This window comes from Platichthys flesus, chromosome 16, assembly GCF_949316205.1.
Source record: "Platichthys flesus chromosome 16, fPlaFle2.1, whole genome shotgun sequence".
In the NCBI taxonomy this organism is placed as follows: Eukaryota; Metazoa; Chordata; class Actinopteri; order Pleuronectiformes; family Pleuronectidae; genus Platichthys; species Platichthys flesus.
Window position 1 is genome coordinate 8,820,592 of NC_084960.1, and position 60,948 is coordinate 8,881,539.

The 60,948-nt window shown below is 43.3% G+C and overlaps 4 protein-coding genes across 5 annotated transcripts; 2 read left to right on the forward strand and 2 right to left on the reverse strand.

Moving 5' to 3' along the window:
• The first annotated feature begins 11,447 nt into the window (after window positions 1-11,447).
• LOC133971612 (dexamethasone-induced Ras-related protein 1-like) lies at window positions 11,448-12,793 on the forward strand. Its single transcript, XM_062409038.1, has 2 exons — window positions 11,448-11,814; window positions 11,927-12,793. Exons 1-2 carry the CDS (start codon window positions 11,544-11,546, stop codon window positions 12,448-12,450), a joined length of 795 nt encoding a protein of 264 aa, XP_062265022.1. The 5' UTR covers window positions 11,448-11,543; the 3' UTR covers window positions 12,451-12,793.
• Window positions 12,794-13,108: 315 nt separating this feature from the next.
• On the reverse strand, window positions 13,109-13,963 carry med9 (mediator complex subunit 9). Its single transcript, XM_062409040.1, has 2 exons — window positions 13,829-13,963; window positions 13,109-13,606 (listed from the first exon to the last, which is right to left on the reverse strand). The coding sequence occupies exons 1-2, from the start codon at window positions 13,906-13,908 to the stop codon at window positions 13,387-13,389; spliced, it is 300 nt and encodes a 99-aa protein (XP_062265024.1). The 5' UTR covers window positions 13,909-13,963; the 3' UTR covers window positions 13,109-13,386.
• A 7,265-nt stretch (window positions 13,964-21,228) lies between these two features.
• On the forward strand, window positions 21,229-44,266 carry LOC133971274 (ubiquitin carboxyl-terminal hydrolase 22-like). 2 transcript variants are annotated; one of them, XM_062408562.1, is made up of 14 exons: window positions 21,229-21,689; window positions 22,602-22,634; window positions 32,253-32,385; window positions 34,091-34,204; window positions 34,310-34,411; window positions 35,504-35,670; window positions 37,222-37,381; window positions 37,902-38,007; window positions 39,010-39,168; window positions 40,174-40,300; window positions 41,138-41,229; window positions 41,781-41,843; window positions 42,283-42,432; window positions 42,515-44,266. In XM_062408562.1, exons 1-14 carry the CDS (start codon window positions 21,570-21,572, stop codon window positions 42,555-42,557), a joined length of 1,569 nt encoding a protein of 522 aa, XP_062264546.1. In that variant the 5' UTR covers window positions 21,229-21,569; the 3' UTR covers window positions 42,558-44,266. The 2 variants fall into 2 exon arrangements, with proteins under 2 accessions (XP_062264546.1, XP_062264547.1); XM_062408563.1 differs by lacking the exon at window positions 22,602-22,634.
• Window positions 44,267-46,317: 2,051 nt separating this feature from the next.
• On the reverse strand, window positions 46,318-49,212 carry LOC133970379 (somatostatin receptor type 2-like). The gene has a single exon (XM_062407175.1). The coding sequence runs from the start codon at window positions 49,173-49,175 to the stop codon at window positions 48,063-48,065; it is 1,113 nt and encodes a 370-aa protein (XP_062263159.1). The 5' UTR covers window positions 49,176-49,212; the 3' UTR covers window positions 46,318-48,062.
• Window positions 49,213-60,948: the final 11,736 nt, after the last annotated feature.

Sequence of the window (60,948 nt, forward strand, 5' to 3'; positions counted from 1 at the left end):
CGGCTGAAAATTAGTCACATCAAGGAACCATGCTTTTAAACTCTTTGTAGTTCTGCATTTAGGACACTGTGACTTTTGACCTTGTCGCCCAAAGAGGTATATCATGAAGACAACAACAGAGGCGTGTGTAAAAGAGTGTAAAAAACGGCATTACTACCTCAGAGCCATTAAACTCTCACTCCTTTAAAGGCCACAACACATGTGAAATATTCCACAAGATCAAAAGAATCTTGACTAGACTTCATTGTGTCCTTGCCTGATCTCCATAAAAACATCCACTTACCACTTATACCTATAATGTGTTTTAATAAGCTTGGTTTTTCTACTCGAAGGTGTTGGACACTACACCTAGTTAAGTTGACCCCTGCAGCTCCTCACAGCCAAAGAATAAAAAAAAAATCAGGTTTTAAAGCAAAGCAATACAATCCTCCGTCTGGCAGCAACAACAAGGTATTCCCGGGTAATACTCAGTGAAGTCAGATACTAACCAGCACACTTTGTTCTTGGTAGGGCTTAAGTAGCCAGGTTCCCCGAGGTCAGAGAAACGCTCGAAGCACAATGCTGCTCATCTGGGATGTTGATCACTATCATGCTTCATAACCATGGTTGGTCAAATTAAGGCATAAGGGATAATCTGAACACATAAGCTACGATGGGGCAGAGTGAACTGAAATGCCCCATGGCTTCAGGGGAGAGAGCACCACAGTTCAGTATCTGCATGTGTATGAGTTCATACAGATCCGATGCTGCCCGGGTTCGTGTGTGATGTACATCTGCCGTATATGTTCCCTACCTGTTCCCCCCCGCCTCCAGTCTCACATTACCAATCATCGGTTCCTCCATAAAGTTCATGCCCGGGGTCCCAGCTGCACTCAGGGCCAATTATAAATAATTAGCTTAGTGCAGTGGCTAGGCTAACAAGGAGCCAGTATCGACCCGGTCCGTCATTCAGTCAGCCCATTGTGTGCTCCTGCTGTGGGTAATGGATGTTTGGGCCCCCAAGAGCTCCAGTAACGCGGTGACACACAGATTGTACGGCCTTGTTTTCCCCCCTTTTTGTCACATGATCCAAGAATTCGCCCTCCGAAGTGAGAGGAAATTCTATTTTGGGCATTTCCACATGGAGAATTGGATCATTTTGATTTCCCACACCTCCTAACCTTTGAAAGCACCTGCACCCTCACTGCTGCTCCTCCGTCTCCTGCCCCAAATACATCTATACTGTGTGAATTTGTGCTCACATTGGTAGGGCGGGCTGGAGCCAATCACAGCTGACATTGGGTATGACGTGGCATACAGACGGGTCGCCTGTCCGTCCAGAAACAAACAACCAACCATGTCCAGGTTTTAGATCAAAAACTGGTTTCAAATGTGAACTTGGAGAAAAACAACTTAGGCAAGAGAAGAAGAAGCAAACTCCACATGAAGGGCCTCCCCGCTCTCCAGCTGGCAGGTTCGAAAACAAGGTCCTTCCTGCTGTGAGGCGAAATGTATCTTCAGCTGCAATTCGTCTTAACTATACAAATCATATGTGTTTGTGTTAATAGTTTTCAAAGTTACTCAAAATATTCCACAGCTGTAAACCTTTATTGTACATTCACATACTTGAATTTGTGAGAATTTGTTGGTTTTACAGACTCACTTTTACATGTAAAAAGAAAGTGATATACAACTGCATGCTGTCAAATCATTTGTGAACATCTTATTAATATTTGACTCAGAGAGGCAGACAGGCCGAGACCACCAGGTGTTTTTATCAGTTGGCTCTATGCTCTCCTATCCTTTGCCCGCACTCACCATTATTTTCACTGACTGGTATCACTTATCTGATCAGTGGTTAGAAGTGGACCAGTGTCTCTAGGAAAATAGTTATAAAGTTCTCATTTATAATTGCAGTGTATTCATGGGCCATCACAGTCATTAAGATTCTTTTTATCTGAATTGACCCAGGCAGACTGTTTCATGGAAATACTAACCGATGTTTATACCCCGTGAACTCTGTGAAAACGTCCTATGAACACAGACAACCCTGGCCAGGCAATTTAGCACATGTGATCCTCAATGCTACTTTCATAACAGAAACTACACTCATCTGTCCTCCTCACAGCTGCCCGGCCATGAATGTTTTTTCTCTCTGAGTGAAACTAGGGGCAAGAACATTTCATTCTGCTCCCCTCTTGCATGAACTTTAATTCAATCACCAGAAATTGTGGAATACATTACATCTCCACTGCTGGAGAGTAGTGTTTGGTTGAAAAATGAATCAGTGGGGTAATTGGTCTGTTCAATTTCATTTTGAGGTAAAAAATAAGGAATCAATAATAAAAGAAAAAATGATCTGGTTGTTTTTCCCTATGTAAAGACAAATAATGTTTTTGGAAGAATTTGGGAAAGATCCTTGGGTTTACAATAATTAATTATTTAAGGTCAGAGAACCTCTGTCGTACTTTTTATTATTATACACCTGTGATTAAGGTTACGGTTCAGTTTCTAAGAGGAATCCAAAAAGCAGCTTTATGAGTCTAAGACTTCTGTCCTGCGTGGATTTGTCACTGCACAAAGTCTCCCAGCTTTCTCCTTGCTCCTCTCATAATTACTCTAAATCAATTGTAATATGATCCAGTAGAAGCCATGATTCTGTGTTAGATATCAACTGCGTTCCAAGAAACACATGTTTTCTTCACAATATCAAGGAGACATACTACACTACCCACAATCCTCATTTCCAAGTAGGTCTTGGTCTGAATGAAATGTTTTACGGTCACGATTCAGTCTCCACCTCCCTCAGGTATCTTCCATTACTCACCTGAACATCCCTCTGCCCAGCTGTTCAGAGTCTAGTCAGTGGCCCAGCACTATAAATAGAAGAATGTTCCCTGTCCCTGTTGTCCAGGCTGTTCATGTTGCAGGTTTTCCTTTCTGTTCCAGGACAATGTGTCATCGCACCTCCCCTTCTTTGTGACGTCAGAAGCTTTCTTATTCCTCTGTGTCTGTATTTAGATTTTAGTAATATGGAGCAGTAGCGTTACCGCAGTATTGTGACATCACAAAACTGTTGCAAGGTAGAAATGGAGACTTTAAGAGGTGGTTGGCGTTTGGGGCTTCAGGCAATGTGCAGTCCACCATGTGTCCTCTGCTCGAAAGCTAAATGGTACGGACACTTGTAAACAAACAAACAAGATATAATAGTATTGGGTGTTCTCGGGACGCTGTGCATGAGGTTAAGGTGGAGCACAAGATCTGCAGGCAGATTGATGCAGCAGTTGATGACACACAGGCAGCAGATTTCATTAAATTTTTATTTCTTTAACCCTGTTCGGCCCAAAGATGTTACATTGCACAATCTGTTTGGGACGGTTGATTAAAACAGATCCTTTTCTTTCAGGGAGTGGAAATGTATTATAGCATGGATTACAATTTCAGTCTAATGAACTTGCTTTTAATTGTCCTCAGTCATATTTTTAAGATGCATAAATTGGTATTATTGAATCATCAGTGGGCGCTTTATAAATCATCAAAGCCTATCTTTGAGGCTAACCTCTATATTTGATGCCTGTGGCACAGAGGCAGGTACAAGCCTGAGGAGTCTGGCTGTGAACAGCAGGAGAAGAGCTTTTCTCCCTGAGACCTAATTGGCTGCTCGCAACCAAGACCTGAGGACGAGTTTCCTGGGGTCTGCAGCCAGTGAACTCACTTGTTTGTATCGATCCGTTCATGCGTTTCCAAATAAGGGTTTATGCCTATGCTTGATTTTTTTAGGAGATCCCGATGCAGAAAAATGTCTCTTCAATGGAAAATTACCAATCTTTTTATTGCTGCTATTGAGGTACATAAAATATAAATGTACGATTAAACACGTTTTTCTTTGCACATTGCAAATGTATAACAATATGTAGCATATGTATACAATTGTATTATACACTGTACTTGTCTATTGATGTTCTACATATTATTTCTATTTAGAAATAAGGTATTCATAAGATATTTTGGGGCCTGATTCATAGGACAGTGCAAGATTGAAATGGGAAGGACTTGAGATACTCAACTCTTCTCTTTTGATTTCATCTTATCTCTTCTCCTCTCCTCTCCTCTCCTCTCCTCTCCTCTCCTCTCCTCTCCTCTCATTTCATTTTCTTTATTGTAAAAGTCTACCGTTGGTTTTTGTAACATCCACTTCTGATACGTCATTATGAAATTTGAGAAATGTTTCACATTGACATATGCCTTTTCCTACACTTTAATCAGACATGCAACTTTTCTATGATGGCAACATGTGCCGTTGTTCTTGTGAAAAACTGCAACATTCAATAATCACTGCCCATTTAATGAGTCTCATGAATGTTTGCCATTCAATGCTTTTTCATTTTTAGAATGCTATTTCATTTTTAGAATGTGTGAGGTGTATGTGTGAGTGCATGTTTGTAACTGTGAGCTGCATGAGTGATTTGAAAGCCATGTGATAGTTTCCTGTTTACACTCAAAAAACTGTGACAAGGGCTGAACACAGAGAGGCACCCTGATACATCGGGGTTCATTAACAGGGGCTGAATCACTTTTTTCAACCCTTGACAAACACCGAAAAAAAGGAACAATGATTTTTTAATTTTCAATTTTATGAATATTGAAGAAATAATATGTTTTTTCACAGACCCAGCTACAACTTAATCTTAAAGTCAGGTATCAGTGCGATTATTATAGGAATTGTGATATTTTTCAAAATTCAACAATACATTGATCGGCAAGTGACATCAAGTGTAATACAATTTTAATCACATATTTCCAAAATGTGATATCTGATATCTCTTCATGTATTCTTCAGTTTATCGATGCAAATGCAATGTTGGATACAGTGAGCAACCAATTGGATTGTAGTGCGATTGATCACGACAATGTGTGCAATATACCGGTGAATTGTGTGATGCGGTCCTGACGCACAACCTCCGTAGACCTGCAGTTAATTTATTCAACGTTAGAGGGAGCGCAATTTGGGTGTGAACTCGCTGTCGACTTGGTGTCATCGCAGTCTGCACCTGTGAACGGGGCCCAGACCTTCCTCACACAGAAATTGAACATTTCTTTCTACCTGGAACGTATATGAGCCACGACCTGCTAGAAACATTTGAGTGTTGCGTGGAGTATTTCACACACACCACCTGGTGCTGATGTCACATCCACCAGCGTCGTGTAGCTGCTCATGTAATATGTGCTGGCGAGGGGACTTCAAACGCTGATATAACAGCCTGGAGGGGAGTTCAGCTGACATCATTAATATTTGGTATTAAAGGGGCGTGTGTGAGGTGGAGTTTAAAACATAAATTCACTCGCTACCTTCTCTCCTTCCTTTCCTCCCCCTCATTTTTGTCTCTGCGTGAAGCTGTAAGCATTGCGTAAACGCTGCAGCTCACTGACGTCTAAGGTTAAGCATTTATAAGATCACTCACTGGTAGTGAGCTGCTCAGTGAGGTAACACAATAGGCCATGGAAAGAATTAGCACCTAATTTTCCCAAAGGTTCTTTTCATTGTACAGGCCCACAAGAATCCAGTGATATTTTGTAACACCTAACACGCTGGTCCTGAATGAAAGGTGCTTAAAACCGACATTTGAACTGTTATTTTTGTCTTATATTTATTACCAACCTGTCTCAGGGACAGATGCTTGAACAAATTGAGGCCTTGTCTGTGGGGGAAATGGTGTAATAGGGCATTTCACATAATAATTCACCTGGCTAATTATTTTCTTTATACAACATAACTATGTGTTATAAAACCTGGGTTGCCATCACACTTTTCTTGTCATTTTGGTCATCTTCACCAAGGGTTTATATTTGGGGATTATCACCTCCACAAAGGAGCTCATGTTTACACCCCTGTCTGTTTGTTTGTTGGTACACAAAAAGTACTGCCAGGGCGGATGACCACACAATTTACCATTACCAAACCTTGTCGAACGATGCAGTACGAGTCAGGGAAAGAACCTCTATACATTTTTGATGTAGATCCAGATAAGGGGGCAGAATCCTTGTGCAAAACTGTACATTTAACCTTCAAACCACTTTCTCTCTCAGAGATTTGGGTTCTACACAACGACTGGAAAGAAATTATACTTCCTTACACTGCATCTACTCATTATATATTAACATGATGTATTAACCATGTAATTATATATATTTAAAATATGGTAAAATATCACTTGAACTCAACTTTATACATTTCAGCATCTAACAGAATAAACTGGTCTTTAACTTACAATCTTATGAATGTAAGTTGTTTGACATTAAATACAAATATCATATAAGATGTACAACCTTGTAAATTATTTTCTAAACAGATGACAAAAAAAGAAGAAGGATCCACGAGACTGATGCAAACCAGCAAACCTGCCACAAACTGATCTTAAAAACATGCAGATACTTTCCATAGAGCTGAGGGGAACTGCAGAGAAGATGGTAGAAAGACTCTGTTGAACATCTACATGAATAGTACAAATATCAGTTTTCTCTCTGCGTCCATGCTGGACACACATCCCTCCAGCATTGTGAGGTGAACTCAGGTCCACACGAGCAGATGCAGTTGTCTGTTTATTCATTGCACTTCCTCCCATTTAGAAAATAACCGTGTGTCCTGAAGATGTCAGGTCCGTCCGGTCAGTCGGGGAGAACCCTCTGAACCACGGTCTGGTGAGTGTATGCAAGGTAATCATCAAATGTCAAATCATTTCTGATAATGCAGAGAGGCTGAAATTCTGAAAAAACACAGTTCGAACAACCTGTTCAGTTCTTCATCGTCTCTCAAAAGGCTGTAATTGCGCTGATGGATCAAACATAATAATCTGCTGTGTCCGTTTCCTAATAGCGAGATAACATTTTTACCCAACATGCTCAGTAGAACAGGTCAGGGACAGAACATAGCAAAAAAGGAAGGTTTCAAATGGTGCGTGTTTGCCATTTAATCAGTCAACTTGTTATCTGTGGCTTGTGTTGCATGTCACGCCGGGAATCCGACATCAGGTTGCATGTCACAGATAATCACGGAGTTGACAGATTGGTCCGTTTATCAAAACATTCAGGTGGTCAGCAAGATAAACCTGGACTGAGGCCAGCACTCTGATTGGCTCTGAGCACCTGACGCCTTTGTATTGGAAACCGCCGGCTCATGCTTCATTCATCAGTTTCCCTGCAAGATGTCCCGGCCTGACACGCAACAGCCCCGGGTCTCACGCCATGTAAACCCAGCGTGGCTCCTCTTTCCCTTGGCCTACGAGATCAGGTAGCCTCTCTTACGCCACGAGGATCGGGTTCATCAAGACTGCTCTTTCCATACTGACCGATCTTATCGTTTTTAACTGAACATCGGATTTGCCAAGAAAGGCACCTGGAGAACCAAATTTCTCAGTTTGGTTTTCCTGTTTGTTCCTGTAAACCCAGCCAACTACACTTTCTTGCAGTTCACTGCAAACAGAGTGAGCCATGTAAACAAATCACATGAGCACAGACCTCTGAAGGCTGTCCCTCTGTAAGAGCGTGAAATCATGAACGGAAAAAGGAACAAAATCGACTTTGACGCTTTTCCACAGTTTACCACATCTGGTGTTTATACCAAGCAAGAACACAAAATATTCAGCGAATGTAAAAAAGCCCTTGGGGAACTCAGTTCTTACGAATTGTATTTTAAGAAAAGTATCATGAAAGGGTACGTGCACATTGTCCCATAGCCGGCCATCAGTTGCACAAGTTTGTTGACATTGGGCATGATTCTGAATTTACTCTGGACCATCAAAACTTTTAATATGTGACAATTTTTTCTTCATTAAAATTATTAAACCTATGTTATGCCTTTTGCTGACTTGTACTTACATCATCAAAAATGGTTCCTACAATATTAAATTCCTTATTTTGTTCAAGGTACCGAGACGTTGCATCTTCGATTTGTACGTCTCTGCTGTCCCTTCTCGGGCAAATGAAGTATGAAGAAGAAAACGCACACTGCTAGCGAGTCGGCTTGGAACTGATTGTGCATGTGTCACAAAGTTTGGTTGCAACTGCACAGCGATGGAAGTTAAAGCGAATCAAGCCACACAAGGACAGTATTCATATCTGCTCTGTATTAAGTTTTTCCTAATATATTGAGCAAGAGTTTATGAAAATACAAACATAACAATGGCTTTAGAGGTATTTAATACTACCTGAGGCAAACTATAGTAGAATAACTGGGAAAGGACATGGGGGCAGTGAGAAATTCACCATCTCACACACGGCTTGATCAACCGAATCTCTTGGCCTTGCTGTGAGGAAACGCTACTGCACTGACGTTACCTCACGTCCACATCGCCTCCGTGACGTGGAGCACACACGACCCCAGACCCGTGTAGAGCCGTGCAAGTCAATGTGGAATAGCTCTACACGTCCCCACGCACACACTGAATGCTAATTCGACTTCTCTCTGACTGATAACGTGTCGAGCATGTTTCTCACACATGGCTGTTCATGTGGGAGCCACCATCTCAAGGGACGGGGGATGGTTGAGAGGGGGCTGATGACACGATGCCCAAAATGTAACAGTTCTACCTGTTATCAGATTCCTATTGTACGCAGGTACTTCCATACCAACTAGGCCACTGCTGTTTGTGGAATCAGACAGTCGGCGTTGGAAAACTATTTCCTTACGGACTTTTCTCTACAGGTTGATGTACCTTTATAATTTAGGTAAAAAATAAGGATCAAAAACCATCCTTGGACCTATTTCATCTTTTTTTGCAGGACTGGTTCCGTCACAACAAAACGTGGCTTTGGTGCTCCCCCCCGAAGATGAGGGTTAATTGCCACTGGATCCATCACATCAACAGAACATATTTTCATATCCGCATTTACTGATTGATAAAGCTAAACACGACTGAGAAGGAAATTAGTCTGTGTGATTGCCCCTTGCCTGAGCCGGCTGCAGCTGATCTGTTCACTCTGCTCCAGGGTCCCGTTGCCAGGACAGTGAATCTGCAGAGGTGCAGTGAAAGCAAGCAAGGCTACAGACATGGTCCCAGACAAGGTTCAGACAAAGATGCCTGAAGGACAAATTGTACTGTGCCTTATGTGTCTGCTCCGTCTGAGACTGACCCTTAGCCAGTTCTCAGGTGAGCAGCCACGGTTTGTGGACTTGTCCTCGAGGTTCGAGTCCTGTAAATGTTGATGTTGTTTCTCTCCCCTGGCCAAACAAATATAGCAACTCTGTCAGCTGGGCTGTTGCCCTGACCTGTTCTTGGCTAATCGGTCAAATAACCATTTTAACCAGAAAGTCGCATATGTTTTTTAAATTTGTAAATGCACTGTACAACCTCTTTGGGCATAAGTTGCTTGAATCTGCTCTGCACTTGACCAATGCATCTAAGAATAACAGTTTGATTCTGTGATCAGAATATAAATAGCAATCGTGAGTAATTACTAAAAACATCCAGACTGATCCAGAATCTGTAATGCACATCACAGATTGATAAAGATGCTTTCCCCTATGGACGAGAATATTTATGGTCCTCCCTCCATCATGTTATGATGTGAAGTGTTATGACAGAACTGGACAAGCCATTCTGCACGTGTCCTGTTGCTGCCTGTTCCCTCCTACATGGTTACACAAACCCATCGCCCAAGACTTGAACAACCAGGCTTAAGTACACCTATCTGATTTCAGCCTCGATGGCCCATAGGGGGATTAGAACGGTCATCCATGCTGCAAGGTTTTAGGTTTCACATGAAATCAAGGTAAATACGAAAAGCTGGCACTTTTTACAGCTGTGGTGGACATTGTGTGAAATATGATTTGTATGGTTATTTAAAGCAGAGTTCAAGCAAAGCATTAGAGATAAAAGAAGAAAGAGAGGGAGCAAAATAAGGTACGTCTTAACCCCCTCATCCAGTGATGATACAAGGTTGTCAACTCAACCTCTTGACATTTAAACAGAAATCAAGTAGCTACTCCAGTGAAGTTATAACTTAATATGACGGGAAAAATGAAGTGTTGTCTGTCATAATGTGGTTATGTGGCCAACATATATATATTTAAAACAGGGCTCAGTGGAGGCCAGGTGAAGTGGCCATCACAAATAAAAACGAGTGAACAATGAATGGTTACAGTGGAGGCTGAAAAATTCACAAGAAGCATTCATTGTTCATAAAATGATCATCTCTTTCTTTACACACAGGTGAGCAGTTAAAGTGGAAGGTGACAAACGGTTAAGGTGGCAAAGTGGATGAGCAGATTGTGAGTCACAACCATGAAGACTATCTTTAGACCATCCGTTGGGGTCCTGCAATTAACACCTGTGAGAAAGTCAATACGAATGGGATTGTATGGCCCCCAGTCAGTTGTTACAACCTTTTCACTTGCAGTTGTATTTTTTCATTATGACATTTGTACATTGTTGCTCACTCCTCAGTGACCTGATATTGTAACGATCTGTTTATTTTTAGGACTTACAAGTAAACAAGGGAAGAAAATAGCCTCCTTATCTGTTAAAAGACCATGAAAACAGGGTGCCCAATTGAACTGTTTCTTATTTATCTGACAACTCACGCCTGATTATCTGAGCTGGGGTTTTAGGAAACTACTTATTGTTTATTCATCTTCTCTGGATTTCTTTATTTTTTCTGGGGAACTAATGTTTATTTGTCTGCCCTGGATGAAAGTAGACTATTATTAAGTAAATACATGTTTACAGTTATTATACACTGATGGGTTATTTATAATAGTGTAGTTGTAACAGGTTGACACTGGTGCATGTTAAACAACATGCAGATTCTTTGTCCCCAGTACAATGCCTGGCGTGCTGGTGTGCGTGCGGGCGTGCACCACTGCGCCCCCCTCTGTTCTCCTCACACACACACCAACTCCTCAGAGAAACTCTATTTTCTAAATACTGGTCCCTGAGGAGTCAAAAAAGGCTCCTTTTTCGACTGCTGCTTCAGCTGCCTGCACCTCTACAACGATACAACCCCAAATAGGTCAAACTGGGTACATGCACGTAAGACGTTTACTCATATATTGTCCAACAAACTATATTGCAACTAATGCATAATGACTAATGCATACAATGCAAGCAACTATGTGTGCATGCTGATATAATCTACCTGCAGCACATTTAAGGGTTTTAACGTTCAGATCATGTTTGTTGGCAGTTCATATGTAATTAAGCATGACAATATGATGTTGAAATGTATCAAACAATGAAGTTATCATGTGTAAAATCAGACCCGCATCTTCCCCGTATTGTGCTGACGGGGGGGCTGGGCACATCTGACGCACAAAAAAAAAAACCCACCATAGTAACACTGATTTCGGGTCCTTCTGCCGCTTCGCCATGGATGGAGCATGACGCGTGACGCATGAGGGGGGGGGGGGGGCGGTTCACTCGCCCCATAAAAGGCCAGCATGAGCTCCTCCAGCTCCAGAGCGAACTCGCAGATCGGTGGGACTGAACCTTCACATCACTCCAAAGGATTTAAAACACCACCCCCACAATCTAAACCAGCGTGCACGGGGTTTTGCAGCAGCTGCAAGCATGATTAAGAAAATGTCTCCATCCGAGAACGAGTTCGACATACCGGCCAAGAACTGCCACAGGATGGTGATCCTGGGCTCCACCAAAGTTGGGAAGACGGCCATCATCTCTCGATTTCTGAACGCGAGGTTCGATGATCAGTACACGCCGACCATTGAGGATTTCCACAGGAAATTCTACAGCATCCGGGGAGAAGTTTACCAGCTGGACATTTTGGATACATCTGGAAATCACCCCTTCCCTGCCATTAGGAGGCTTTCAATTCTCACTGGTGAGTTTGAAACCACTTTGCGCCTCATGTCACGCTGATCCCTGCAGAGTTTGGTTCAAATTCAATTACAATGATTTTATACTAAATTTGTTTTTCTCTTTGTGTTTCCCAGGTGATGTGTTCATCCTGGTGTTCAGCCTGGACAACAGGGAGTCCTTCGAGGAGGTGCAGCGCCTGAAGAGACAGATCTATGAGACCAAGTCTTGCCTGAGAAACAAAACCAAGGAGAACGTGGACGTCCCGCTGGTGATCTGCGGCAACAAGTGCGACAAAGACATGTACCGGGAGGTGCAGGAGGAGGAGATCGAGCGCCTGGTGAACGGGGACGAGCACTGCGCCTACTTTGAGATCTCGGCCAAGAAGAACACCAACGTGGACCAAATGTTTCAGACTCTCTTTACAATGGCGAAGCTGCCCCTCGAAATGAGCCCCGACCGCCACAGCAAGGTTTCCCTACAGTACTGCGACATCCTCCACAGAAAGTCCTCCCGGAACAAGAAGTGCAAAGATGAGAACGCATACGGGATCGTGGCGCCGTTCGCGCGGAGACCCAGCGTGCATAGTGACCTGATGTACATCAAGGAGAAGGCAGTGGGAGGAGGTCAGGCCAAAGAGAAGGGCTGCGTCATCTGCTGACAGTGGTTTCCGTCCCTGTGCAAGAGACTTTTCTTCGAGACTTGAAAGAGCCAAGAGACAGAGTACAGAGCTCTGAAGACAATAAACTGTGGCTCCTGATGCCTGCTGCGATCCAACCTGAGCTGAGGCGCGTGGGGCCGGTGGCTCAGCTCGCCGCTGTGTGTTGACGCTCAAACCGAAATGCTGTAAAAGAGTTTGCCAATGGAACACTTCAGAAAGAAAAAAACGTTTACATTTTAGCTAATTTTTTTTCAAACTCTGGATGTTTGTTGCATTATGAACAAATTTGACTCTGAATGTATATTTATTATGTCTGTCAATTTTTGCAGAAAATTAAAACCTTGTTACTTTCATAGTCTGTTACCCCCTCCTCCTTTCTTTCACACACATCACACTAAAGTTGCTCTAAAACAGGGCACAGGCTTAAATGCACACGTTACTGCAGCCTGCCTCTGCTGGAAAGTATTATTCCTCTTCCTGCCACTTCATACACAAACAACTGCTGAACCGAGAGTCCATTAGGGACCCGTAGCCCACTCACTACAGTTGAAAGCCCTTTCACTCACATCTTTTCTTAAACCATCAAACATAAAGAATCGCTGTGAGTTTCTATATCTAAAATAAGTCAGAATAGGTCAAGGCACGAGATTTAAGCCAGTTAGATCTTAATGAACTAATTTTATTACAAAATATGAGAGTTGGTAGATCAGAAATTTACACAATGAAAAACTACCTGTATACAAAGTCGAAGAACTAATGTGCATATTTAGTATAGATAAACAAATTTGAATAGAGAGAACAATGTCTGGAAAAAGACTGTTCACTGCAACTGAGAGAGAAGAAGAATCCGTCCCTCTTCCTTTTTAACGTCCATCCAGTCTCTTATCTGCAGTGGGAAAGATGTTCCTCCTGCACCGCGGGGATCGGTCTCCAGTGTCACGATGCCTTGGGCACGTCAAACATGCACAGACTCTTGTATTTCTGCAGCAGCTGGTTCTTGGTGCGGACCTGCTCCCGCAGCGTGGTGAGCTGCTGCTGCTGCTCCCCCGGGCTGCAGTCGATCCCGGGCATGTTGGAGATCTGCTCCCGAGCCTCCTGGATCTTCGTCTTCAGCTTGGCTAGCTCCTGATGGACGTCCGGGCTGTCCTTGTCCATGCTGACAAGACAATGACACGGCTGGGTTAAACATCACACGCAGACCCAGCGTGTTTTAATTTGAGGACGAATCTACATTTTCATGTTGTTTCTGACTGTTAGCAGCTAACGTTAGCTTCAGCTAGCACACCAACAAGCTCGGACACTGCAGTGAACGCAGGTAAACGAGTTAGCACAGGGCAGTGAAGCGACAGTTAATAACAACACATGTCTGCCATCTTACCATTTGATAATGTCATGAACTAAAGGCAACAAGGAGCAATCCTCGTCTTCTTTCTCCACCTTCTGCTGAGCCGCCGCCATCGCGACGCTGCTTACTCGCGGCGCAGACAATCGACGTCACGTACCAGTTGCTGACGTCAATACACAGAAAAACGCCCCTGAAGATTAAAATAAACATTAATAAGATTAATTAACTCCGTGTAATGCACAACCATTATTTGAATGACCCAATTGAAAAATACAAATGATAGTTACTGAGTCAACCAATTAAATGAACCCGCTAAAAAGGTATCAATAATATACTTTTAATTTATTTTGTGCCGTGTAGAAAATAAGACACACCACTTTACAATATCACTAAACGTTAATTTTTAGTTATATAAAAAGAACAATTTAAATTCCTGTGTTGGTAAATTTATTTCATCTAATTTTAAGACTGTGCTCAAATTGTTCAAGCTTGATTTAGATTTAAACAAGATTATTAGGACCGGCACTGACAGGCACTTACAGACAGTGAGGCCCTATTGAAATTGTGAGGATTATTTTTATTATTTTTTAGGCAAATTAATTGGCTTTTTGAGGGCTTGAACATGCTCAAATTCTTACAAAAATTTGCAGAAAAGTAGTAAGTGGTGAAAATGAACGTATTCTGGAGGAATTTTCAATGGACGTGGTAAAATGGCTCAACGGTTAATTTATTTATCATTTATTTTATATTCTTATTTTATTTATTTGAATTTAAATAGTGCAAGATATTGTGCAATGAAAAGGTGGTTAAAGTCCTGCCAATTGTAGGGGTTCAGTATCTTGCTAGGGACACTTCAGCATGCAGATGGGGAAGAGTGAGGATTGAACCGGCAACCTTCTTGTTAGAGAATGACCACTCTACCGACTAGGTCACACTGCCTACACATTCCCACTAAAAACTAAGCACATTAAGAAGACGGACACATTAAGAAGATGTAGTAAAGTATTTTCTACCTTACTGGATATTTTACATTACTTAAAAGTTACTTTATATTTTTGGATTTTAGATAATGGATGATTTAACATACTTTAAAAACCTATTGTTAGAGAATAACCCAGTAGTTTCCAACCTTCATGCACAGACCAGGTGAGGCCTCACTAATTATTTCAAAGCAGTCTGCTGCTGCTTGTTTCCATGTGATGTCCTGGGGCTGCCCCCTGCTGGCTCTTGGGTTCCTCTGCTGCTCTTGCTTGGTTTGTGCAGCTTGTGATTAACTAAATTTGTCCATAAAAGAAAAACTTTATTATCCTTCAAGGGCAATTTGATGTGTACTGGTTTAACCAGTGCACTGGTTTAACCACTGCACGACAAAAATAAACCAATATATACAATGTAAATAAAACACAACATGAAAACCCTATAGACAAAGTAGCATGGGAAAATTAGCTTTTATTTTATGTTGTCATTTACAACAGATTTTATTGACTTAATAACAATGCATCATAATTCGTATCGTATGTGTTTTCAAATTCTGAATTGGCAAAGTTAGCAGTGGCCTAACTGAAGCTATGAAATACATTTATAATAGAGTATTTATGTAAGTTTCTTATCCATTTGTCGGTTGTTTGTTCTCTGTCTCCTTGTTTGTAATGTACATTTTCCCTTTTGAATAAATAAAAGTAATATAATATAGTATAATGAATAAATCTCTGAAGCAGTAAATGGAAATACTCAAGAACAGTACACGTCAGAATTGTTGAGCACAATATTTGAGGGTTCGTACTTGGTTAATTTTCATTTCACTTTTATTTCCTCCCTTCACCCTTGTTTCAACTTTTCGTCACTTTTTGGGGGTCATCCACACAAAAATAATTTTAATGATAGTTTCTCACAAGGCCTATTATGTCATGATAGTATAACTATATATATCTTTTGAAAGGCCAAATATATATATATATATATATATATATATGTGTGTGCTAATATGTGTGTGAGTATATATAGATATACCCCAGTTTGCGAGCTGTTAGATATCCTGCCATTTATGTAGACGTCAAGGCTGTTTCCCAAACCTTTTCCGTCATATCCCTGATGGCCTATATTCCCCCAGAATGAGGCCACAGACATACACAGATCAAACAAGCCTGACCTGCAATGAGCAGAAATAAAAACTCCTCACCCCACTACTTAGCAACCTTAAGCATCTGTACGTGCTGTGTGACCCTACGTGGCATTCATGTAGAGTGAAACATGGCAACCTGTGTAAATATATGTGGGCCCAATGACACGACTCTGGTCTGATAGACTGACGATGAATCTCTCTTGATTTGTGTTTTATGGATCAGTGACGTGTTGCATTAAGGTTATTTGTGTGTATCCCTCTTACTTGTCTGCACACTTGGCTGCCTCATGTCGTAATTAGATTAATGATACAGAATAAAAGGGGAAACCTAGCAAGCTATGGACAATGCTCAGCATCACCACAGCTTCATACACTATATTTCTAGGCAACGGCCAATTGCCTCCGATTATCTCAATCGCAGTTGCATATCTCTAAGTTGGTATCACCACAATGCAAGTAAGGAAAGACAATATAAATTTGGTCTGGTCCATTTTTTCCTCCTGTTGCATTGACCCAGTATCCTGTGATATGAGGCCTCTCCAATCCACCGGCCTCCCTCCTTCTCTTATTCCTATAAGCAACATTATAAACATCTAATTTTATGTTGCTAAGTCAGTTGATATTGGTAATATAGCATTTGTTGAGTTGCATATCTTCTCACTGGAATCATTACTGGTCTCTTCCACTTGTTGAGAGGCTATGGTGTTTGTTCTAATCCTCCCTGACCTACATATTCTCAGAGCTATTTGTTCTCATCAGAGGACGGGTTCGACCATTGATCCCCTCTGCTTTCCACACAACATACTCCCCACACCTGGTAAATACTGTAGGGACACATTCTCATTAGCCACCACAGCGGAGAGTCCACTGCCGTGACGCAGCCGGTAAAGACCTCATTAGGAGACGCTTTTGTGAGAGTTAAGCACTAATTTAAACGTGAGGTTTGTTGGGTATTTTTTATCCTGTGGTTAGACCTCCGACTGAGTGACAGTGTTGATGGCCTAATTGACACAGAAACAATCATTCTGTTCTCAAGTTTACTGAGTGCTACAAGTGGCTGAAATCTACAGAACTAGTATATGTGACCCAGATCTGAGTTTGTTGGGGATTAAGTTACCAAAGATGAAAGCTCAGACACCTTAATTCGGTAAAAGTGGGTCATTTTGTGACCCATCAATCTCATCCAGAATATCATTCATAGTGTTACTGTAATTGGAATGAAAATAGAATGCTGCAGCTGTGTCATGGAGTAAAATGACAGCGGCTCCTTGCTCAGGTAAGTATCAGATTTGTATGCGCACATGGGAGTTTGTTACGTTTGACATTTTTTTTCTTTGTTACTCTTGTTTCATAAAAATGCATCCTGAGTTACTGTGACCCATTTCCAGCCCTGGAACAGGAAGAGACTTGCTGCCTCTCAATGTTTGTCAGAATCACTGATGAATGATTTGCTTTGTCCCTTTGACTCTGTGAAAGATAAATGAACTAGCGTGCGAACCTCATTGCTTAGATAGAAATGTAAATATGATGTTGAACATTCGATATGTATCTACATTGATATCAAAAAGCAGGATTACAAATAGTGGACACATTGAGCCTTGTAATATCTTAATTATACATGTTTGAATATGATTCTCACTGATATCATTCATACATTTAAACAGTCATTATGTTGTCATGGTTAGCTGTATGAAATATAATCTGTGGAGCTCTGTCACGAAAGATAACATTATGAAAAGTTTGATGAGATCTAGGTTTTGATTATATATCCTGTTTTGTCATTCTCAATTTAAACTTTAACAATGTAAGCCACCCTAGTCGAGAGTTGGTTCCATAAACTTTGTCAATTTTCTAAATACATAAAAAAGTGTTGGAATTATACTTTTAAGGGTTTTCACAGTCATAAATTATGATTATTAACAGCTTTTTTATTTTTCCAAAGTTTTGTTCGACAAAAAGAAAGACAAATCGGACTGCTTACAGATGTCACATATATTAACAGATGTTGAGTGTAATTGTAAAAGCTGTCTAAAGTGTTTCAACATGACCTCTCTACTATTTACTTTATCAAACAAACCCATTAAGCCTGTGCAGCTTCTGCACAGTCTGAAGAGTAATGTAATTAATAATGAAGCAGTTATTCTGCCATGGATCACCATCAATGAACTAGAAAGGATTTTCTTATATATTTACTTTCAGCAAAGACATTATTAATACTTCTCATATTTCTCTCTCTATTTTCAAGCAAACATCATGTTAATATCAGGCAAGAGCGAACTCAGTGAGAAAGGTCAAAGACACAATAGTTTCTGATAAACTCTGGCTCCGGACTGATTTTCCTATGTATGAACTTAAGCTGTGACGCACTTGCATCTTTCTGGAAATGATCTCATGTGCAGCTCCGAGTAAACTTGGGATTTATGGCTGACGAGGGAGTTCTGGATAACTATAAGGCTCAGGTTAATTTCAGGCAGCTCCAGTATATTCCCTACATAGCACTCCCCAAGTGGCCGGCCTCGCCCCACCCAGAGCTTCTGTGCTGACGTCTCTGTTGACAGCTTCCAGCAGATGTGCCACCTCCCAGCATCTCTGGTACAGAGCCGGCCGGATGCTGATATCTTGCCTGATGATCTGCGCTCTAATCTTAGCACCAGTCTCCATATGCAATTTAATAACTGTGAGATACTGAAGTTGCAAGTGGTTAAAAACGGTGATATTTCCAATGTGAAAAAAACCCCCATAACTTTGAATAGGTTGAATAGATTCTACTGATAGATTTAATAAATATCTGTTGTGGTCAGTATGCCAACCCATACGAACAACTTTTTTTTCATGGGACCTCTTTAAGCACACAGAGATTTTCGCTTTTCTAAAGTAGAGTCACTGATCTGTCAAACATAAGCAGTTCATTTTGAATGTTTTCACCAGACAAGTGTGTAAAAAGTTTTTCAGTTTTTCACATTTTTATGTAAAAGCGTCAAATTAGTTAAAATAATCTTTTACTACTCACTAAATGAAACATGCAATTGATTTGACTCTAGATTGTTAGATTACCACCACAGACCCGGCTCATCGTCATTGGGGTCTTTCCAGGGCAGTCAAAATTCCCTCGAAGGCCAGGGCTGAGTTCCACGGAGCCTTAAAATCTCCTGGGGTTCAAAAGGCCTCTTCGTGCCATAACTACATTACAGCTGGTGTTATTGCTGCAAAGGATTCACGTATGCTTTTTAACAAGTCGTGGAGTTACTGCCAGTTGGCCCTGCATTCGCATGAGCACTCAGTTTATGGGAATCTGTGTGCTTGTGTATAAAAAGAAAAAACATGCTTGAAATCTTTGAGTAGTTAAACAAATTATTTGTCACATTTAATATTTAACTGTTTTATTTGTACTATTAATCTTGAACATATACCTCAGGCAATTTAATTGATTCTTAAGTCATTTAGTCATTTTTATGAGATTCCTCTGGACGATGCTGCATTAAAAAATTAAGGGGATGCATTATGTTTTGTCGAGCCGATTCTTATAGAGTGGCGACTAAATGGTGGTTCATCTTATTATTATTACAACTAAAAAGCTTTCATCTTTCATATTGAGATCAAAATCTGATCTGATCAGACGGGTAGATTTATACTGCCACCAAGTGTACAATCAAGGAAATAACATTTTGAGATCCCCTCATAAACAAGCGCTTGTTTTTGCATGTGAAACCAAAACTCTAATTCAGGGCAGTGAACCATGCAATGCAGACCCACATACCTGGAAATCCGCCAGTTGTCCACAATATTTATGATGGAGAGAATTGGAGAAGAACATAAAGAAGCTTCTTGCATTGGGTAAACCTCTCTGGTGTACATTATAACTGTCAGCACCACTTCTCCCACAATCTGCCACAGATGAGGAGCCCATGAGGGGATCCCCTGGGAGCGAGGTTATATGTTTAACAATGGGTTGGCCTGTTACCACTAATTTAAGACACATCTGACCAATTCAATTACCAGTAGACATTCCTACTGTACAGCAACCGTGTACCCCATTGTCACATGTTCTGCACCAGTGATCACCCTTGTTGCTATGTGGTGACAGGAATTTGAAATCCGTAAAAAGACATTTAGAGACGATACTTTTTTACCTTCGCCAGGGCCGATTACCATGTAACTTGGTTGAAGGATATGGTATGGCTCAGAGAAGAACACATTCAATTCTGGTGCTCTCTCAAAGACACTCTTAAACAGGTGTGCATTTTCCTACTCCTGACCTTACTGTCTATTTTAACAATTTATGATGTTTTATATTATCTTAAAATGTGTTATCTCTGTATCTGTGCTCTATTGCTCTGTGATCTTCAAATTGCTTTTCAATTGTTTCTTGTTGTTTGCTTTATATTATATTATATAATAATTGGCAAATCATATGTGTCCTATGGTTTGCCAAATATTTTTACTTTTTAGCTTGTGAAGCACCTTGTAACTGTGTTTAGAAATGAGATGTATAAATAAAGTGTATTATTATTATTATTATTATCATAGTTTATTGTAATTCCTCATTGCACTATATTTCTTATTCAGCAGCTGCAGCACAGATCATGAACCTGAGCTCCCAATAAAGACATGTGAGCCCTGTATTGTAGTGACTCTAGCTTCTTATTCATCAATATATAGATTTAATACATAGATTTATTTGGTATTTGTGCCAAGATGACCCAGTTGCTACAAACACCATAAAACCACTAGGTGGTAGGCTTTCATTGATGGTGCAAAGAGGTGAGGTTGAACTCCGACTTATTATACCTTCCAACAAGTACAGGACGTTTTTGTTTTTGTTTTGAGATCATCAAATCGAAATATTAACGTAATACATTTCTACATATCTCTTATCTATCATTAAACTGTGGTAAGTCAATATTGGGGGTGTGTTTTACATGAAAATAAGACAATTTTAAAATAAAAATAGCAACAAAAACAACAATATCTGACGGAATATAACGTCTATAAGTATTTTATTCCTGTAGGTTTATCGGTTAATTCGCCTATTTGAGAAATAGCTTCAGACCATTCACAATAACAGTGATGAACATTTTGGTATTGGTGACATTCTCCGGCGTAGCATGGAAGGGCGGTGTTGATGTCGTTACAAAAATCATCGATGCGTGCCGCGGGTGAAATCCAACTATCCGCCCGCGCGGGACACGCCAAGACAACACGACCAGGCGCCCCCAACGTGCTCCAAACCCAACGCGGTGACGTCAGGCCTTTGTGCTGGCAAATCACGGCGCACGCTGGGCGGGCTTTGTGAAGCTGGAGTTGAGTGTTAGCAGGCTAACTGGAGAAAGAAAGCTAACTAACCGTGCAGAGTGGAAGTGGAAGCTAACGTGAAAGGAGAAGGCAACTGTCAAAACAGCAAAAGGGAACAAATACATTTCAGTGAGGTGGTGTTCCCGGTAGACGGCCACGCCAACATACTTTTGTCGCCAAGTTAATTCAGGGACCGTGTTTGCCAGATGCCCGGGGAGCATTTTTGGATACTACACCGATTGTCCCATTTCCAAACGGAAACCATTTCTGGAAAGACAGTTCGTGCTAGCTAGCTACGTGCTGCATCCAGGAGACGGTCCATTGTCACCTAAACATCTCAAACTGAATGTTGTGTCTGTCATGAGTCCGGCCGGGTGCTCCCATGTGAACGGTTATAAGGTGGATAATTGGAAACAAAATCTTCGGGTCATATACCAATGCTTTGTTTGGAGTGGCACTGCTGAGACCAGGAGACGCAAGGTAAAGAAAAACACACAACAACGCTAGCATCAGGAACACACGTGAAGTCATTTTTTTTAACGTGGCACATACACACGCACACGCACACACACACAGAACCGGCGTCCCACACGGAGCTCCACCACAGAGCTGGGGCTGAGCTAGACCACCGTGTAGCTGACACTGCTCTTGCAGCAGCAGCGGTGCTAGCACCAGTGGGGGTTAGCCGGCTAGGTTATCACCGGTGTGTTAGCTAGCAAGAGTCTTCCTGTGTGGGGGGGAAGCACATTTGTAGATTTGACCGCAGCTCTGAAATGTGTTTGTGTGAGTGTGTACTCGCGAAAAGTGATAATCATCCACACTTTATTTTGTCGTGAGTCCATCGGGTCTTGTTAGCAGAGCGGCGGTGTGGTCGATGCTGTGTTAGTTAGCCGGATTGCTAAAGTTGGGTTTTGAGGAGAGTTGTGGTCGTGGGCTAACACTACCACAACCGAGTGGACCCATTGTGTCTCTCTCTACACACACACAAGCACACACTCTGGGTCTACAGATTATCGGTTAACTGCTGAGCATCACCCCCCCAGGGTCAGTGTGTTTTTCTGCCCTGGTCGTTCACGCAGGAGTTCGGATGCTGGGACGTCCGCTCATTACTTTCATTGCCAATTTCTCTCCTTAGCTCGCCCCACACCTGCTCGGCCTACACAGTGTGAGGTCATCGCCGGACTGTCTGCACTTCCTCTCCCCCTGTTTGTCAACTTGTTCCCCCGATTGTCCTGTGCCATGATGTCCGTGCTTTAAAAACAACAACTCAAAGCTTTTTATTTTCAATGTGGCTTAGCAACGATTCATTTGTGCGCTGCTTGATTGTTGTCATGACAAATACATGCTTCTCTTATACATTCCATACGTTTTTATGTCGTTGTGCAAAAATAGGTGCGTCAGAGTGATGCAGGATGGACGGAGCTGGTGAGTTGATGATTATTCCCTCCTCATCTTCACTGACATACTTGTAGTCCAGATGAATACGCCGGCTTGCTTCCTCTCCTCTTGCTCACCTACCTGTGTGCCTCGGTGCCTCTTCCTTTGATGCACTGAATTCTAGATGTGAACCTGTGAAGCAGAATAATTCCGCCTCAACCTAGGATCTGCTGCACCAGCTAGTACGATTACCTGGTGGGAGGGTGGGAACAGAAGAGCAACATGGCATAATCCAGTTACAGTAAGGCATGTCAAAGGAAATAGCTAGTGCAAAAATGGTCATGACCCTTTGTTTATACAGTGTTGTAGTGACATGCTTTGGTCTGGTTCTCGCATTCTCTGTTTTGATGCTTTGCAGCCTTAAGTAGGAAAATGTATCAGGCAGCTCCAAAGTGTTATCGGGCAGTGGAGAGGGTGACTGCAGGATGAACTGTATTCATTTTTGATTGTGTAGTTTCAGCAGGAGGTGTCACTGATATAAGCCTGGTCAGGGGAGCTTTCTGGCACTCACCTCATTGTGACTCATTGGTCTGCCCAGCCTCCAGTCGTTTGTCGCAAACCTGGTTTGGCGGTTAGATTTGGGAGAACCATTCTTTAAATCAGGTTTGAAAATCACCGCCTCAGTCATCACTGCCATCCTTGGGAAAAAATGTTTTTAAACTCTCAGCCACATTAATAGAAACACAGTGGCAATATGTGAGGCGCATGGTGAAAGATCTCCTCCCTACTTTGCTACAGTGCCCTCCTGGTTTGAAGCCAGGTTGTTGTCGTACTTCGCAGTCACAGGATAATTGGCGTCCAAAGACAATTTTACATGTGAATCTTTCAGCTTGCGCTGTTTGTGTACAAATCTTTTATGCCCTGTCAGTGTCCCCACCTCACATGCCTCTGTGTCACTGCTGCCTCAGAATCATGAATCAATCTTACATAACTGACAATAGGCCTGGCTAGGTTTTTGTCCCTGAAATACTGCTGTGCGATACTGTTTTGAATATAAGAGAGGTTTTGTAAGCACACTGTTCTTGGCATTAAAATCTGTTCCGCTTATGTTTTAGCTCACATAGGACTTTGTTGAGTAACAGCTGTGTAACATCTGTTAAATTGTGTAGTAGAGGTTCTGCTCTACCCCCCCCCCCCCCTCCCAGACATTGATGGTCTAGGACCTAGACCAAACGTTATCTCCTTTGTTTCTGCATCAATCACCTAGACTCTAGGTGATTGATGCAGAAACAAAGGAGATACCGTTGGCTCCCTACAGCCTGAATGCCCTCCACAATGTCCATAAGGGAGGATGAATCTTGTGCCTCATCCCTTCTTGACAGAGCTTCTTTACCCTCCTACTGATGTGAAATACAGAGCAGGTGTAGTGCTGCTCCGGTGGTACACAGTGTCTTCTACATAGATGGAAGTTGAAGGACATCCCCATTCATTTACTGAGGGAAAGATGAGAAGAATTTTTACATTGTATCTGGACTTGGTTTAATCAGCCGTGTCTCTAATACGGAGTACCTCATTTCCCCCCCCTTGTCTTTACTTCTCTTTTGTATAGAGCTGAATCCCTGCAAGCTATCACCCTCCCTACTGCCCACTCATATAAATTCCCAGGCAATGTGCAAGAACAACAGTGTAGAATCTACTGCCTGTTTTCCGTGCACAACCTTAAAGGCACATGGGTAGAAAAAAAGGATGGCGGAATTTATGCCATAGTTACGAATTTCCCGAGATGACACTGCAGCCTAGTATGCCTCTGGATCATTTATCTTTAATTTGGACACAGTAGCGTAGTTATTCTTTTGGTAACGTTAGCCTCGATGAAATGTTGGAGATGACAAGCATAAACAAGTACAGAATAGTGTTTTTCCCTGTGTTGTATAGTGATTTTAATTCAGACTAATATCGCTTGCATGTTTCTCCCTTGCACTTTAATGCTTATGCTCGGTTCCTGTCGAGATGTGCTACATGTCAAGGGCTGGCATTTACTAGAAAGGTTCTGATTAGCCTTGCCACATAGCCAGAAGACCTTCACACATTATACATTGTCAGTTTTTGTTATGTCACAAAAATGATTTCCATTTCAGAGGAGGAACTACTGCTCTGATCTGCTTCCCATTCTAGCCTCCTATATCCTTCCTTTGACTCCTCTCTCTTGGTCTAATATTTCTGCGTTGTAGCATTTGGTGAGTTTACTGAGTGCTTGTTTGATTACTGCACGTGAAGCTTAGTTTGTTTTTGTTCAAACAGATTTCTGATGTTAAATTAGATTACTGCTTCACCTGCTTGCCAATTACCATTTCTCCAAAATTGTACCCAAGGACGTCCACACAGCTCGTTGATAGAATCCTGCCCTTGCTTGAATTCATTCCGCCTCAGGTCCCAACTCTGGTCATATTCATAATTTATGTATTCTGAATGGCTGGGATGGTGGAGGGCTGGTGTGAATATTCATGAAGGTTATGGTTATTTATTTTGTGCGCTGCTCCACTCAGCAGGATGGACTTAAATTGACTATCCGTAAGAGAAGGTTCTATGTCTAGTAAAACACTGCCACGATGAAGGAATCTGCCGTGCAGTTAAACCTGAGCTATTATGTTTGGTTGAGTGGAAACTGGATCAGATGAAAGTAGAGTGGGTGGGGCTGGCAGAATTTTTCACCCATAAATGCTTTGAAGAAGCTGCTGTCACTTTGATTAAAGGGGTAAGGGTTGCGATTAGAGCGCTGACTGAACAATACTTTTTTTTTTTATCTTTAGTTTTGATGAATCTTATATGATCATAGGACCCCTAACCCCCCTCCCCCCTCCTCTTTCCCACTAGTTCAAACACGCTCTCTGCTTGTGATGAGAATATATCTGAGTGAAAGCGTTTGCCTAGATATTTCTGGGAATTTCAGAGGTAGGGAAAAATAGATAGGATGACACATGTTCTTCTCTCTGTCACTCCTTTCTCCCACTTCACACACAATGACCCGAGGCACAGCCCATCCCAGAGAGCGGTTTATTCCTGGGCTGCGAGCAGATCTTTGTCAGATCAGCCTCCATCACATCACAGGCCTGCTCCCTGACTCATCAGCATACGTTTGTAGCATCAGGATCTATTCCTCCAGTCTCATCATAGCCCTCACTTGTTCCTCTTCTGTGCCCACGCTGCTGCTTCTTCCTCCTTTCGCTTGCTTTCGCTTTTTCTCTCTGCGAAACCTAGATAAGCTTACAATTCTTCTTGCTTTCTGGTTACCCCATTAGAAATGGTGCCAAAAAATAGCCTGTCCCTTTTTATCATCTTGGAATTCTAATTCTGTAGTAACACAGTTTTTAAAAGGACACACAGTATTCACATTGTTAAACCATTACATGTAAATAACATTCCATCTTCACAGAGGTTTGCATCTGAAACTCCTTTGAAATGAACAGCCAATCCTCTAATCTTTAATTTCCCTTCCTTGTTTTTCCTGTTACCTCGGAGACTCAGTTTGATGATGTCAGATGTTAGTTTATTCCATGTCAGCCACTGTGGCTGTGGTTCAGTCATTCAGACTAAACAAATGGTGCAAGGTCCGAAACCTCTTCCAAGAGTCGTCTTTGGCTTGCTGTGTCACCTTGTAGCATCCCTTTCACGTACTATTTCCTCCCAGTTTCTGACTTCAATGGACGAGCTGTGTGTCTGTGCCTTCCTTGCTGTTTATTTCAGAACAGATATACTAAAGGAGGCGAAAAGCGGCAGTACAGCATGTTTGGCAACTCCCTCACACTGATACACAATTGTGAACGGGTATCAATCCTATAACAAATTTATGCAAAAGGACATCAACTCAACGGTGTATGAAACTGCTCATCTAAACTGTGTCCAGCTCTGATCTCAGTCCCTCCTCTTGATTCTTTCACCATTTCTCCTCTTTGCTGTCCCTCCATCCAGATCCGCTACTTCACATTTGACTGTCTAAAGCCTATGGAAAGGAAATGCTGCTACAAAGCATGCTGGTCATGGTCTGAGCCAACCAATGAGGCTGCTGTCCAGCCCTCCCTTAGTATCGCCATCTGGCTAATGAGCTGTCAATCACTCTCCAGGGGCTAACCTAGCCCATAACCAAGAGGCAATCAATCTCTCCACCCAATTGTTCCCCATTGTGAAAACCTTGAACACAAGTGACAGCTTTTCCTGGGACATTGGACTGGAGGTGGTTCTAAGTGGAAAAAAACCCTGAAAAGGTGAAGATTGCGGTATTAGACCTTTTGAAAGATAATTTATTACTTTGTGCACCAGATTCTTTTAAGAGAGTTGTCCTATCAGTTACATTGGCTTGGTTCTGTAGGAATTGCTCATATAGTTGGTGTCCCTAAGGGTAATGTTCAAGACTCTCTGGACCCTATTGGGTGCCTTAGAAAAAAATAACGAATCAACATGTGAGTGGATGGGATTTAAGGCCACTGGGACAAGTCAGAAGTTCAGTGCTGAGGTGACGGTCAGATGCTTCAACCACAGGCCTTTTTCTGTCTGAATGTTATTTTGTTGAAGCATTGTGGTTGTGGCCTTTGTGTGGTATCTTCAAGGTTTGACGAATAATCACTCAGCCTTTGGTAAGCTGGAGTTGACTGTTTACCATCTGTGCAGGTAAACACACACGATCTATCCGCTGGCTTATTATTCTTGATGTACATTATCGTCAGTCTTTCTGCGTCACTTTTTTTGCACCCTTGGTCAATCTGCATTCTGGTGCATTCGATAGATGTTGGCTCGGTGGTCTTGTGTGAGGGGTTTCAGTATTGATTCATCATTCCTTTTTGAGGCAGTACATCTGGTTTTTAAGCTTTTCTATTGGTGTGGGATGTATTCCACTTCACTCTTTATAAACCAGTGTGGCTTAAGCCGCTTTGAAACATGCACCGAAGTCCAGACATTTTCTCAAATTATCCTGATCCCATGAGAGAATATGCAGGAAAATGTCCCAAAAGCTCCCATAGAGCAAGTGGGCGGGTTGATACAATTTTTAACCCAAAACTAGACGAATACCATATCTTAGCATGAAAATCAGGTGTTATACACGTAGAAGACACAACGTAGATGTCCACTTTGAAAGAAAACAAGATTCAAGAGCTTTTGATGATGTCTATAATGTTTTGGATGTGCTCTGTTTCGTTAGCCAGTCTTCTACCAGATCATTATATCACACCCAAAATAGCAAACTGTAGCACAGTTTTTACTGTAAGTACAGGAATGCTTACTGCTGCCTCTCAATTTCCCCCCATACCCTCTGATCTCAAGAAACAAGCCCAGCCTCCCTCCCTCCCCCTAATCGAGTGATCTCAAATCCTATTCACGCATGCACGCCAATGCAGATCCATCACATGTGCCACAAACCCCCTGACAAGAAGCTAGACCCCATAGGCTGGGGCTCAGGGTTGATAATGTCCTTACAACATTGTGTGACAGTATGAGGCCCAACTATAACTCAATTGGACGAGGTGGGAATATATTCTCCCAAAAAGACCACACGTCATATCGTTGTCAACAGAGGTTACAATAAGCTAGTGAGTAACAAAGTGAAAAGAGAACAGAAAATATTTACATTGTGCTTGCGTGTCTCTGGGGCTGTTTGAAACTGCATATTGCAGGCCAGCCATTGTCATGTGGAGATATCGGGCGGGGTGGTGACAACATCATTTGACCAAGGCACTGGCAGGCTGCAGCCCCATGGGGTCAGTCGGCAGCACCGTTCTTCCGCATCATCATCAGTCTCCTCTCTCTGCCTCTCTTGGTTGTTCCCATTAAATATAGAATCAGAGAGGACCCTGTATGCGTGTCTCTGAGACGCTCAGAGCAAATGTCTGCGTGTGCACACAGTTTTGTGGAGAGGTTATCTGTGTCTTTTAAATACAGATTTATAGCTTGCTGTATGTATGTCAGCCATTGTTCATTTTGTTGCTGTATGAGCATGTGTGTGTGTTGAGATGCATGCACAGGCTTATGAATGTGAGGCAGCATGGTGAGTCACTGCTCTCATATAGCCCATGCTCTCTACTCTGTATTGACTCTCCCTCCCTCTCGTCCCCTCCCCACTCTGTTCTTTGCAGCAGCAGCAGGAGCTTGCTCAGTTATGGCCAGACCTTTGTCCACATCATAATCGTCATTGCCTTTCTCTCTCGTCCTCATGTTGCAGCTCATCACATCCCTGGTTTGATATTTCAATCCATTAACCTCAATGCTCAAGGAGGAATAACGCAGAATGTCGGAGATGCTTAGTGTGAGGCATGGCTTTTGCTTTATTTAGATGTCTATGTATGCGGCTGGATCTTAAACATGGGAGGATTCATAGCTGCTCCCCCTGCGTCGTTGTGAGCTGATGGCCACTCATCGCTCAGAGGACCCACAAAGCATGTAATGCTATCTCACATCCGTGTTAAAGATGTATCGGAGATCCATTCATCCAGATAATACCTTCCTGCATCTGTTCTCCCATCAATCAACAGCTTTATACATTAGAGGGTCATTCCACTGGACACGGAGCCCTGCCTGATGGGCCTCAGAGAGCACATCCCAGATGGGAGACGCAGCCTTGCGCAGCACTAGCATGAGCTTGCTACCTGGCCGACACTTGTTCCAGTCATCTGAGCCAGTGGCTGATCAATAGCTGATCTAATAGAACATTAAAAGCCCTGGGCGCTCAGAGATCTAGGACTGCTGACACTGAGAAATAGACAGACTGTGAACCGTGGGTGCGTACGCAGAGATACATTTTCTACCCACTAAAGGGGTGTTAAGACGGGGGAGGGTGAGGAGGAGGGCAAGGCGTGGCATTGGCAGGGTTTCTTGTTGTTGACTTGGAGTCCTGGTGCAATGAAGGCGCAGGGCGGGTGGCTTCACTGCTTAGGAAGGATAGGCAGCCGAAACGTACATTAAGAATTTCAGATTGAACAGTATGTGGTCTTGTTTACCATTTGCTACTGCATGTAGGGTTTCATGTGGACTCTCAGAACAGAAATGGTGCTTTACTCTCTCTCCCTTTTTGACTCGTCTGTGCTCATCTATTCTCTCTGGATGTCAGGGAAACAAGCTCTTCCGTTAAACTTTAAAGAGTGTGCTGTGGATGTCAGTCTAGATCTTGGTTTTAGAGTCAGTCAACGCGTTGTTTCTCCCCCTCTGTCTGTCACTCACCATTCATTCCTGCTGGCTTGGCCTAACAGTCCAATATGAATAAAAACAAAGCTTAGTATCCATAACCCTGAATATGCCCAGTACTGCAATGTCATCACGATCCCAATCTTGTACCCACCAGCAGAAAGAATTGTAACAACAGTTGCTCATATGTTTATTAAATCATCTATAGAAGGCACAACCTTGAGGGAATTCTAACAAAATATTGCTAAAGGTAAATAAGAAGTGACTCAAAGGTCAGGCAATGGAAAATGATAGTGACTTAAAACGTGATTATTTCTTTATTATGGTGTTTCACATAACAAGAGATGTGGTATTATTGCTATTAGAGATTGACTGATACAATCAAAAGCTTTATTTCTCTGATTCATCAGAATGCAGGTTATTTATACAGCCTCACACTAATTGCCCACCGCCAGCCATATTAGATTATTTGTTGGCAAATCCTTCCTTAGCTAGATTTGAATTATTCCTTGTGTGAAACACAAGCTGCCAAACAAAGTTCATAATAAAATTGACCTAAAATGTTGCAGCCTAGTTTAAGGTCATCTTGCAGCTTAAGTGTGATAAACATTGCTTTATTATTCCACATAGGCAGTATCGGTGTTTTGTTGTGTATTCAGGCCATTATTGTGTGTTATGTGTCATCCAGAGAGAAGGAAGTGAAACTGCCTGCCACCAACGCTTGTATTTCTCTTGCACAATGAGCATCAATTTTGCTCAGATGGTGTCAGGTTCTTCTATTGTATCGCTTGTTAGAGGATTGCAATAGCAGACAATGCAGCACAGGTGCTGTTGAGTTCACGGATTCAAGTTCTGTAGCCTTCGCGTGTAGGAGTGTGTGTGTGTGAATGTGGCTTCCAAGCTGGTCTTACACAGTGTACCAGAAACTGAAAACTGCTAAATCTCTCCAGCCAATAGTCACTTTCTCATCATGCGCGTCTTCACCTTTGCTTCACGCCTCCTTTCCTTCTGTCCTCTCTCGCTTTGAGTGAACCACTCGTTGCAGCAGGTCTGTGTCCTGAAAGGCTTCGATTGGATCTGTGTCACTCCCTCTATCCCTTCTGTTACACACACACATTTTTCCCTCCCAAAGCTCAAAACTTCTGCTGCACTTTCACTAATAAGTGTTCAGGAAAAGCAGTGAGTGTATTCACTACTACAAGATTTTTCATTGGGAATTTACTTTTCTTAAAATGCATCTTAGTATACAATATGTAAACTTTATTTTACAATTTTGAAGAGGCTGCAGCTTCTGCCAAACAAGGCTTAACTGTGTTTAAAGGCATTCGAGTTGCATCATAATTTAGAAAAACATGGCACTGCTGTAAAAAGCCTCAAGAAACACTGCCGGCCAGCTTGTGTTTTAAAAGTGTGCGGCTGCATTGTGGTCTGGATGGACAGAAACAGATCAGTGTATGAGAAAAAACACGCAGCCACCTGCGTTCCCTTCCTGAGTAACTACCATCTCATCGTCGGTCACTATTATTTTTTCTTGTCGGTAATATTTTCTGTAACTCTGCAGTCAACTACTGTCCTGTTAATGACATGCACGTGTCTAAGGTTTATAAATGGTTACAACCTAAATGTGTCAGGTGTGTAAGTATAGAGTACAGAGATTGTTTTCGTTTAAAAATCTACTTGACTGGATGTAGCCCAATTTTCCTTCATTCAAGGTTTTTTGCCACTGTGGACCTGAAATGGGTCTTAAATTGCATCCATGAAGGTTTTAAAGTCTTAATTTATTGAAAACTGCAAAATACGATTTCAATGACAATTTTCACCATGACCACACGCGTCTATAACACTAAGACTGTTCATTTTATAATTTCCATCCATATCTTGCTAGATTTCCCTGCTGAAATATGAACATTCATGCTAGAATAATCCTAGTCAGTGGCGCCACTCTCCCACAGATGTTCAATGATTTTGTGCATAAGGTCGGGGACCTGCGCACCTGTGCAGCCCCTGTAGGCCTCACTTTTGCAGATATGCTGAAGATGTCAGGCATTCTAATGTGCAATTTCTCCAATCTCCTCTGAGTGCTGTAGTCAAACCAATCACAACCACCCTTCAGTCGCTGCTGGAGTGTGTGCTTCAGGCAGATCCTGCCTGCCAAGCATTAAATCCCGTCATGCCCTGCATGTGTTAGAGAGCAAAAGATTCGGCTGGGAAATATGTTGTTATTCAGTTCCATCCATTGGATTTGTCAACGGGCCCAGAAATCTTTAGTCTGTCTTCGTATCAGGTCTATTCACGCACTGTGTCCTCCAGAGTGTTTGTGTGACTGACTGGAAGATACAAATCTACCCGAACTTCCTGTCTGTTTATGCCACTCTACATTACAGCTCCTTCCTGCTGTGGAGGATTTTCTCACTATACTGACTCGTCTCCCTCTTTTGTCTCAATGCCTTGTCCCCACCCCAACCCCTGGTCCTTCCCTCTGATCTTTCCTTACAGGCCAAGTCGTGTATCTGTCACATGTGTGGCGCCCACCTGAACCGACTCCACTCTTGTCTCTACTGTGTCTTTTTCGGCTGTTTTACAAAGAAACACATCCATGAGCACGCAAAGAACAAGAGACACAATCTAGGTAAGCCATGCACCCACTCATTCATTCCTTACACTGTCAGCCTAAATCTGGAAGTAATCTAAATAAAGTTATTGTTATATATTAGTACGATAAGTATGTTTCTTTATATAAAAAAAACCATATGAGATCCATCAATATATTATCCTGCCTTATGTCCACGGCTTGTTCGCCCGCATCAGTCTTCCCATTCATATGCACCCCTGTGGTCCACTGCAGCATTAGCCATTATCAGTGAAGGATTACAGCATTACTTTGGGCAGCTTCCTCCTCCGAGCAGACAGAGCAACCTCGCTCTAACCGCAGCACATTACCATTCTGGTGGGAGCTCCTTAGTAGTCAAATGTCACGGGTTTAAGTTACGACACTCTCCTTCGTATAGTAGCGAGGGAGGGGAAGACATCGCTAATCCACATCTGCCAGAGAGCCGAGCTTCCAACTTACACGGCAATTAAGCCAAATGAGGCAACAGCGCTAATGAGCGAGGTTTTTGATATTACTCGGACAAGGACATGCACGTATGGAAACAAGGGCGGAGAGTGGGATGGCTTGGCTTGAATTGATTTAATGCATTTCAACGGTTTGGTTACAAACGCATACCCCAAGTGCACAGCTACAGTGTTAATTAGCTTTGAGCGTCCCTCTCCGGCATTGGCACTCTGTTCCTCTGCAGCTCTCATCAAATTAATCCAAACTCCCCCGACTGCTAGACGGCTACATGGCAATTTCTCCTTTGACATCGTTTTCACCTCCATTTCCAGAACATCTTACTCCTCAGGACTCCTTTCATCACCTCCTCCTGTTTTTATAGCTAGCTCATCCTCTGCAACCCCCTTTCACATCTTCCTTTGATTTTCCTTGTCCTTGACTTGATTAGGCAAATTTCTTCCCCATGTCTTGTTCAATACTCATAGCGTGTGTATCTTCTTCCTCGCACTGCCACTTGTGTTGCTTCCATTTTGAGCTGGTCTTCAACAGTGGGGCAAATCCTCATGAACCCGTCTATAACCAACACCATTGGTTGATTGAGGGTCAGTCTCCCCATGAGCTGGTGCTCCTCAGAATTGAATTATTGACTTTTCCTTTAGGAGCTTTTTTCCATTTAAATTAGCACTTAGCAACAAATCTAGCGACTGCAGACAAAAAAGTAGCTTCTTTAAAGTAAAGTAATTACAGTTGAAATCACCGCACAGCCATCGTCTTTAACGTATGTATGTCTGATTCTGTTAGACAAAAAGATGCAGTTATAAAAGGGGGGGGGGGGGGGTGATGGCACTGGGACAACACAACATACACCCGTCAGATTTTCTACATGATGTGTTGGCTCACTTTCTCAGTGTGGGCAGCACCAAAAACTGGAAAATGTCCGGTTAAGCTAAAAATAGGTTGTCACGGCAACAGAGCTGAAGTATTGTTGCCGTGGAGTTTGAGAATGGAACAGGGGGGTGTGTGAGTTGAAAGCTCAGGTGGGGGTGGGAGACAGATATACCTATTCCATCACTGTTTCCCTCACATCTCCTATTATTGTTCAGTGCAGGCTACGACATGCAAACGCTGCAGTGAGTGAAAAATGTAGCCGGCACTTGTCTCCATTGAGGTTGGACAGTAAAATCAAATCCACTATGTATCACTGTGCTAAAAAGAAAATCAATTTGTAATTATGCCGCAATCTCTCTCTTTTTCCCCCCTTTCTTTTCCCTCCTTCCAGCGATAGACTTATTATACGGTGGAATATATTGTTTTGTGTGTCAAGACTACATATACGACAAAGACATGGAACAGATTGCCAAAGAGGAACAGAGGAAAGCGTGGAAATTGCAAGGTATAGCATTTCATTTTTTCTGTCAGAGAACTTGATGCATCTTTAGAAGCGAGGCCATCTGAGTTGTCAGCGTCGTCACATTCATGTCACTTTGTATCTCCGCAGGCATCGGGGAGAAATACACAACATGGGAGCCGACCAAGAGGGAGCTAGAACTATTACGACACAATCCAAAGCGGAGGAAAATCACTACGAACTGTACCATAGGTGAGCAATTGACTGCACTGTTCGCTGTGGACATCTTAATCAGCCCCGTTTTTCATCCCTCTGACAGGTTTGTGTGTGTTTGTGTGTACATGCGCCTATGGCACAAGTGCACTGGGGATCATTCATGCATTTATGTGTGATACCCAGGATCAACAGGACCAGGCAGCCCCCACAGGCGGTGCATTTGGGGGCAGGACACAGTGTTTCCTCTCTGATAGATGCACACCACAGCGTGCCGGAATTAGTTTGTGTGTCTCTCGAGAAGTTTTCTGTTTTCTTGGTCGTCTGTTGGTTTGATATTTTTTTTTCCTCCTGGTATCTCCCTTTGTGCCTCTGATTTTGTGCGTGTTCCCTTTGCCCACTGCCTCCTGCCATCCATCACCCCTTTCTATCTTCAAACAGCCTGGCTGGTAGCGATGATTGGGCAGCAGACCGAGGACCAGTCTAAAGTGTTTAAGCTCTCAGAGCGCTTTCCTCCACGAACACAAACTCTGCTCAATTGGATTAGATCCCAGACCTTGCTGTGTCTCACCTGTTCTACTGGCCATCACTGAATGACTCTAGCTCCACTTTCTCACCCTAAATGATTCCATTCACAGCTTTGGCATCTGCCCGAGAACACACATGGCTTTGCTGGCAGACCTGACCCGACACCATATTGTTATCTCTCCAGCCACACAACAAAACTTAATCTGAGAATACCAATGGCTTTTTACTTTCATTATGACCAAGGTATAGCTTGGAATAACAAAAACATATTTGAATGAATTGAGTGAGGATGTGCTGCAATGTAACCTTTGGCATTTTCGTTTGATAAAAACAAGATCAATTATTTGCTGATTAATTTTATGACCATCTTTATTGATTACATGTGTTATTAGGTATTCCCATGTGTTATTCTTTTTGCTACTGTGTAATTGTGTTGGTTTATAAGAAGACCACAGCTAAAAGTCAGTCAGTCCAGAGAGAAGGAAATCAGGTCTTCAGAGGTGATTCAGGTCACCCACACTCCCCAGCCGTATGACTCACCCAGCGCTGTCAGGTCAAGTCATGTTGTTCTCACTCTTCACTCCCTCTTTCCTTGTCCCGCAGGTTTACGAGGGTTAATAAACCTGGGCAACACATGTTTCATGAACTGTATTGTTCAGGCCCTAACACACACGCCGCTGCTGCGAGACTTCTTCCTCTCCGACAGACACAAGTGCGAGATGCAATCAAACTCCTGTCTGGTGTGTGAGATGTCGCAGCTCTTTCAGGAGGTACGACACACAATTTTCATGCCTGAACTTGTCATGTAGGTTTGTTTAAAGCCCTATAGAAAAGAAATGCATGTGAGTTTGAGACAAAAACTGAGCCATATTTGAGATTTTATTTTGATAACCGTATAATACAGAATGTTCTCTCGCGCAGTAACCTACTGCAGAAGGCTGAGTCACTGTTGTGCTCTTTTGTCGAGTCCAAAGAGAGGCAGAGAAGGAGGGGAAATATCCTGCCTGAAAGGAATGTACAGAGCCGCGTACAAGCGAATGAGCTGAATGCTCTAATCACACTTTTATTGAACCTGATCAACCGGCGGGAATTATATTGCATAGCCTTTTATAACCCTTCAATCCCAGCGCTATGATTCAAAAGTTTAGCATTTTACATCTAACAAACTCATTGGCCTCGTGCGTTATATAATGCCTGGCTTGTCTTCTCCCACACCGCCTTGCATTTTACTTACACCCTCTCACTTCCAAATATATACGAGCCCACAGATGGCAAATGGTGTAATTATGACTTAAACCATACACACACAGAGCCCAAACACAGCTAGCTGCTCAGCTACACATAGGAGATAATCGCCCACCTTCTTCGCCCAGGGAGGCAGTCATTGATCGAGTATTAAACAGTAAACTGAGGGTCAGTCATGCAAGAAAGAAATGATCAATAATTTAAAGGCTCAAACACATGTGCTGTTGGTTTTTAAGTCTTCCCACCTCCTTGCCTCATCCCCAACGCTTTACTTTCGTTACTTATTTCCAACCCACCTCCACGCTGTCATCAAAGCCGTCTTCTGACTTTGCAGACACTCCTGCACACAGCTCTTTAGTTTTGAAGGTGAGAGGCACCCTCCCTCCTCCAGCTCCATTGTTTCCCCCGCTCGTCTTGTCGCGTCTGTCATTTATCAACCACCTTCAAACGGCCGAATACGAGCGACGCCTGTAAGACTCAAAGAGAGACGTCAGCGTGGCATCTTTCCCTCTTTCACAGCTCAATCAGGCTTCCCTGAGAGCTGTGGAGGATAAAGTGAGGAGTGTGTGCGACGGCTACGTGTTGAGGAACGAGAGCCCTCTCCGGCATTAATGAGCTCCGGTTTGAACCTCATCGCAGCATTTGCAAACCCACCGACTCTTTGCACTCTGCTCAGCTCTGTTGCTTTCTTACCCACGTCTCCTGACCCCGACCCGGACTGTCACTCACTCCAATTCCCATGGCAACGCTAAGGCTCTGCAGTGCTTCACACACGGATCTCTTTGCACCTCACATCCTCGCTCTCTGAGGAGGTGCTGTCATTAGAGTTAGGTGACATGCGGGGAAATTCCGTTTTTTGTGTGACGAGGCTTTTAGGGAATCAGCAGTCAGATAATCACCTTGACATACAGGACATTAGCGTTCTGGCTCAGTAATGAATTATAAATGATGCCTTGTGGCTGTAATATTGGCAAAGAGGTGATACAAAATAACGTGCCCATTAACAAAAGCAGCCTAACAAGCTCCCCTCTTCACCCCCCCACCACCTTTTTAAAACTTTTCTCCCCCGCTCTCAGTTCTACTCGGGCCACCGTTCGCCCCACATTCCCTTCCGGCTGCTGCACCTGGTGTGGACTCACGCACGTCACCTCGCAGGCTACGAGCAGCAAGACGCCCACGAGTTCCTCATCGCAGCGCTGGACGTTCTACACAGGCACTGCAAAGGGGACACTATCCGTAAGCGTCACTCAAATCACCGTAACCAATGACAGTAGTTTAAAGGTTTTTGTAGGTATTTGCATTCTTGGAATATTTTCATATCAGGCTGGAATTACAGCTTGTTCAACTCTGCCAGAATCAAAAGGGACGGTGTCAGTTGAGAGCCGGAGCGAAGTGTGTCTGGGGCTGTGCCACCCACTGTCTCTGATGCAGCATGTAGACTTCTACCTTAGATCCAGAGCACAGTGCCTCACCTCACTGCAGATATACTGAAGGAGACTGACAATGGTGCGCACCAAGGGGACAGCGAGCATGAGAGCAGTGGGATGTCAATATGCCCTCCTGCAGGGCAATGACAGGCTGACTCACCAAAACTAGACCTGGCTGTAAGCCTTGCTCTGATTGGTTATAGAGGACTCAGAGAGTCGGGGGAGTGGGATGTGAGACAGAGGCCCAGACTGATTCCTTTAGAGGCGTAAAAGAGGCGGTTGTTGTGGTGTCATGCAATTATACTTTTTCTGTCCTTTCTTGTCCACAGGAGACGACAATGGGAAGAAGGCCAACAACCCCAACCACTGTAACTGCATCATTGACCAAATCTTCACTGGTGGCCTGCAATCGGATGTTACTTGTCAAGTTTGCCAGTGAGTTTGTGCACAGTGCATGTTTGAGACTGACCGCTTACACTCCTCTATATTGTATCCATTCATCCATCACACATGTATCCTGTGGTCCGCTGTAGTCCCCTCTCACAGCCGGGATGATCGATGTGTACACCACCCGTGGTCCTGAAGTGGCTGAACCACCGGTTGTGTCCCCTCCACTGCTCTTATTTAAAGGTTCAGTCCCCGTGGAGCTGCTGTGAGGGGGGGTTGTCTAGACAGCAGCACAACCCAGGCATTGCCTGCCTGCCCCCTAGAGCTGTCCTGTCACATTAGCAGTAGCACGCTGAACTGAACTGCAAATTACCTTGCCCAGGCTATCAGGCCGAGCCCATGCTCAGTGTGACGTTACCGGCCTCTACAATGAGAAGAGAGACTGCCGGTGGTGGTGTCTTGTGTTTCTTTGTGCCATAAATTGAACCTCATTACACAAATGGTGTTCTAACTTCCTTCTACTAATGGGTTTACAGAAATCGTGCCATATTGGTGCCTTATTAATGCACCAGAACAAATGCATTACCACTTGCCTCAACAACCATCTGCTGGTACTACTGGGTATTACAGCACAATCTGATTAACTTTACTGATGTGCAACACTACATCCTCTGAATATTTGTGTATCTTTAACGCTTGTGTTCTACATTGGAAGCCTCCATTGTGGCTGGGCAGCAGTCCATCACAGTCATCGGATGCAACAGTACAAATTCCTTTAAGTCTGTAAAGCCCATTTTCTTTGATGTAACACTTTATTGAATTGCAAATGGACCTGAAAGAACAGTATGTATATTATGCACATGCACACTCTCAATCTGCCTGTTGGCTTAAACAAAAACATGATGGGAATCTACCGAGGCTGTTTGAATTAAAGCTCCTGCGTTACCATCTATGTCATCATCCTTTCATCATGTAATCAGTGACACACAAACCTGCACACAACTACACACTTTTAACCAGTATAATTGGACTCCCCTCTCCTTTCTCTAGTGGTGTGTCCACGACGATAGATCCATTCTGGGACATTAGCCTGGACCTGCCCGGCTCATCCACGCCTTTCTGGCCCCTCAGTCCGGGAGGGGATGGCAGCACAGTCAATGGAGAGAGCCACCTCACAGGGTCCACCACACTCACAGACTGCCTACGCAGGTACACCTTCAGCCCATTGGTTGCTTTTCTCTCTGCCTGTGAGGATTTCTTTTGGTCTTTTCGCTGCATCTACCTTTTAAAGCAGCTAAACTGAATTTAAGCAGATTTTTTGATATTGAATAGTGCCAAATGAAAAGGAGCATCTTGCACAAACCCCATAGGTCAGATGTGTTTTGATGTGCAGCACTGCTAATCACGAATGTTAAAATCACGTTTGCAACATTTTTGAAAGGAGTTATTCCTGCTCTCTACCTGTTTCCCTTCACTCTGCCTCCTGCACTGCCTCCACATTTTCAAATTCATCCGATCAAATGTCTGCACTTGAATTCAAATACATTTCACTCATCCCTCCACTCGTATGAGGGTCAGATTCCGTCTGCTCAGGCACAACAACCCTGTTTTCCCCAGATCTCATTTTCTCCCATCACCTGGTTGTCAGAGCAGGTGTGACCTCTCATATCTCCTCTTCTGCCTCTCCTTTTCTTGTAATTTCTTTATCCTCCTCGCCACTCCACGTAATTCCTTTCCCCCCGTGCCCCCCCTCTCTTCCTCTCACATCCCCCCCTCTTCTCCCTCTCTTTCTCTCTCTTGCCTCTCTTCCTTGTGACTTCTCTCTTTTTCTCTTTTTTTTTTTCTTTACTACTGCAGCTCCTTACACACCCCTAGTTGCTGCAGCAAGTCTCTTAAAGGCACAGGACCGCTTGATGGTGTTGCCGTGGTGATAGAGGCGTTGACAGCACTAGCGGTTCTCTGGGTTGGGTGTACTCGCATACAGAGTGGCTGCACCAAAACTCTCCAGGCAGACCTAATAGTCAAGATGCTCTGATATCATCAGATTAAGTTAAAGCGAGAAACGAGGGGAAGAAACCATAATGTCTCTTTCTCCCTGCTTTCATTTCTTGCCTCCTGTTTTTAATCTACACATTCTCTCCTCTTACACTGACTCCTCGTCTCTCTTTGTTATTATTATTCCAATCCCCTCTCTCTCCTTCTCTTTCTCTGCAGATTTACGCGGCCTGAACATCTAGGAAGCAGTGCCAAAATCAAGTGTGGCGGTTGCCATAGTTACCAGGAATCCACCAAACAGCTGACGATGAAGAAGCTCCCCATCGTAGCGTGTTTCCATCTCAAAGTGAGTCAGCCGGTGACAACGTGCTGCCAATTATCACTTGTTACATTATCTGTCACCGTCTGACAATTTGATTATTTTGAGGGCACATCGAGCTTTCATGCTTCACGCCTCTAATTTGATCCTTCATCGAAATAGCAGCTCCAGTTGCATCTTGTGAATCAGGCCGTGTGTGCGTTTCGTTGAAGATCTCCCCAGTTACAGCGCTTTATAACACATTTTCTAACTTTTATCCTATTCATTTGTATCTATATTATCCTTATTGCGATATGGAAGAATGTTTATGTCCAGTAATGCGTACCTGTGTGTGTGCAGCTGCACATGTGATGGAGGCAATAGTTCACATTTTGTAGCCATGTTAGCTGTCTGGTACATGAATTGTGGGTAGTTGTGTTACGTATGTGTTTCTGTTGTTGGTGCATGACCTCCTGCCATGTAGCCTTTTCACACAGTGTCCCAGGACGCCCCTGATCTTAATGACTCGTCCAGTCCGCCACTGTCCATGTTTTATTTATTGTACAGTGATGGAGGCCCATAATGTATTTATGATATTCATAGGAGAAGGCTGCAAGAAGATGGTCTTAAATCAATCCGAGCCTGTTATTGTCTTGTTATCAAAGCGTGCATGTGTGACAGCGAGGGCGGTAAACAAGTGTTTCCATTCTCAACGAGAGGGGTTTTATTTTGTATGTTGTAAAGATAATGCCAGTTATTTCTAAATATGTTCCTCTCCCCATCCCCCCACACCCTCACTCTCACTCTCTTGCCATTTTTCTGCCCCTTCCCCCCTCTCTTCTCTCCCCTCTCTTCTCATCCTTTCGTCTCTCCGGCCATCTCCAGCGGTTTGAGCACTCTGCTAAACTGCGGAGGAAGATCACTACATACGTTTCCTTCCCTCTAGAGTTGGATATGACGCCTTTCATGGCATCAAGGTGAGACTCTCATTGTGTTTCATCCTCACACTTTCTCAGCATTTTCCCTGAGCCGCCCCTCAGCCCCTTAACCATTATAATAAAAGTCACCACAATTCGACCACCAGCTTTGAAAACATATTCTATGTTGACTTAACATCAAACAGCAGCCCCACGGTTTACTTGTTACGATTTTAATATTTATAAATGTACTTGTGATATACTATTTATATATATTACTTCATATATATGTCACTTATGTCACAGTTATGTATATGCATGAATGCTAAATCAGCTCTCTATTAATATATATTAGTGTCAGTAGAGCATGCAGCAGCAGCAGCAGCAGCAGCAGTAGCAGCAGTAGTCTTGCCCCACCCCTGGCTGTAGCATCCATTCACTTCAGTTCAGAGACACAAGGATCATTAGCGGCAAAGGCAGCAAAGCTATCTAGCTCCATAGATTGGATAATCCTGCCACCTATTGGAATTCTGTGGCAGTGTAGCATGTTTACACACGCATGCATTAATAATGTCTTTGTTTTCTTTCCCCCACGGTCCTGTCACCTGCAGTAAAGAGAGCAGAATGAACGGGCAGTATCAGCAGACGGTTGATGTATTAAACAACGACAATAAGTGAGTACCTTGGGAAACCTGATATTGACTGACACTTATCATCAGCATTTACACTGCAGCATTGTCATCGCAGGAGACATTTGTACTCCAGCACAGCAGCACATGCTAATGACCCAAGGCATCCGTCTGTGACTTCCCCAAATTAAATCAATTTGAAGCCGATTAAAAGCTGTTCACTTTCCTTCATCCGTTGCAGCTACAGTAGCTTTCATTTTCCAGGACATTTGCTGGGAATTGACTGTCTTAATACTATTGACAGGTTCATTGTGGTAAAGACAAAAGGCAAAATGCACAGCGCTCTTTAGCAAGCGACAAATTGTCTACAAGAACAACAGTAAGGTTGTTTAGACAAATTCAAACTCCCATGTATGAGAAGGTTAGTGTGGATAGGTAGGACGGGTGATGATAAGCCAGTTCATCACTTCTTATTTTTCTCTAGGTATTCCTTGTTTGCGGTGGTCAACCACCAAGGCACATTAGAGAGTGGCCACTACACCAGCTTCATCCGCCAGCACAAGGACCAGTGGTTCAAATGTGATGATGCCATAATCACCAAGGCCAGCATTAAGGATGTACTCGACAGCGAAGGGTAAGAATGGGAACAGATGTGAGAAACACTGCGAGAAGACAGTGAGTCACCTGACCTAACTGTTTCCACCTCTTCCTCTCAGGTACCTCTTATTCTACCATAAGCAGTTCCTGGAGTACGAGTAGTGTCTGTGACCACCGACCGTGAAGAACCACTGCTTCTGATGAGAGAGAGCCAAGGGACTGGGGACAGGATGAAACACAAACACACAAACCTACCTGAAACTCTTTTGACTACCAGTCTGCTCTTCCAGCTCTGGAGGACAAAAACAACAACAACAACCACAAAAAAAGACGTGTGAACTCATGCAACCTTTCAACAGAAAAACAAAAACAAGCACTGAGCTACTTCTTGGCATCTACTTGACAAAATAAAACTGAATGAGAGGGAGGAAGAGTTGGGCGTTGTCGGTTCCAAGGCTCGGGGAGAGGGGAGAGGCCCCACACCCCTCACGCTCTCTCCACCTTCCCCTTCCTGCTGCAGGGGCAAACTCTGAGTACGACTGACTGTCATGTTGATTGGGCACATCCGGATTTTTCTTACAGTATTCTGACCCCAACCACACACGATAGACACACACGTGCGCGCGCACAAAAACATACAAACACACAAACTCCATTTCTCTCCCATGGTGCTCTCGTTTCAACTGACCAAGCGTTTAACTTAGTCACGATGGAAGACTCGTTGTCATATGCACTTGGGACTGAACGCAAAAAAAAAAAAAAAAGACTAGAAAACGAAATCAATGTATTATGAACTTTGCAAGAACATTTTCAAAGGTATGGTTATGATTCTTATCATTTGTGAAATTAGTTATGAAATACTGTACGAATCTAGTAAACATCTATTTTGAAGAGCAAAGAAATCGTGGGAGAGACGCTGCCTCTGCCAGTTGCTGGGGAAGCGCTGCCATGGAAACTAAACCGATTTGGACCTGTGTGTGCTCATGTTCCATTATTTACTGTGTTGATTGTTTTTATTTTTAAGTCTGGTTGAGGGCAGGGAATATCTATTTTTTTAGCAACTCATTGAATTCTTTTTTGTTTACTGTTATTTTCACTGTTTGTTTTTTTTTAATAATTTTCAGTACGGTCGTATGTCCCTCGCTGTCCTGGTACTGGAAATTCATTTTGGACGTATTATACTTTCATTCTTGTGGAATTGTTGGTATAATGATGGTGATGATTAAAATTGGCTCATCTTTGCTGTTAATGAATTGTACGTTGAATGTGAGCTTTGGGTTTCGTGCGGCATTCTGAAGAGGAGACACACACATGCGACACGTGAGCACCTAGACGAACTCCCTTTACTACGCGACCGGGCTGTGGTCTCTCATCCCAAACATCTTTTTGAATGGTCTGTGCAACAAAAGCCCTTTTAACAACACTGCATGCCACCGGGCTTTCCTGAACATGTGAAGAATTGCCCTCAGTAACGCCTCGAGCATCAAGCTGCCCAATCACGATTTCTTGCTCTGTCGTCTGTGGTCGGGAAGGCAAGTATATGAGATAATATCTGGTTTGGGATGGGGGGGGGGGGGCGGGGGCTAAAAACACATTGCACGTATATGGGCACTGTGCAGCCACAGCTCAGCTCTGAATCCATCAGTGTTAATCTTCTCCATGGCAACTGTGCGGCTGGTGTCGACCGGTGTGGCTTGTGGTGTGTCTTGCCTCCGCAGTGCAGTAAACCCAGTGCTCTATTCAATCAGTATGCTGTCAAGTCAGACTTTAGGTAATGCACATAAACATCAGGGTGTTGTGGTATGTTTATGTTTGAATATCACTGATTGTGTATGTATTATAAAAAAATAAAAAAAATGATGATTTTTTCACTCATGTATAAAATGAGGGCCCTAACCTATCACAAAGTAATGCCACATTAAAAACAAAAAAAAAAAAGCCACATAACCCTGGTCTAGCTGCTCTGTAACTGAAAACAAAACATGCATATCCTTGGGGTCTGCTGCAGAACCTCCGCTGGGGGACCAGTGATATCAGAGACTTGTGGAGCGGTCGCACTGTGGTTGTGATGTGTGGAGGAGCAGTGGAGGCCGCCCGAGGACATTCAGGGACGCAGCTGAAACGAAGAGGAAGAGGAGAGCTTCATTATCCGTTTCAGTAATTAAACTCAGAACTAAACTGGAATGTGTACGTGCGGTTTTTTTTGTGGGTCATATTTCAATCCAGGCTTCATCAGGGAACGTATATTTCCCAGGAGCTAAGAGCACCAACTCCACGAGCCCTCTGTTGTGCAGTCCCAGTGTTAATGCCACCACTGTATTGTCATGGTAGAACCAGAGGAGACAGTAAAGTTAACAGAACCTATTTTTATCCAGAGCTGAACACACACACTATTAGTTGTGCTTCTCGACTCAGAGCAGATGGAGATATGCATTTGACTATGGCGCCACTTTGTGGTGGAAACAAGAAGCACAACACAGCCCGAAAATAAAAATAGCAATCTGTACACAATCCTGGGATGTGAACACATTCCAGCCTGAAAAATATGAATTTATATTCTACAATAAAGCAGCCTCAAGTTCAAACATGTTTTCATACACTTATTACAACATTAATATCACATGAAAGATAAACTTGTACAACTATGACTTGTGACATGTAATTATTTTGGGGCTAATGATTGTGATATGGAAAACTACATGTGTACTCCTGTACACTTATGCTGATTTAAAACAGTTTTCATTGAAATAATTAGGTTTTTATTGTAATATTTGGTACCTAACTATCATACGATTGCAATGCACCAAAAGAGTATTTGCGTTAAGCTTTGTATTCTTTATTTAGTTTCAACACAACTCTACACAATCTCTGCTCCATCAAACCTGGTTTTTCAGGTCGTATTTAACAAAACAAAAACATACACACATACATCTTTATACACAAACACTACAACTTTAAATGATGCTTACAGTTTTTGTTCCCCCCAAAAAACACAAAACCCTTTTAGCATGAAAATAAAAGCATATAATAAAAAAACCTACATTGATCCATTACACCAATACAGCGTAGAAAATTGTGTAGTCTTTAAAAAATACATCGATGTTAAAAAAAAAAAAGCAGAAAAATAAACCATGAGCTTTGTCTCTGCCAGAATGATGCAGACATAACTTTCAAACAGCTGCATGACATTGCACAACTTATACATGTGCATATTAAATAACAGTACCGGCAATATTTCGTTCATATCTTCTACAAAAAAGCAGGATGTTTGATTTCTAATGCACACAAACTACAATATAATATATAAACCGTGTTAATGACACTGAGGGAGTCTGCTTTCTTGGCCTGCTGCTGGATGCTCCTCTTTATTTTGTCGTTTTGTTTTTCCAGTCGTCTGAACAATGTCCACATTTGAAATTCATGCCCCGAGTCGTGGCTCTACCGTCATTATGCTGATGAGTTTAACCACGGGACCCGACACTCGTGGTCGCTGTTGCCATGGAGATATCGGACACTGGAGGTGTGCCGTGTCTCTCTGTGGTAATAAGCTGTTTCAGGACAAATTCAGCAGCACTGCACACACAGAAACTGGATATATGGAGTTTCCATTCGTCATGGCTGGCGTCAATACACACACACACACACACACACACACACACACACACACGCACTGTTTTGTACAGGTTTGCGCAGCTATCCATAATGGGGACTTTGCATTGACTTCCATTCATTGTGGACAGCCTAACCAAATCTATATCCCTTAACCATACCCAATGAATCCCGTACCCCTACTATTAACTTAACCACAATTCTAATCTTACCCCTTAAACTTAACCAGGACCTCAGAAATATTTTTATTCGTTTTGGGACCAGGATTTGGTGCCTGTGAGGTTTGCTGGTCCTGACAAGGTCTGAGTTAATGCAGGAAAACGTCCTTAAGAGGTGATAAAAAAAAACACACACAGGGTTAGATTTCAATAACTCTTAATGACACATAGTAATGAGTGGACAGCAGCACAGAGTGAGTCACGGGAGGAACTGTGGACTGGCGGAGCAGCACAGCGATACTGATACTGATGATGAGGTGATAAAAGAACACCGGAGCCTTTTGAGGCTAAGTGTTCGAGCCCTTCACAAATCCACGTCTCTCAGACACCTCGGAACTAAAGCCTCCCAAATGCCACGGATTTTAAGAAGAGGACGGGTCGGTTGCGGAATACAAAGCGTTGAGCAGCGGCTCTCTCCGGGAGGAGGCGGTAAGGGGAAGAGCAAAGTCCGCCGTGCTCTGTGGAGGTGAAATCAAAAAGTCACAGCACACAGAGACGACACGGAATAACCCTCAGCCTGCTGACACCACTGACGCAAAACCCAAACTGAAGAATGGACAACTCTCCCTCAGTCCTTCCCTACTTTGGGGATAGTGTGCATCCTCTCGTGATAACTCCAAACAGGCAGATCAGTCATCAGGTGACCTGTGACCTTTGACATCCACCCCCAGCCCTGGGGAGATCTGGCCCTGACTGGGACGAACGCTCTCAGATGACACACGAGCCTCGAGATGAGCAACTCCTCAGCATTTAGACTGAATAGCGTAGAACTATGAGATGCTCCATTTCTGATTAAGATCACTGACCGAGGCTGAAACGTTGAATAGGACACCATATCTATAAATAAATGGTAAATGAGCCGTGGTAAAGAACAGTCACCAACATGAGTCACAAACAAGAATATTTATACCACATTGTAGCGGAGTTTCTGTGCATGTTAGCAGCACTTTGGTTAGAGGCTGGCTTTGTCGATTGACCGAGCCGGCTACAATTGATTCGACATAAATTATTCACACAGAAATAAACAGGGGGGGCAATGACACAGCACTAAACATCTTTAAACTCACTCAACACTGATATTCACATTTACGTTTTAACACGATTAAACCGCTCCCACGAATTAGGAAGAGAAAGCGACTCCTGATGAGAATCAATGACGCTTGACATTCATTGGTCTGGAAACATCATTACTTACAAACAAGAGTTTGAAAAGTAAATACAAATAAAAAACAACTCTGACTTTGTGTTCGATGTCTTCGTCCACTTTCGTTTTACAGTTATTTACAATCGTAGAACCGGGCTGTAGATGAGACAAGTAGTTGATTGAAACCGTCAACAGTTTTATTTCATCCTCATGTTGTTTTACATAAACACACCGATATGTTGATATTTCTACACAACACAACACTTGGCAGAGACTGTCTGCTGGGAACTGTTTATAATCCTGGATCTCGGGGGGGGGAGTCCATGTCACCCGAGGGACCATTCAGCTTCTATCCCACGGTCAATACCCTGCGGAGGAACGGTCGACCGGAATTCCTCTTTATTTCATTTGCAGCCCAGAGCGAACATTAGTATGAACTAGTGATTGTGTTAGAATGGATATTGTGTAGCGCCATAGAAGGCCAACAACGTGCGAAAGGCAGATGGAGAAGCCGTCCGGCGCGAAAGTATCTTTTTGAGTTTGTTGAGTTGTGTTCCTGCTTCTCCCTCGTCGATAAGTGGATGAGCTCCCCTCTGAACTCTGCGTTTGATACTTAGTGACGGCCCCCGGGATGTGATCTTAGAGAGACTGTTTCCTCTTCCACAGAGAGAGAGAGGGATGTGTGCCTCCTTCCTCTCAGATGCTGGTCTGCAGGTCGCCGTTCAGCAGCGTGCTCTGCGTCTCCGTCGGGTCGTTCATCATCCGAGACTTATCCTGCCGGCTGTCGCTGCGCTCGACCTCGTCCAGCCCCCCCACCTTCTTCAGGCAGAGCACGTTCTGGAAGCTCTTCTTGAAGTTCTCCGAGAGGAACGCGTAGAGGATGGGGTTGGCGCAGCTGTTGGCGTAGCCCAGCACCACCACAAAGGCGAAAGTGCTCCGCAGGATGGGCGTGGTGCTGATGGTGCCCGTGACCGAGGTGACGTTGAAGATGTAGAAGGGCAGCCAGCAGAAGACGAACACCGCCACCACGATGGACACCATGCGGGTCACCTTCCTCTCGGAGCGCTTCCTCTTGGAGGAGGCCACGCGCATCCCGGACGTCTTCACCTTGATGATGATGAAGAGGTAGCAGAGGCAGATGACCATGAGCGGCAGGAAGAAGCCCAGGATGAAGGTGTAGAACATGAAGGCCGTGTAGTAGGCCTCTTGGGGCTCGGGCCACACGATGGTGCAGAAGCAGCCGTTTTGCTTTGTGATGACGCCGCTGTAGATCACGACGGGAATGTTCACAATCAGCGACACCCCCCACACGGTCAGGTTGATGGTCTTGGCCATGCGGGGTTTGCGCCACTTAGTGGACTTAATGGGATGGACCACCGCCAGGTAGCGGTCGATGCTCATCACCATCAGGCAGAAGATGGACGTGAACTGGTTCAGGGAGTCCAGGGTCATCACCACCCGGCAGAGCACCGGGCCGAAGGGCCAGTGGACGAGCGCCAGCTGGATGGCGATGAACGGCAGGCCCAGCATGAAGAGCACGTCGGCCACCGCCAGGTTGAGGATGTAGATGTTGGTGACCGTCTTCATCTTGGCGTAGCGCAGGATGACGTAGATGACGAGGGCGTTTCCGCAGAGCCCCACGGTGCAGACCATGAAGTACATGCAGGTGATGATCACCGTGCTGATTTGGTTGAAGCTGGGGTCGGAGTAGTCCCCGTGGAGCTCAGAGTCGTTCCCCTGCAGGAAGCTGTCGTACATCAGGTGGTCCGACAGGTTGGGGGGGGACGACGCAAAGATCAGGGAGTCCATGGTTCCTCGGTCTCTCTCCCTCTCACACCGGTTATAGCATCCCACCTGCAAACATGAAGACCTGCCGTCAGTTACAGGGTCAAACACTTTAAAATGACCCCCGGGGATCTGGTTTAATCCCGACAGTGACGTCATAAAACAACAGCTTTTCCTGTGGAAAACGTTTGACAGGTTTCACATCTCCATCCTCTCTCTTGAGAACAGGCCTGATTGAGAGCACGTGCAAAAAAAAACAGAGGGATCGAAGGCAGTGATTTCTCCCTGAGGACGAACCTTCCCAATGTGTTGGTTCAGCCTGACGCTGCTGCCGAGGGATATCAGACGACACCCCCCCCCAAGTCATACGCTCTCCCTGGGGAACTGCTTGCCCTTCACCTGCTGCTAAACGATCAGCTGTGAATGGTTTGCACAGAATTCCTTGCTGACACGTTTTTTTCACACTTTATTAGGGGGTGGGCACGGATGTAAATTAATCCCAGCCTGAGTAATTGAACGAGGTGCAATCGCTGTACTGGCCTCGCCCCAGTCAGATTGAAGTGCTTGTCATTGCCAGTGGAGGCGAGGCAAACACCCGGTCTGACAACTTAGTTTGGGGCCAATAACATAAGAGGTTTATTATGCTACTTTATCATTCTCACCCAGCAGCAGCACTGGAACCACACGGCCTGAAGTCCGGCCTCTGGTGAACAGCTGAACGTTGGTAAAGGTCTGAACTCCGTGGCAGCTGCTGGCTGCGTGAGTCAGTTGGATGGACAGAATATTACATAATGTAACAGTAGGAAACACACTGGGAGATGGTTGTCTGCGTAAGATCAACACACACACACACACACAGAGAGGATAATTCCCACAGAAACCAAACGACACACACATACTGATGCTCTTTTTTTTAGTTACTGGGGTGAACCATCAATAGAATATATTACAAATCACTGATCAATGTCTGTAGGGGTATTTTATTCTGAATTATGTCATATTAATTTGGCTGCGTGACCACACTGCGTGAGGTATCATCGCTATCATTAAAACCAAAGAGCAAGCACTTTAAAAATAAAGCTTAAATTTAGTTTTTAACTATTTTAATAAAGTGCAGACATTAACTTATTTATGTCTGCAGGGGGGGGGGGCTCCTGCTGGGAGCTCAAGGCCATGAAATCTGCTCTAACTTTTGCTTTTAGCTGCAAAAAGGGAAGAGGATGGATCTGCATCTGAATAAATCATCACGTGAAAAATCCAGCTCTGTGGGAAATAAAGTGAGAATTGAGGTCGAGTCAGAAATTCCAATTTTAGGAAACTCTGCAAAAATCCAGATGAAGATTTGAGCTTTTATGAAATTGTCTGTTTCAGCACATATGCAAGAACATCATCCTGTTACTGGATTACATTAAAACCATGGGATACAGGGGTATAACTGTTTAAATGGACAGTTATCACATTACCCTGTTCATGCATTGCGTTGTTCGTGACCACTGACCACACACACAACCCAAAGTGTCCACTTGCCTGCTCAGTTGTTCTCTCACTGTAGAATTTCAGTATTTCATTGTTCGGGGGAGATTCTTCTTTTCCATCTTAAAAAAAAATATTTCCTCAAGTTTGGTTTCTCTCGCCGGAGTTCAGGAGCTCTCCGCAACGTGGAGAAATCCCACGGTGTGGTCTGCGTTACACGCGACGAGGACCAAACGAACAAGTGGACGCGTATGCAACCGCCTCCGACTGGACTCGAGATGAAGCTGCAACAACGCGCTGGCTGCGAGATGCGCGCTGCGACCCTCTCCAGCTGGTGAGAGCGCGCATGGATGTGGAGGGACGCACATGACGCCGAGGAGGTGCTCCACCGTCACACCCACCCCCTCAGAGAGAGAAAGAGAGAGAGAGAGAGAGAGCGAGAGAGAGAGACTGTGTGAGTGGATCCTCGCGGAACATGCCCTTTGCTGTGTGGCACCTTGATGTATAACGCGCGCGGTGGCAGCCCGATGAAGAAAGGCACCGACACATTTTGATAGTGTGCAAATGGAGCCAACAGCTCATGTCTTGGTGGTGAATTGACTAAATTAGTGAAGACAGAGCTCTATGTGCTACATATAGTGTCAGGGAATATTCGTGCGCAAAGCTTGTTCCGTGTTTTTTTGTTCGAAACATGAACCACTAGTCTAACACCGAATTAACGATTTTTTTAACGAGGGAACAAAGGCATTTCTATAGTTCTTTACATTTACAAATATACGCCAAAACCTCCAGTGGCGAGAAGCTGTGTGGCCGGTGGAACATGGCTTTTTAATTTGCCTCCAGCCCTCGGTGGCAGCACTGAGCGCCAAAGACGCAGGGCTACTCTCAAATTACGCGCCGTGAAAATCCTCAATCACTGCAGCGTGGTTTGTCCTGAATGACACGCAGGTTTATACAAAGTTGTGGAGGGTGTTATCTTGGATTTACACGAAGGTCTCTCCACGTGGCACAACTCTCCTCAAATCAAGAGCTCCTGATTTCCTCCAGACTGATGATCATGATTAAGTCCGACCTGGAAACGTCCATGTTGTCCAACACCTGAGCTTCTGCCAGACATCACTCAGTTAACTTTCGGTGAGTGAGTCATCAGATAAACTCCCTGTCTCTCCATTTAGATATGTTGATGTGTCAGAGCAGATGGAATTAACGGTTGTGTTCCTGCTGTATTGCATTTTTGGTTTCTCCCGTGGGACAGTGAGTGTCTCTTCTTGAGCTGGAGCAGTTTTCTATTTTCCTCCCAAGAGTTTCAACAGCAACAAGGAAACCATCCAATAACCTGCAAGCGGATGAACACCAGGGAAATTAGATTTAAAAAAAGCACTGGTTAATTTGATGGTTCAGTTTCTCTCCAGCTGCATAAAGGTGGATGTGCCAGGTCTGTCTCCACAGGCCTCATGTCCTCCCCCCCCTCCCCTCTCTGACGTCTTGCTCTCTGCATCTTGACTTGCAGTGAATATGCACTGAACACGTTCTCCTCTGTCACCTTCAATCGTGTCTTCAATTTCACAAGTAATCTGTTCAATATTGGTTTATTTAATTACAACATGATAGAGCTGCAACCCGTGACTGCAGATATTCCTGGTTTTGCAGCGTGTGAATGTCATGACTCACGCGTGTAAGTTAAACGCTGTTGAAATGCACAGTGTGGCTCTGTGTGTGTGAGTTTGTGTGTTTGTGCTCACTGTGCTCACTGGTCCAGAACGTTTCAACCCTCACGGCAGCAGCAGCACAGACTTTTTCATCAGGCTGGAGATCACATCTCTCCTTGGAGTCTGCTGCTCATGCAAACTCCAGAGTCGTCAGGAAGAGAAGCCTCGATGTAAATGAGCCAATAGGATACCTTGAGGTGCATTTCAAAATGGCCAATCAAAAAACACAACGACAAATAGGGGTGTGTAATAATAACTATCCTGTGATACGCGATGTGTTTTCAAAATTTTAGTTTTTTGATTTGTTGTCAGAAGCTTGTTTAAGATGAGAATTAAGAATACAGTCATGATGGTAATGAACTAGAGATGTTCTGATTCCAATATCAGCCTCACAAATACCTCGGATTCTGCAGACAATGCCTGGTGGGGCCATGGCGAGTACATCGGAGCGCATTGGCTTCTTTGGACTTCCTCACTTCCTCTCTGTCGCTGCAAAATGGCAGTTGCACTCTATTGCACTGACACTGGCAGGCACTGCCGCAATGAAGAAGGGATTTCTGTTAGTGCAGCGTGAGCCAGTGTTAATTAAAATGTCGGCAACTTCAGGTTGGAGGGATGCCACAGTGTTGTGATGATTTATTTGTGTATTTTTTCACTTTAAGACCAAACAATAAGTTCCACGTCAATCATGCTCTGTAAGTATTTGTTTAACCTGACCCAGGCCAGACAACTGTGATATAGCAATAACAGGTTCAGTAGCGTAGCTGTTAGACCAAGTTAGAAATGTTAGCTTTGTTTAAATGCATTGGTAGTGGAGAATAAGAAAAGTCCAGGTGCTGGAATCGGGAAGGACAAAATATATGGGAACATTTCTATAGTGAATTCACCGGATGTCACTGACTGCTCAGCCCTGCTGGGACTCCATGCCAACCAGAGAGTGTTTCCTTATCCTTATTTCTTACTGTGAATGCATTTTACATTTCTGTCAAAAACCCATTAAACCTCCCTTAAATAATTCAGGGAAAATAAGGAACTTGGCCTCTGTGTCTATTTCTTAATAGATACATTTTTAAAGGTAGCCGGAGCCCACTAAGTGCTGACTGATTCCACAGGGAGAAATCAATTGGACAGACCGATTTCAGCCGGTGGTAGTTTCTCCCAGCGGCTGTGCAGAGGGTTTGTGTTTACATGAGCATTGTACCGATCGGCTGGAAAGAGGTCACAGGGGAAATTAAACAGATTAAGTAGGGAAAGCAGTAATTTATTAGTTCTCCTGCCACGAGGGCCAATCAATGAGCCAATAATGAGATTTTTTTGAATACAATACGGGTAATTTAAAGTAATGTATTAATTCCAATCTGACATTTGAACTAGATATGTTCTCGCTTAACTTTCCTGGGAAGTCAGGAAGGGTTAAAATATCAGAATAAGGGTTGTATCCGCGTGAAACAAGCGTGCCTCTACATGTTTGTGCCGAAGGAGGTCTGGAGTGAAAGGTTGATGGAGCTCAGGGCTGAAGCTCTGGTCTTTATTTGTGTTTTTAAACACCGAGGCTTGATCAAGAACCTGTCCTCTTCTGTCTCTGGACTGAAATCATTGATTATCCCACCCGGGGGTAAACTGACGAACAATTAGTGGCCCGAGGCGGTTGCAAAATATTAATGTGGATCTGACTCATGCTTTTGGCATTTTTGTAATGATCCTACTATGAGGGTGGAAATTTAACCGGGTGAACTGGGAGATATTGCAGCAATATATAAGCACTGAACAGTATTATTTTCTTATGGGGCCTCAGGGCGAGCTTTTTCTCATGTTTAGATTTATCTAGAGAAGAATAGGAATTCAATTTCAGGGGTTTGCTTTTATGGATCAAAGCAATAGGCCTTGTTTTTTACTGTCCTTGGAGATGGGTCAGATTTGTGCTGTATCTTTCATGCTTGCATAGATGGAACGTGGTATCCTGGTAGAAATGTTAAATATTCATGTCTATTATTCATTCTTGCACCCATATCATGTGCTAACGCTGTCGAGATAACCTAATGTTTCTGTCCAATTGTTTGTTGTGTTATTTGACCTTTTGTGCGTAAATTAATATCAACATTTTGAAATAAAACCATAAATAGATAATTAGATAATTGATATATTAATCTATTTGTCTGTCTGCTGGCGGGATTAAGCAAAAACTACTTAACTGATTTTTGTTGAAACTCGATGGAAGAGTTGGTTATGAGCCAAGGATGATCCCGTTATCATGTGCTCTATGAGTTCCCCTTCTATTTATTCATATGCACTTGTAAAGAAAGGCTCAATTAGAATGATATGGAAAATAATCTAAAACAACACTTAATAAGTAATAATAATAATTATGTAAGACTTTATGCAAGGTTTCCAATGAGATGTCTTTCAGCCAAAAAAACGACAAATATCTAACTCTGAATAACAGCTGGAAGTCTTTCCTGGGACCAGATGCTTTATCATCGAATTAGTTGCCATTACATTTTCTGTTGAGCAACTAAATTATTCATTCTCTTTCATCACCTCAGATTATGATTATGCTTCTCTGGTGTGCATGTGTGTTCATCTTCATTTCATTTGAACTCATTGAATATATTTTGTACAGTGATTCACAGAATTGTTGACACCTTGTGTGCCTGCATGAAGCCGTGGAGCCCCGGTTTTCCTTTCACCTTTATTTAACTTGTTTTCTCGTGACACAGCTCTATATTGATTCTCTTAATTTGAACACTACCTTGTTTTCGACCAGCTAATTCTGTCTGTCATGCCTCCTTGTTCAATCCGGCTGATTGTGATTTCTCTTACATTTATTTTTCTTGATTTGCTGTCAAAGCACTGTCATGGGAATTTCTCAATAGTCAAGCACAAGTCATTACAATGTCTTTCTGGAAGTGTATTCTACATCTGCAGATGGGCATCAATGTACAAGACCATGGAATAGATTTCATACAATGAGCAATGACATACAAGAAAAACAGCACTTTATACATCTCCAAGCCCCTCCTAGAGAGGAAACAAATGTTATTGATCAACCTCTTTCATGTTAAGCAATAGCTGACCAATAATCCAGTCACCTACTCTTTTCCAGACCCTTGGAATGTAACATCTATTATCAAGATCCATTTCCCAATGTTTGCAACCACAAATCCCTGTGCTGTTAAGTCTCTGTTTGGTGACCCTGTCAGTGAGGAAGTCATATAACAGGTTTGAGTGCAACCCTGACTTCTCAGGCAACCCTTGTTATCTTTCGAAACATCAAAGTAATTCCTCATATCAATCATTGCCCTAATAGTAAAATTTCTATCACAGCACTTCGTGAACTCTGTTTTGAAATATGTCGGAGGCGTCATGACGCTTGATTTTAATTTGTCATCCAGTCGGAAATGAATATTTTTTTTTTTTTTTTGTGGCCTAATATGTCAACGCACATTCATGCTACTTGATTGTGACTCTTATCAGAAGAAAAGCAGCCTCAATCAACTTGTGCAGTCTGCTCCGTGTGTGCTCTTTAAACACTGCTGTTTATTTACATACACCGAGTCTGGCTTCTGTGATAAAGCCCGCTGAGGCCAAGTCCAGCTCCTAGGAGACGCAGCTACGGTGGCCGGGCGATTCTGGAGGAGGATGTTGATCAGATCCATTGTTGGTGTTTTTTCATTTGTTCCGCACAAAAGAAGGTGAGATGGAGACACTACTCCCACCGGTTGTACTTTCTTGATTTTTTCCCTCTTATCTTTGATGGTGGAACATAAAATGGTCATAAGCACAAGTCCATAATGTGCAGTCTCTGTCAAGGCTGTGTTCCACAGTGGCCTTCTAATTTTGTGGGACTTATTTTTCCTTTCATCCTTCAATGGCTCATAATGGATCTTCTGCATTACTAAACACACTTTTCTGAAATATTTTCAATTTAGAATCTATTCTACGAAGCTTTGTTTTGGTGCCTGATACTGAGTCAGTCCTTGGAGATGTGATGAGAGGGATCGTGAGCTGTGGTGATTTTCTGAAGAGAATTGAATTGGAAAAAGGTCCGTCCAGCTGAGCAGAATATCTAGGACGCGTCTGTAAGTGGACATGAACCCCTTCTGCTTCTCGCAGACACAGATGTGGTCCCACGCTGGGACCAAGCAGCCTGTGCTCCCTACAGAAACATCTGGAATCGGACACACGCAGACTAACTAATTCCGCAATTCCCATAATAGATGCACGAAGACGTTTGACAAATTGAAATGTTGAATGCAAATGAATTGCACATTAATCTGAACAGCTTTAAAATTGGATTTTAAATGAGCTTCTGGTCGATGATGTTGGTTTCGACGAGATGCATCTTAAAATCCATAATATGTAACTAGCATTAAAATGTCTGAAAACAACAAGACCTATCTTATATTGGCTTGTGTACTTACATTATCCAAAATGGTTCCAACAATTTTCAAACCCAGAGGAAATCCCCAGTTTCACTCACTCACTCATCGTCATCCGCTTATCCGGGGTCGGGTCGCGGGGGGAGCAGCTCAAGCAGGGGGCCCCAGACTTCCCTTTCCCGGGCCACATTGACTGGCTCTGACGGGGGGATCCCGAGGCGTTCCCAGGCCAGTGTTGAGATATAATCTCTCCACCTAGTCCTGGGTCTTCCCCGAGGTCTCCTCCCCACTGGACGTGCCTGGAAAACCTCCCAAGGGAGGCGCCCAGTGGGCATCCTTACCAGATGCCCGAACCACCTCAGCTGACTCCTTTCTAAGTAAAGGGGCAGCGGCTCCAATCCGAGTTCCTCACAGATGACTGAGCTTCTCACCCTATCCCTAAGGGAGACGCCAGCCACCCTTCTGAGAAAACTCATCTCGGCCGCTTGTACCCGCGATCTCGTCCTTTCGGTCATCACCCAGCCCTCATGACCATAGGTGAGGATAGGAACGAAGATCGACCGGTAGATCGAGAGCTTTGCCAGTTTCCCCAGTTTCATTAAAGGAAATAGGACGTTCCATTTTGGTCGCCTTTTTAATTTGCTGTTACTTTTGGGGCAAACAACAGTCCCCCTAGTGGCTGAAGTTACTAATGTATGTTTACAACCCGTTTATGTGGTTCAAAGTTCAAAATGGCAAATCGAAACTGGGTTAAAGTCACAGTCGCAACTCGGCTGTACCGGAACATATGTTTAATAATTGATCATATTATGTACGAACACAAACTGTTAATAGAGTTGGATTTTGGTGCATGTTGCTTCCCCTGCCCTACCTCCTGTCGCCTGTTTGTGTGTAATGGCTCGCAGCAGGTCACTTCAGTGGTTGGAGCCTCCGAGGCTGGTTCCCAGTCTGTTGTCTGGCACGCCAATTCAGTGGCTGCTCACTTCCCTGTTGTTCACGGTGCTGAGGGAGCGAGAGGCCTGTTGGTTTGGAGGGAGTTTAATTGTGATTGATTGTGTTTGCTGCCAATCGTGCCACCGCACTTTTTCTGGCTCCCAGATTCAATCCACTAACTTTCTTGCTGTGGATTAAATCTGCCTGTGCTGGCAGAAAATCATTTTAATCACATTCATTATCATTGCATTAAAGAATAAAATGAAAAATGTAAAGTTCTTTATGAGAAAAGCAACACATCAGAGACCAGAGGGGCCGAAGACGTGATGTGAATTCGATCTCTAGTGTTCTGTTTGCTGTCTTGTGGACAGTGAGTTTCCATTGTTGGTGTTTTTCCTCTTTGACAGTCAATTCTCACTCATTTGATTTAATTTTCCTTTTGGTTGTGCCATCTTAATTAGTACACACTAATTAGAATGTAAATTAAGCCTTTGCATAATTAGTTCTATTTTCAGTGGCACTCAAATCATAACCTTAAGATGTGGGTTGAGACAGTATAGAGCACCAACAACGGCTGTGACATCGTCCGACTCTCATTCCTTTTCAGGGATTAAGAGCTGGTCCCATTGGACGAATAGAACTTGTGAGCTGGTGGTCGTGACATAAGAAGGTAAAGGAGACATGGATGCTGCAGTGGTTATAATGTGAGCAGCTGGCAGGAAAATGCAATGACAGAGAGAAACAATGAGGCCAACGGAAATATCAACATTCTTCTCCAACGTCTTTATCAAATTACAAAGACCAAACTAAAGTACTTTCATATTCCACAGGCACACATAAGCTTTCCTATCGAGCTTCTCAAGTGACCGTTTACCTCATATTACTCAAACTATTGACCCTTTGCTTCAGGTCAACAATGAAAGTTAAATCAGACGAACGTATCATGGTTGAAACGTTTTTTGTTTTGGTCTGCAGTGTTTCATCAGCTGGAAGCCCACATCCAAACACCATGGTGATGTCCACGCTGTAATGACATGGTGAGAGAAGAGTAGTGGAGCTCCCGGTCACCGTGTGCCGATTCTTAATCTCATGAAGCCAGAATTGCTTTTCAGTCGTCTTTTCACTGCCCGGAGATGATAGATAATGCAGCTCATGGAGGGAGGCAGGTCTCGCCTCTGATTTCTCCGGTGGTCTCTCGCTGAAGAAGCTGTCAGTGCCACGGACCTCCTGGTCCATGCGGCGTCTAGCAACAAGCCCCTCTCAGGGTTTGTAAATGTGTGTCTGCTAGATAAACGAAAGCCTCCTCGTTCATAGAGCGGCTTTGTTTTGATTTCAAATATCATTTTTACATCTACAGCCTCGCCGATGGCAAATGTCACATCGAGGGAAGTGAAGAGCTTCGTTTAAAGACATTTTTTATTCCCCCACTTCCACTTCCTTAATGTAAAGATTGCAGTGAATGCTGTAAAATTACTCTCTTCTTACTACTTGCACAAATAAAAAAAGGGCTCACACCTGCATGAGCTCTTCAAATAGTTCAGAGTTTGTTTGTACTTTCCAGATTCTGTTCATGTAAAGGTTTTGAATTTTTCCACATTTGCAAATCAGCAAACCCAGGCACGTTTTGTACAAGCCGGGTCCGGGAGATTGTGGGAAAAATAATGGAGTCAATAACACAGCAGTTTGAAAACAGGATTAAATGTTGGTGCATCAGTGCTTCAATATGGTTAAAGCTACAAATGTATGATAAAGCACCAGACTGCTTATATTTAGCATAGCATCTGTTTTGGACTCCAAACTTATGAGGAGAACAAATCTTGATTTATATCCATTATAATCAACTAGCAATTGCCTGCTATTATACTGTTTGAATATGGAGACAGGCTCACCCAGTCTTGGTCTAAGAAGTTCAGACAAACTACACTTTTTTGTCGTTACAGAGCATGTATGCATGCGTGGGGCCCACAGTGAATATATTAGCATTCAGACTGGGGCAGACCAGCGCTGCTCTCGTGGAGAAGGTGTCTGAGGTGTAAACAGATGTACGCATCCATCTGCCCCACGCAGACTTCTCATTTACCACCTGCCAGTGTTCAGAGAGTTAATGACCACCCAGAGTTTCGACACTACCCTGTTGGGCATTTGATCCTAATGTATTCAACCCTGTTGATGTGTCTGTATTTAAAACAAGCTGCATTGGAAATAAGCTCAGAAAACACAAGCCACATGGTTTAACATCTTTATTTTATAAGTTTCTAAAATGAAGTCTTGTGTTAAAGGTCCGGTGTGTAAGATTTAGGTAAAAGGGATCTATTGGCAGGAATTGAATATAAATAATTCTTGTGTTTCATCTAAACCGTACAAATTGTTGATTTCTTTGCCCTTGAATGAGCCCTTTTTATATTTAAATACTTCATATTAAAATTGGGAGGGGGTTCTCTCTACGGATGCCACCATGTTTTTTTACACTGGTCCAAACTGGACAAACTAAACACCTTTTGAGTTTATGACACCTGACGGCTACCACGGGTTCTCTGTTGTGTTTGGAAGGGGAGGGTGAGGTGAGGGGTATTCTGCTCGAACATGCAGCTTCACCACTAGATGTCACTAAATTCTGCACACATGTTAACATGTGTTATAGCCAAAACGCATGCGCAGAGGGACCTTCCAATTCTGCCGCCTCTGCACAAGTCGCCGCTCTAATGCAGTCAGACGGCAGCTGCTATTCAAACAAACAAACAAAATGGATAATTCTGATGAACCTGAGGACCTTCTGGATGGGAAAAACAAAGATCGAACATTCGATAAAACCAAGGTGATATGTACACTCTACAGGAAGACGTTATCGATCCCAGTAGTAATACTTGCCTAAAGTACCACCGCAACGCTAAGCATGCTTTGGTTGGCGAGGGGCGTTCAAGTGGAATGCGCCAAACCAGACTCACTCGCAGGACACATTGTGCAAAAGAAGCGGTCGGCAATACTGTCAGAGAATTTGAACAAGTTACTTTGCCTCACCAACTGGCTAAAGAATGACTAGCTAAGAGGGCCTTTAGAGGCATTAGATTGTGTCATGGTGTGGTTAATGGTTGTTTGACAAAAAATATAAAAAATTTCAAGCATCCTATAAAAAGAATTTCTGTTTTATTTAAAAAAAAAAAGTTTTATTGAACCACACAATGGCTAAGAAGCCCGAATTCTGTTTAGGATGAAGATTATATTAATGTTTGTTCCATATGGAAAAGCAAAGATAACTGCTAAAGAACTGCTGAGTTGCAGCACCGTTGTTTTGTTTATTTATGA

What these genes read in the sequence shown, in the direction of transcription:
- LOC133971612 (XM_062409038.1), top strand. Translation starts at nt 11,544, where the DNA reads ATGATTAAGAAAATGTCTCCATCCGAGAACGAGTTCGACATACCGGCC. An exon ending in GAGGCTTTCAATTCTCACTG is followed by an intron (nt 11,815 to 11,926) that starts GTGAGTTTGAAA and finishes TGTGTTTCCCAG; the next exon opens with GTGATGTGTTCATCCTGGTG.
- med9 (XM_062409040.1), bottom strand. Translation starts at nt 13,908, where the DNA reads ATGGCGGCGGCTCAGCAGAAGGTGGAGAAAGAAGACGAGGATTGCTCC. An exon ending in GTTCATGACATTATCAAATG is followed by an intron (nt 13,607 to 13,828) that starts GTAAGATGGCAG and finishes TTGTCTTGTCAG; the next exon opens with CATGGACAAGGACAGCCCGG.
- LOC133971274 (XM_062408562.1), top strand. Translation starts at nt 21,570, where the DNA reads ATGAGTCCGGCCGGGTGCTCCCATGTGAACGGTTATAAGGTGGATAAT. An exon ending in CTGCAAAGGGGACACTATCC is followed by an intron (nt 37,382 to 37,901) that starts GTAAGCGTCACT and finishes TCTTGTCCACAG; the next exon opens with GAGACGACAATGGGAAGAAG. An exon ending in CTCACAGACTGCCTACGCAG is followed by an intron (nt 39,169 to 40,173) that starts GTACACCTTCAG and finishes CTTTCTCTGCAG; the next exon opens with ATTTACGCGGCCTGAACATC.
- LOC133970379 (XM_062407175.1), bottom strand. Translation starts at nt 49,175, where the DNA reads ATGGACTCCCTGATCTTTGCGTCGTCCCCCCCCAACCTGTCGGACCAC.